We start from the raw sequence: 60948 nt of genomic DNA, 5'->3' as shown, positions 1-60948 counted from the left end.
AACAATGTGAAACAACAACGTATTTCACTGGAAAACTTGCGAGCGAATGTACTTGTGATAGTGTGAAACGGCTCGAAAAGTCATGGTGCTTGTAAAAAGAAGTGGCATTGTGCACTGGGATAAAGCAGGGCTGCGAACACGCGTCTTCCGCGCTGCCAGCCTACAACTAAAGAAGATAAAGGAACTGTGCGCGGCATGCCACTTACAATTTCCAACTGTAAATATAGTGGAGCAAACGGCGTTTGCGGCTGGAACCTGCGCTGTATGCAGCTTCCTGTCTCGCCGTCTGTGGCTGTTGTACAGCAATCGTTGTGAACAGCGGCGTGGATAAGCAAATGTGAGTTTCGACTCCTCGTCTAGACGTGACAACAGTTTCTCTGCGACAAGAATATTTTCGACACACACATACACACACACACACACACACACACACACACACACACACACACACACACACACATGCGCGCGCGCACGCGCGCCCGCGCACGAACGAACGCAATCGTTCGCATCTTGCCCTTTGTGAGCGAGTCCAGAGAAAGATGTACGTAGGCAAACGTTGAAAGGTCATTAGCTTGAAATGCAGAACACAACAACTAATTTCCATCCCGCGATGCAGTATATATGTCGTTCTTGAACAGCAGGCCATCGCATGCATGCACAACCTACTGAATTTTCCAGAAAGTCCAAAAGGTGTTGCCTGCGAAACTGCTTTTTCTGACCATTTCTCGCAGTCTTGCCATGTTAGATAGCTTTAGCGCTGTCATTACATTATTACGGTAACGCCCTTCCTTGCACCTGCTCCATATTGCCGGAAAGATTTACCGTATGACCAGGTTCTGTGCTGCCTTTTTGCTACACATGCTACGCATCTATATGTGCTCCGTCGTATTTCGCTACAGCTACACTGTGCATCTATATTACATCGCTAAACGACTTTATTCCTTCTGCAATGCTCCTGTGTGCTCGCTTGTATTGTTAACATTGCCATTAGTTACTATAGTCGCTGCTCTCATTGACACATTATGTCTACTCCCCTTGTGTCTTTCTGAAGAGATTATAGCAGACTGTTGTTATTGTAAATTTTGCTTCAGTGGACTCACTCTATTTATTTATTTGTTTATGTATTTATTTCCTTATTTATTTATTTATTTATTTATTTAACCATGAGATTTGGCCTATTTAAATTTATCGATATTATCCGTGTCAAGGTAAACGTAGTCGCTAATGGAAAAGGCGCTAACCCTTAACTTTCTCTTGCAGGAAGAGCTGCTGCTTATGTGTGCTGTGGTGGGGCTTGCGTTTTTTGACAACAACCTGTATACCAGTGACACCTTGCTCAATTTCGGGGTAGTCTAAGGCCCAGGTAACTCATCAGCATCCTGCTTGCGAGAGCCACCCCAGTTACGGACGAAGGCATATTTGTTACTTCTGCTGCTGCTTCAGGCTCATAAATGTTTAAAAGATTATGCCATGTGCATCCGCGTACACGTTCCCGCTTTCTTAATTCTCAAACAAATTAAGCAATAAAGCGAAGCAAATAAAGGCACCTACGGCTATATAGATTCACATCACTGACCTATAATGCACCATCAATAAAAGGCACATGAATAAGGAGTGCTACTTGTAGATTTCACTTCTGCTTTCCGTCTTTTTCTGGTAGCTGAGAATACTTGTATGTAAGGTGGCTCTTCCGGGTAATAAAGCAGATGGTTGCCAGTCAACGTGATATCGCCTCGATCTCTGTTGCGTTCTGCCACCGCTCGATTACTGTTATATACGTTCCAAACTATAGAGAAAGACATGCTTACAAGTACTTATTTCATTTGGTTCCAAGACACTGGCTTAGATGGAAAGGAATGCCGCGACGAGGAATAAAACATGGTTCGGCACAATTAAGCAGAAATCAGTCCCAATTTCTACTTCACAATCGAATTATGCAGTTTCCAATGGTATGCATGGTATTAAAATAAACTGCACTCAAATCACCGCTGTCTCTCTCATCATGGACTCTACTTGAATATGCAACTCAAGCTGACACAAAGGAACCGGCTATGTCACCCAAGCTCTTAAAAGAAATTGAACTTAAAGCTAGAGCGAACATTTAACTTATCCCGCCTGGACATGTTCACGTTAGCCGACCTTCTTGCTATTATCTTTCCAATGCAATTTGTAGCACGAGTACAATATACACTAAAATCGCATAGCTTTAGTGATTCTTGGTCTGTATTCATAGAATCCATCGTAAGAGAAAATCACAGCCGATCCTGATGCTGGACATATTTGCGAAGGTGGCTGGCCCATGGCGAAGTGCACTTATGATTGCGAACATTTGTGTATTCGGCCCCTGAAGCCGCCCTCATGTCAAAAAGAATGTAAGAAGAAATGTGTTGATTACTCATTTAGTGTATAAAACCCACAATAAGCACTCAAACACTTGAGTAACGAATGATGTATCACGGTTTCAATGAATTGCAATGCTTGTTTAATAACTGTAGACGAATATCATGACATAGAAATATCTCTGGAAAAACTGCAGTGGATTCAGCTGTAACACAGCCGCGGAAAAACAATAAAAAAGTACACTTCCCAAATGCGTAGTGAAGGTCGCCTGCTGCTAAGCCAGATATCTTGTCGACCAAGTAGTAACACCGGATTTCAGCCGCAGTAAAAGTGCTCAGAATTAGTCCTAATTGAACACATTGAACTATCCCTCGGTCGAAATCTGAAAGAGAGCAGTACATCTGTGCACTTATTGCATTATCTGCGCCTTGCTACACCGATATACTCGGCACTTTTTGTACAAGATACAATGCGTTGCTCTAGTCCGTAGTGCCCTTGTTGCCACGCGGACGAAGGTGTGACCATCTGTTTCTCCAGTGCACAAGATATGAAGCTACGGCCACGGCGGCCGCATTTCGATGGGGGCGAAATGCGAAAACACCCGTGTACTTAGATTTAGGTGCACGTTAAAGGACCCCAGGTGGTCGAAATTTCCGGAGTCCTCCACTACGGCATGCCTCATAATCAAGAAGTGGTTTTGGCACGTAAAACACCATAATTTAATTTTAAGATATGAAGCTACAAAGTGAGCACTGAGTACTAATTGAGTGTTGTGAGAAATATACTGTGGGCAATGCATGGTTTACAGAGAAGAGCACTTGCCACTCTCAAATTCTTTTTCTACAATACCAAGTTACGTCTCATTAAATCTTCGTGCCCTAGCCCACTTATACATATATATATATATATATATATATATATATATATATATATATATATATATATATATATATATATATATATATATATATATATATATATATATATATAAAGGAGCAGGTCATATATATGTGTCATGCACATTTATATTTATTATGCTGTCACGCGCACACTGTTTTATTTTTAACGGTAACATTTTTCAGCAGATTGTCACTGTTAACGAATTTCACCGAATTATCAGTACAACGTGAAAGTATGTCGTTAAATAGTTGTAAGTCCCGTACTTAAGTGTAGTGGCTATGGCCGTCTCACCTGAAAAACCGAAAAGTGCTCTGCACGTTATTGTAATTCTTTGCTTGGCTTCAATTTTTACGGAGCTACGTATGTCTATGTGTGTTTTTGCACTCACCTGTGTGCCATCCTTTCATTCGTGTACGAAACATTGAGCGTGTTCGTCTTCTTATACTGTCTTCAGAGCTTTAGGATGCTTATTGCGCTTTCAGTCTTTGTTTGCCATGCAACAACGAGGAGTAAGCAGCGTCACATAAAAGCACCGAACTCTTCTTTAAATTCATGTTGTATAAAGCAGGTAACCATGCAGTGAAGCCTGTGTTCTTAATTACTGTTGGCCACATTAGACATCAGGAAAAATACTAAAGGAATAGGTTGATGTCTTCACTTCTGCACTTATTATGGTCTTACTCTTTCATTGCGTCCATGTTTTCTTCTTGTTGCACTGTTTTTTACCATGGTGTGTTACGACATCGCGCACCTTATCAACCACTCGAAAAGTCGGGGCCACTATTATTTAAAATGCCGTTCCTACGCCTGTGCGTTATTCAAGAAGACGCACCAGCAAACTATGACAGTGAATATATTATTAGCGATGGCTACCGACTGACCATTCTTGTGGCTGAAGTGTTTTGTGAATTTGGCTCCTGTACTGCAAGCCCGAGTGAATATATCTCATCACAGTTTCTGTTTACCTTCTCAAGTGCTGAGTAATAAACGTATAAACTCTTTTGAGTCCACAAACGATTGCACTTTTCCCGTCGGTATTGTTGCCTTTACTAGGTCAATGTATTACGCGCTCCGAGGGCTCACGTTTTCCAGCATCTGGTATGGTGCGCCCATGCGTCAGGCGCCTGGAGCACACAGATCTCTTGTTTTGATGCAAGGCAGAATAAGAAGGTATAGGGCTGCCTTAAAACTTGTTTCCACCGGGATTTGCACCTCATACGAGCAAGAAAAGCCAGAAAATATAAAAGGCAAGAGAAAAAGCTTACATTGAAGGCAAAGAATTACGAGTTATCCTGAAGGAAAACACCGACACAGTATTTGGGCAGCTTGCGGATATTCCTCTGGCAGAAGACCCGACTTTCTATACTGAGACACTTACGTACGAAACGCTTGGTCGTCTTGTTTTCATGTAGAGGACCTGCAAAGGGGCACGGGAGCGCGGAAAACGGCAGAGTTATGGGATCAGCCAAGCAGAACCATTTCACTTTCTGATTAACACCACGGGCAACTGTCAGGAAGGGAACGTCGGGGCGCTATGCGCAGGCTACACTAAGTTGAAAGCATTTTTGCTACCAGGAGGGTTCTTCCCAAGATCTCAGTACCCAGGGGTTCAGGAAAACTTCTTTCCCATCATCTTTTTTTTCTGCTTTCGGAGCGTCATGTAAACCCTATATAAAGTCGAGGTCTCAGGGATCTTTCACAGCTCACATCTGTCCCGAAGCTTCCAGACGACGGTGCTCTCAAGCAGCTCGCTCATAGGATCATGAACTCCTTGGTAAGCTCACGTTTATCGAGACACGCAGTTGCATGGTGCACGGATGCATAGGATGCGTGTCAGGAGAAAATGTGATTAGATTACAGCCATACTAAAATACGTCATGAATCATCGCCTGTGTTAAAAGTGTCATTTAAATTATCCAGTATTTTTTTGTTCATTGCAAATGGCACTGTAATTACTAAATAATGTGAAACGCGGAGTGCTACTACCTCAATGGCACACCGCTTTTCACGTGTTATCCCTGCCATTAGCTTTCCCTTAAAATTAGCACTAGGTTGCAGATTGTATTCGTTGCTACTGGGGTGTTTACAGCTGCGTTGAAAGAACAAAGTATGTGGCAACTTGGCAACTAGGTTAATGAACACTTTTTTGAGGCACAAATAATGACAAAAAAATCGTTGTTTACTGTAGTGCGTGTTTCACAGGTTTATAGGAAAAACGTCTGATGGAGTCTTAGTTTTAAAGACCTACTACGTGCTTGTGTGGGCACTTATATCAATTAGAATATAGCTGGAGAATGGAATAGTCGATAGGGAACCAGAAGCACACAAAGCAGGAGAAGGGTGGTAGTGCTCTGACGACTAGACGTGTGAGCATAATTTTAAGGATAGATATAATTACGTGGGCTAGATACAGTTAGAAGAAATAATCAAATCTTCGGCGCTGGCGCTGCATGCGCACGTGCTATTAATATACTCCAAATTATTCCTTGCATATTTTGCCTCCTAATTTTTCAAAACACTGAATCTAGCCTTCTTTTCATTTTGATATGAGCAATGAGGAATGACTAAAATTAGACAGTTGTTTTATAATGCTGCTGTCTGAGCATCCTCCATAGCGGTATTAATACAGAGTTTGATGATGTATCAAGGAGTGTAAACGACCCACAAGACTATCGGATTACCTACCGTCCCCACTGTCGTGTTTTTCTCTGCGGCCATTTTGTATACTCTCAGCCTACCAAATTGGCAGCCATACACCAATGCTCAATTAGTCCAATTTAGTCATTCACAAGCTATAACTTGTGGCACTTAATCTACCTAAATTCTTTCGCCATCTCCAAAATCATCGAGCTTGCTTTTTGGTCCCGCTGTTCATCGAATGCCATCGGTCGCAGATGATCGCAGCAGTTGTAATGTGTGGCCTGGTGGCCACAGTTCAGTGCGGTGGCTTCGGTGGAGGCCACAGCGTGATCGTTGTCAAGGGCATCCAGACAGGACACGGTGGCGGCGCAGGGTTCGGCCACGGAAGCGCAGCCTCGGCAACTACCGCGGGCTCCTCACAGCCGCAGGTGGTTCAGGGACCAACTTATGTCGTCAAGACACTGCACCAGGTAAGCGGACAACACGGTTCGGCACTTAAAAATCGTCGAGTGACTGTGCGGTTTGGGCATGATGATATCCCACTTTTTGCCAGTCCGCCTTCCAGAATCAGAAAATGCGTAACGAATGCAGCAGCAGTGTGCGCCGTGCGACGAGCGGTAAACAAGGATAGTCGAGCAGAGCCAGATAAATCAGCTGTGTGTATTCGTTTATATGACATAACCTGCATAGTTAATAAAGATATATTGCCATAAGATTGGGAAACACAGGCACGTAAACGGAACAAGGGCAGACTTTCGTTTGAGCGCGTTTAGGACTTCGCGCCATGATGTGTTACAAGGCCTACAATTCACGCATATAGTGAGAGTGAGTTGATTGCGGCGAATGAATCCGGCAGTTGACGGCATTCTCGTTAACAGCTGCACAAAGAAAAGGCTATTTCGCTTACCTCCACATATGCTGCTCACCACACGACGCACCTTATCGCCGGTTTAGTCTGCTAACAGAGCATGACGTGGCTACGGCACCAAGTCGTACAGCCAGCAACCGTGGCTCCAGCCTGATAGAATCACTCGTTTACGGTGGTTGTGTGACTCGGAAATCTTTTTCAGGTTAAGAAGGTTTCTCATGGCGGAGCCATTGTCGGAGGTGGGTCAATCGGTGGTCATTCTGGAGGATATGGTGGTGGCTTCGGATATGGCGGTGGATACTCTCACGGGTACGGCAGCGGGTTCTCTGGCAGTTACGGCAACTTCGGAAAGGGCTACGGCAGTCTTGGACACGGTGGATGGTGGTTCGTATAGCTATACTCGATGCATGCCTTGCGGAGCTTTCTGCAAATGTGCTCTTTGTGCTCATCTAGTATGAACGCGAATGCCGACGAACACATTTTGTCGGTGGTGCAGCCCGTAGAACTTTGTTATTGTATATTTTTTCAACTTCTTTTTATTTCAAATATACTCGTATATTGCTCTGTGTCTTGCCTTATTTGCTTGCAATCAAATCATTAATTGGCGACGCGTGGTGAGTTTCATGAATTGTTATTTACGGTAGAAGTAGTAATAAATCGGATGCCAACACAATTCAAATTAATAAAGCTTGTATTAAATGGACCCTACTGTGTTTTAACAACTTCTGGTCGGCGACCATTTTGAGTAGCAATACAACTTGAATTCTCCCTACGAATAAGCTACGAGATCTTGCAATTTTATGCAGTTAGCATCTTAGGCAGGTTTCATCTCACTAAAATAGTGTTGAAAGTAGTGTTGCGTGAAATTATTTTAAGTTTGCCTACACATTTCATTTATTTTCTTTTATGTTTAGGAGATGAGCAGGTTTCTTTTGTTTAGCTTATTTTTTGCTTGGCATGGAAAGGTGGAAGGGAGAGGCAGAGAAATCCTGTACGACGACTATAATGTATTGTCTCCATTGCAGGTGATTACCAATCAATCATGCTATGCAGAAGCTAATGTGACATCATCGGCCACACATCAGCATCGGAGCGACAGCGATCAGCTGCAATTATGTAGTCTGAGAACGATGTAAATAAACGTTGACACACCATGCACATCAAGTTTCACTAATCATTACGGAGGAGGTTGCCCACTCCAAAGAGATATAGGCGCTTTGCAGTGCTATGGGATGGCGCTGTGTGGACAGCTTACTTGATTAGCTTTTCCCACCTGCAGCCCTACGCCACAAGCATCGGCTCCTTAGTATGCGCGTTTGTCAGGTCAAGGTGGGTCCTAAGTATGAGGAAGCGATAAGGGGTGCTTCATTAAGGGTGCTTTATTCTGCGAATAAGCAATGGGACGTGTATGTCAATCTAAATTTTTCGCAGCGTACATGAAACAATCTTTTTAGGACGAGTGCATTGTGTTCCAGTATACTTACGACTGGAGCGGCTTCCGTAATAATATCGCGGCTCAATTAGGGCACACCGTTACTTTTACAGTCAAGGTTAAACTGACTTAACGTAAATTTGGAAAGTCAAAGTCGATAATTTCATATGACTTGGACAGTCCGACATATCACACAGTAGAACTGTTTGACTTTTTATCCTCTGAGAGTGAGTGAAAGCCTCAAGCACAAAGAAATCGCCAGAAGCAAAGCATTTGTTAGAGAGAGATAGAGACAGAGAGAGAAGAAAGGTAAATGAGGGAATTATTTTGAACTATTCGCTCTACACTATAAATGTTGCCTAAGAAATGACGCTCGTTCACTTAAATGAGGCTGATCCCGTTCACTGATAACAAGCGCGGCTTCACTAACATGAGCCAAGGATGTTAACGGGCATGAACTCAACGCAAAGAAAGAATACCCTCAATTGTGGTGAACTCGCACATCTGCCTTATTACGAAACATAACGTTCCTATAAAACAGAATATGATATCAATATAAATGCATACATATTTTCCCAGTGCAGTGCATATAGTTCCAATCAAATATTTGAATAGGTTTTACGAAATTAGGATAATTTACCTATTGTGTACCAGCATAAGTGCCGCGTAAAAGTCCCATCAAGCCCCCGAATTAAGCGTTGGACAGGCAAACTGTTCTAATCTGAAGAGAGAGAGGCCAAATAAGGGAGACAGATAGGGAAGTAAACGAGAACAAAAAAATCTGCTTTGCCGTACAGTAGGAGATAAGAAAACAATAATAATAAAAAAACAGAATTCGAGTCTGTATCCAATATAACGCATTTAACAAAAGGGTGCATTCAGGCTTGAGTGTTTTTATTATGTAGCATTAAGCAGTAACGCGACTAAAGACATGACAATTGACCCCGAATGGTGGCGGTAGCTTTGGCATTGCGCTGCTAAGCCCGAGGGCGCGAGGTCAAATCAAGGTCCACCAGGCCGCAGCAGCAAGATTTTGATGGGGGAAAATAAGAAAAGAAATAAAAAGTCGTGCACCATGCCTTGAGTACACGCTAAAGAACCCCATGTGGTCTAAATTAACCCGGAGTACAGGCTTGCGGCCCTTTATACGCAATGCTTCACGAATTCAAGTGTACCAGAGAATTGGAAGAATGCCAACATTACACCAATCCATAAGAAGGGAGAGGTTAAAGAACTTAAAAATTATAGGCCCATCAGCTTGATTTCAATAATGTATAAAATAGTCAGCAAGATAATTTTCAATATAGAGTAAGGGCAATGCTTCAGTCAACCAAGACAACAGGCTGGCTTCAGGAAGACATATTCTACAACGGATAACATCCATGTCATCAATCAGGTAATAGAGAAATCTGCAGAGTACAATCAACCTCTCTATATGGCTTTCATAGATTACGAAAAAGGCATTTGATTTTGTAGAGGTAGCAGCAGTCGTAAAAGCATTACGTAATCAAGAAGTACAGGAGGCATACGTGAATATATTGGGAAACGTCTACAAGGATTCCACAACTACCTTGATTCTCCTCAAAAAAAGTAGAACGTTACCTATCAAGAAAGGGGTCACACACGCAGAGACAATCTCTCCAATATTCTTCACTTAATGATTAGCGGTATTCAAGCTTTTAAACTGGGAAGGCTTAGGAGCGAGTATGAACGGTGAATATCTCTGCAAGTTTCGGTTTGCAGATGACATTTGACAAATAAGCTCGAGAACAACTTAAGGACCACACAAAGAGCGATGGAACGAAAAATGTTAGGCGGAAGGTTAAGAGACAGGAAGAGAGCGAGGTGGATCAGAGAGCAAACGGGTAAAGCCGATATTCTAATTGGCATCAAGAGAAAAAAAATGGATCTGGGCAGGCCATGTAATGCGTCGGATGGATAATTGGTGGACCATTAGAGTTACAGAATGGGTGCCAAGAGAAGGGAAGCGCAGTCGAGGACGGCAGGAAACTAGGTGGGGTGTTTAAATTCGTAAATTTGGAGGCGCAAGTTAGAAACAGTTGGCGCAGGACAGGGGTAATTGGAGATCGCTAGTAGAGCCCTTCGTCTTGCGCTGGACATAAAAATAGGCTGTTGTTGTTGCTGCTGCTGCTCATGATGATGATGACGATGATGATGGTAACACCACTACAACGCGCCTCATAATCATATCGCGCCTTTGGCAAGTGAATATCACGAATTTTCAGTCAGACAATTAGGGCATGGGAGGGGTGAGAACACACGAGTGATGCACGTGCAACAAATGAAATTTGTTGCGCGTGCATCGGGCAACAAATTTACGGGCTAAAATCAGGATTTGATTATGAGTCATGCCGTAGTGATGGGCTCCAGATTAATTTTGACCACGATAGATTCTATAACGTGAACCCAACGCTTCGTACACGGGTGTTTTTGCTTTTCACCCCCATGTAAATGAGGCCACCGCGGCCGTGATTCAATCCCGCGCTCTCGAACTTTGTAAACGCCATAGCCACTACGACACCACGGCGGGTTTGTATGCAATAAACGCACTTTGTTTGGAAAAATTACATGTCGTTGTGGCTTTCATTACCGATTCAATTTTAGTAAGGTGTCCGCTACTAAAATATGGCTGTAACGTGCTACCCTGCCTAAATTGTTACAAGGTGCATTTGTGCTATGTATTAATATGAAGCAACATTACTCTAAGTTAACATAGACTTCTGAGGACAATACGTATACGTCAAAAAAAGAGGAAAGTGGCATTCAGAAGAGGGAAGACGGATTCCAGAGACGCGCGGTCATTTCTTTCGTCTACCGTTTCAACAAGCCGGTCAGCGACTCCTACAACCATTTGCTAGTGAAAACAACGTAGCGGCATTGATCCAGAAACATACTGTCAGCAAGTGAGCATCCACCAAGGCTACTCGCTGTTTCAGACGGCTAGAGTGCTAAGAATATACAATAAAAGTGAATTCATGTTCATTCTGTTTACTCATTTATCCTATTCTATACTCAATCTTTTTTATGCAGGGGTATTCAGACAGTTACGGCACTGCACTTCTCTCTTCCTCTCATCCAAAAATCACTACACACACACACGGCAGAAAGTTACGTCAGAATATCAGCTTTCCGTTTTATAAAGGCACAAGGAAACCCCCTCAAATAGGTAATGCAAACATAAGTGATGGGCCTAAATTTTTTCAGCTGAACAAAACGCATCATTCATTCTTATCGATGTATATATATACTATAAAATCAGGTAACGGGCTTCACCACAGAAATCTTCAGACAGATATTGCGGACGGATAATGTCGAAAAAATCCCTACGCGAGCTGAAAATAATAAATCTTGGAGCAGTCAACGCTTCGAACTGAAGTGTTTCTGCAGGCTTTACTGTAAATTGCTCACCATGAAATGACCAAGCTAGTTCGCCTGACCGACAAGTCTGGGCCTGGATGAGTTGTTGCAGATAGAACAGAAGATTAACGCCTCAGATAAACAGTAAAGGGAGCATGAAGCTGGAAGTCTGCATACAAGATCGGGCCGGAAGTATCGAAACGTCTTATACGTGTTTTCGCTTCATTGGTGCTGCCGTTGCCGCCACTGTTGAACGCGCAGAACGAGGAAGTGCAAAGCGGAGCGTTCGGACACGTAACTAGAAAATGGTGCTGAAGGCGAGAAAACGTCCTTGGTTGTTTTCTTCCCCTAAGGTGCATGCTCGCTTCGATATTCGGACCATACCGAAATGATCCCCACAGCAAGTGGAGAGCCCAAGGCGCCAAACAGGGGCCACCAAACAGGCGTCTGCCTGCAAAAACAACATGCCTGTCACGACCATTTGGTCTCCCACTCCCACACGCACAAGCGTGCCGCGCAACAATGAACGCTCTCGGCTTCTGAACCAAATCTGCGCTTCTACTGGCGGTAACGTCGGGTGCACGAGCAATAAAATAAGGAAATGCGCAGTGCAGGCAAGCACAATAGAATGAACGGAAGAGAACGTGAGTGAAAGCTAAATGACCGGCCTCAAGGGGCTCGAGCGGAAGTAAGCGCACATACGTAAGCTCCCGCATTTTTGTTGCTCGCGGGTGCACTATATAACGGCGGCTGGGGAAACGAAGCGCGACAGTTGAAACTCAAGCAGCAGGCGTTGCGTGAATCATCAGTCCACCGTCCACTGTAGCAAGCATGAACGCCTGGGTGAGTTGAAGGGGTTGCAGTTGTCAGGGCTATTGCTATTGGCCGAAGGAAACGCGTAGGCTGTATTCGTAACTCAAGGTTTGGTGATGCCACAGACGGTATGGTACGCCTATAGCAACTATAAAATCGTAAAAGAAAGCAGAAAGTGTCAGACTATAGCACCAATTTATTTTCTGCACTAAATTACGGTGAAGAGATGTTATGAGTCATTTCTTCAAGGCTGTTTTTCTTTCCCTGTGTGGTTGTTTCGAGCAGCTCACCATTTTCTGACTAGTGTTTTAGAAGAGCACGCGCCCACTCCTGGGCTGCCTTTTTTCGGGGTTCTGCCTATTCGGCCTCTGTCCGTCGACACGAAGGCGCCGACCCCCGGAAGGGCTCTGCGTCTTCCTGCGCGATGGCGGGTGTCTTCTTCTTCCATGGCGACATACGCACTGCACTGAGTACAACCTGTTGCGAAACTTTTGTTTTTCTTACTCAGCTCTGGCCTCACAGTCACCGTGCGAAAGCTGTTATCTTGCTTCTGCGCATAGGTTCGTGCAGCCCTGGCAATATGTTCAGTCGAGGATGACATGTTAAGTTTTTAATAGCTTTTGTAGTTGATCCCATTTAAATTCAGACTAAAGCAGTAATTAGAGCTCTCGGCTTGAATACGCGTGAGAACTGCTTCGACTGCCTACAACCCTACGCCAATTCTTATGGTGCATGAAAATCATTCGACGTTCTTGCGAATGGGCGGACGCGTTCCACCATTCCCTGGGGCCGTATAACGTAAAACTATTCCAATATGTTTTTATTCCAATCTCCTGACGTCAAATTTGCGTAACCGCCGACGCAGGCATCGGGCGGTCACCTGCAGGGTTGTCTGAACAGACCAATCAAACGCTCTCCTTGTTCATAGGAGGTCACTTTTGTTTGTTCGAAAAACGAATACCATTGCCTGCACTGAGCGGCTTGTCTTATCTAATTGGCTCACGAGAGCCGAGGAGCATGATCAAGTGGAGAGGGATTCGATGAGGCCGAGCCACTGCACTGCATATCGATAACCGGATGCAGAGGGTGGTGCCGGCGTGTGCGATTGGTCCGCTTTCTCTTACTTAGCTTGTGGTGGCTCGTCGACAATCGCGTCGGCATGCAACGGAAGCTTAAGAATGACGCTAAAACGGATCCTCAGCAAAGAAGAGTTGGCAGACCGAGGTCGTAAACGTGCCGAATGTTCTCGAAAACGTTACACGGCCACGCAAAAAGTTTTATTACACGCAAATAAACCCATGCTCTCCGGCAGGGGTGAGTAGCCAGTGCCGGAGCGATCGGCGGCAGCCATCTTTTATTCCTTTAGGAACGGGGCAGCCTGCGGCTATTCAGAAGAAAATTCACTTTTGTTCGGCATATTAATGCATCTTAACGCGTACACGTCACTTTGACGAGGTAATTTTTTGCGGTCTTCTGGTGTCGCATGAGAGGCAGGTGAAGTAGGTGCAGCCCGAAAACTTCTGACCAATAGCCGAGGGCTAATGACCAAAAGGCGTCGAATCAGAAGTAACTATTATTGTTTTGTTCGGTGAAATTATGCATAATCAGTGTGCACACGTCACATCAGATCGGGAGCTATCGCGGTTTTCGCGACGTCGCCTGACAGACAGGTGAAGGGGGGGGGGGGTCCAAAAAATGTTTTGGCCAATCGCGGTGGGCTGATTGCAGAATTGGAATAGAAAAGTTTGGAATAGTTTTACGTTATAGCGCCCCTGGCTCATAACTGCTGTTCGCAGTAAAATGCAGCTATTAGTTCGAAAGCACTCAGTGATATATAGAAGGCGGTAAGAGACCAGGTGCCGAATTAACAATTTTCTTTCGTAAGTGTCCTTCGCAGTCGGCCGTTCGCTTTCGCAAAGTATAGGTCAAGCCAATCCTGATGCAGGACGTACTATTAAAGATGGCGGCCACACAATAGCAAACAGCACATACGAACAAAGAGCTTTGAAGTTTGACGTTTATTATAATTTTGACAATACAAGATTGTCATGGCGCCGCAGCAAAAGGCGAGACTATACACGCCTGACTAGGCCCCTGGCGCCACGAGCACAGCAGACAACCTTGCAAAAAAAAAATGTATACATATATACACATAATACACACGTATATACATACTTATATATACATGTATATATACGAATGACACAATTATACATACAATAAATAAATGCAGCACAATAAGTATAAATAATGCAAATGAAGAAATGAAGTACGTACAGAAAGATACAGAAAGGCCAAAAGCCAAATGGAAAGAAAAAGTCTTGCAACACATGAAATTGCATATCAGTCGAAAAACAGAAAATCAATTACAAAAAACAGGTGTCAATTGTAGGAAAAATACAGTTTTGATTTCTTTCTGAATATTGAAATGGTTGAGGAATCTTGCATGATATCAAATAAGGCACGCTCATCACTAAGTAAATTAGGAATCTGCCACTGTAAAAGCTGATTGCCGTAGTTGGTTCTAGTTTTTGCCTTAATAAAGTTCCTAGCTCTTAAGGTGTAATTAGTTGTGGTATTAGTATATATAGAAAAAAAGTTCTCAGGAATATTTCTGAATTCTAAAAATGCTTTTTCGGATAACTTTTGTTGATATAGACTAGTGACACTCAAAATACTGTCCTGGTGAAAGTACTCAGAGGCATGTTCGTACATCGATAGGCTATGAATAATACGAACACACTTTTTCGGCATTCGGAATAGAGTTTCCAAGTTAGCTTTAGAAGTGACGCCCCAGATAAGTAGACAATAGTGGAATCTAGAATGAATAGTAGAAAAGTATAACTGACGTTTAAGTTTTAAAAGTAACAGCGTGCGATGCTTATTGAGCATACCAATTAATTGTCCTATGCTACGTTTAATATAACTTACGTGATGGGTCCACGGTAGATTTTCATGGAAGAGTACAACCAATAACTTGTACTGGGAAACCCTTTCAAGTGGTTGCGATTGAAATATTAAAGAAGACGCGAACTTAACTGGCTTGTTAATAGCAGTAAAACAGTATACTTTGTTTTTTCAACATTTAGGCTCAACTGATTAGCCGATAACCACACTGAAAGGGAATTTAACCAGTTGTTAATAGGAGGAATTAGAATAGAGATGTTATCAGAGGAGAAAAAAAGTTTGTATCGTCGGCATATAATACAATATCGGGTGTTTCTGGTATTGCCACGATATCATTGATATAAAGCAGGAAAATCGTAAGAATATAATGAAGGAATCGTAGGAATGAATATAAGCCCTGGTTCCGCATTCACAAAAAATTATATTACGCTATAACTGTTCGTAAGAGCAAACGCTGGCCAAGCGTGCTACTGGAAATATTGTTAACGAAGGCGGCCATGTAAATGGGAAAACGAATTCGTAAACGCACATTCTTGTCTATTGTGCCCTAGGGATATTTTTAACAAAACTCTTCCTGCGTAAGCATTCTTTGACTTTGGCCAGCCGCCTTCCCTAATACTGCGTCCAACGTCAGGATTAATTGGCTACATTTTTTTTCTTACGAGCAATTCAAGCGTGAGAACTTTTTGTGAACGCGGGCCCAGGGACCAAAGAGCGCTTACTAGCGAAGAGCTTTGTGAATTTGGCACCATTTTCATTTGCTTTCGTCACGCAGAAAATTGTGGGAACGCCGCGCCTTGACAGATAAGTTCTATGAGAGATCAAGAGACGAGATTTAAAAAAAATTAATTATGGGGTTTTACGTGCCAAAACTACGATATGATTACGAGGCACGCGGTTGTGGGGGACTCCGGAAATTCAGACCACCTGGGGTTACTTAGCGGGCACCTAAATCTAAGTACACGGGTGTTTGCGCATTACGCCCCCATCGAGATGCGGCCGCCTTGACCGGGATTCGATCCTGCAACCTCGTGCTTAGCAGCCCAATACCATAGCCACTAATCAATCACGACAGGTGATAGATGAGATGAAACGTGTTGAATAGGAGCATGTGTTAAATGGGCAATTAACTCCTGGCTGCTACATTTGAACTGATACCACCCAGTTCTTGCGTTATCAAACCATGAAACTAAGAAATGCGAGACCCACATAGTGATATTTTTGGAATGGGAAGCGTATACTTGGTCAAATTCTTAGCTGACAGATCACTCCAGCAGCGTTCGCAAAGCAGTTGGAACAAATGAAAGGTGGTTTGCTGAAGCAAGACTGCGAGTCGGCCTAGTTGGAACTGTAGTGTTTTCACGGGGTGAAAACCGCAGCCGAAGGAAGAGGCGTGGGCAGAATCTAACGTGGTTTATTCCATGACGGCTCGTAGTGGAATGGGCGCGGTGGCCGCATGACTGTGCTAACATAGCAAGCTGTCGCGATAGTCGCGCCGCCACTATCGCTCAAATGGCGATGATAACACAACACTCTTCCCTCTTTATTTTAGAGGGTGCACTTGTATGCTTATAGAATAGTTAAAGAACGGCTTAGTATCTCTCGGGTGGACGGCGTTGTCTTGACGGGTAGCGCCTGTGCGGAGCCGATGTCTCTGATGGAGGAGCGGGAGCTGGAGGGATGGACTCCCCGGGTGTCGGCTCTTCTGGCGTTGGCTGGTCACCAGTCTGACCTTCAGGGAAGACCAGGAACCCCTCCGAGAAATCGGAGTCGAATGCCCTTGGTGTCACCATAGGGCCGGCGCCAGCCAGCAGCTGGTCGAGATGTCGACGCCAGATGAACTTGCCTCGGGGGGTGGTTACCATGACTTTGTACGAGACTGGTCCAGTCTTCTTCAGAACGGTTCCACGAAGCCACTTCGTTGGGCCTCTGTAATTGCGAACTAGAACACTGTCATTAACACAAAAACAGTCCATGTTGCTCCTGCGCTGCTGCATTTGGGTGAACTGACTGTGCATCACCTTCCCCTCCACTGTAGGCTTCATTGCATCCAGCCTTGTGCGCAATCGTCTACCCATCAATAGGTTAGCTGGAGCTTCTCCAGTCGTAGGGTGAGGCGTATTTCTGTACGCCAATAAGAAGTTGTGAAGTGTTTCTTCGATAGACTCACCGGGAGATGACTTGCGTAGAGCAGACTTCAACGTTTGCACGAAACGCTCCGCCAGACCGTTTGTGCTTGGGTGATAAGGAGCGCTCACGACGTGTCTGGCCCCGACGCTCCGCATAAACGCCTTGAACTCTTCGGATACCAGTTGTGGTCCATTGTCGGACACCACCGTCTCCGGCACTCCGAATCTGCAGAAAAGTTCACGCAAGCAGGCAACAGTACGCTCGGACGTTGTGCTTCGCATAACGAACACTTCCGGCCACTTCGAGTGGGCATCTACAACAACTAAAAACATAGTTCCTCGAAAAGGTCCTGCGAAGTCCAAGTGAATTCGCCTCCACGGCGCGGTCGGCCATGACCAGGGATGCAGAGGTGCCTTAACTGGATCATTTCGTTGTTCCTGGCAGGCTTGGCAACTTCGTACCTTTGTCTCTAAGTCTGCATCAATGGACGGCCACCACACATAGCTGCGAGCCAGCTCCTTGCTCCGCACAATGCCGGGATGACCGAGGTGCAGTTCGTCGAGCACGGCTTCCCTAAGAGGGGACGGAATAACAACCCTCAGGCCATACATGAGGCACCCTTGATGCACGCCGAGCTGCAAACGTCTGTCAAAGAATGGTTTGAAGCTCGCATCTCGCAAATGCAATGGCCAGCCTATGCTTGTAAGCTGGAGCACTTTACTGAGCACTGGATCACGTGCTGTAGCGAGCGCAATCTGTTTAGCGGACACCGGCATAGAGTCCAGACGCAAAGCATAAAACGATTCCTCGCCTTCAGACGTACCGTCTTCGGGACCCTGGAGCGGGAACCTTGAAAAAAAATCTGCTTCTGCGTTGTCACTGGACTTTTTGTACACGAGCGAGTACTTGTAAGCGGACAACGTGACAGCCCATCGCTGTAAGCGTGCCGCTGCAATTGGTGGAATGCCCGTTTTTTGCCCAAGAATTGTTTGCAATGGCTTGTGATCCGTAATCAATGTGAAGCATCTCCCATAGATGTAGAAATGAAACTTTTTGACGGCAAAGATAATGGCCAGCGCTTCTTTTTCTAGCTGACTGTACTTCTTTTCGGCCTCGGTTAATGTGCGCGACGCGTAAAACACAGGCCGAGAGCTTCCATCTTCAGTTACATGAGAAAGTACTGCGCCCACGCCGTATTGGGAAGCGTCACATGCCACTTGCAAAGGTTTATCCGGGTCGTAATGCGCCAGGATCGAGGATGACGCCAACGCATTCTTGATTTCCTCGAATGCCCTTCGACACGATTCATCCCAGAGCCATGGCTGGTCGCGACGCAGCAGTTTGTAAAGTGGATTCGCCAGAGTAGACAATCGAGGAACAAACTTCCCGTAGTAATTTACAACGCCCAGAAACGATTGTAGTTGCTGCTTGCCTGTGGGTGCGGACGCTTTCATCAGTGCTTCTATCTTGTCTGGCGTTGTGCTAACACCTGCTGCACTGATAACATGACCCAGATACCGTAATTCCGCTTGGAAAAATGAGCACTTTTCTTTCTTTACTCGAACGCCGCGCTCCGTTAACCGCTTCAGAACCGCTTCGAGATTTGCAAAATGCTCGTCTGACGTCTTGCCGGTGATGAGAACGTCATCCAAATAGCAGCTGACTCCTTTCAGGCCTTTCAACATTGTGTCCATAATTCTTTGAAAAATAGAAGGTGCCGACGAAACACCGAACGGCAGCCTGTTCACGGAAAAAAGTCCTTTATGCGTATTTAGTGTCAAATACTTTCTTGACGATTCTGACATGACTACCTGCTGATAGGCTCGATTTAGGTCAATTTTAGAAAATTGTTGGCCCCCTGCGAGCGCCGTGAACAGCTCGTCGATTCTCGGGAGTGGATAGCGATCAGTTTCAAGACAAGGGTTTAGGGTGGTCTTATAATCGCCGCATAGTCTTATGCCACCGTCCTTCTTTACTACTGGCACAACCGGCGTCGCGTAGTCACTTGACTCGACTGGAGAAATGACTCCCATGTCTTCCAACTTTTTAAGTTCCGCCTCGACTGCTGGTTGCAATGCAAAAGGCACACTTCTTGCCTTCATAAATTTTGGCACGCTACCTTCTTTCAGGGACAATGTCGCTCTTTCTTCTGCAATTGTCCCCAGTTCGTCCCGAAACAAACTCTGGTACTTGTCTAGAAGAGCGCGCAGTCTGGAACAGGCAGAAACGTCCCACCTGGGAATAGCGTTGAGCTTGAAAATACGACTCCAGTCGAGTCGGATGGCTTGCAACCATTGTCGACCTAGCAGAGGGGGTCCCTTTTGTCTCGTGACGTAAAAAGGCAGCTGGGCCCTCTGCTCTCCGTACTGCACGGCAACGTGAGCCACTCCTACAGGCTGGATGATGGCTCCGTCGAACGTCCGCAGCTTCAGCGTCGTTGGCACGACCTTGATGGAGGGAAACATTTGACGAAACTGATCCAAAGACATTACGGATACAGTAGCCCCCGTATCCAGCTCCATTTCCAAGGGTACGTCTTGTACTTGCACTGAAATTTTTATCGGCTCCATACCAGACGAAACAATTCCCTTCACGCTAACAGAAGCTTGAACGGGACTCAACCCCTTAATTACGTTTCGACGCGCTCCCTTCGTCGTTCTCTTCTTGTTAGCTTGGCACATTCTTTGAATGTGCCCTTTCTTATCTCATTTGAAACAGATGGCCGCAACGTACGGGCACAGTCTGCTTGCATGTTTCGCAGATCCGCAGCGGTAGCAATTTCTCTGCGTCATATCAGTTTTCCCAACCGCTCCGACTTTGTGAACGTCTGATACGCTTGATTCCGAAGCGTGCACTTCTGCAACGCTCTTTTTCGCCGCTTCCATGGCTAGCGCTCTTTCTACGGCCTTCTGGAAGGTTAGCTTGTTATCCTCCGTGAATAACACGCGCTGTATATCTTCTCGGCACAGACCGCAGACAAAACGGTCCCGCAACGACTGATCAAGGGCGGATTCAAATTCGCATGTCTGTGCCAATTTCCGCAACTGCGCAACTGGGCTAATATAGCAAGCTGTCGCGATAGTCGCGCCGCCACTATCGCTCAAATGGCGATGATAACACAACAGAACAAATTCATCTTAAAACTTATTGTGCGCAACAAGCAGGGACGAAGAATAGAAGAAACACAAGGACGAGGGCTCGTCCTTGTGTTTCTTCTATTCTTCGTCCCTGTTTGTTGCGCACAATAAGTTTTAAGGTGGTTTGTTGTTCGTCGCTGCCCCTGTTTTTTCTCTCGCTGTATGTTTTCGTTGGCCAGTTCGAGCAAGTAGGCCAATAACAAGCTTCTCTTACGGGCGAGTGAATTGAGAATATTCCTTTTGTTGATTACATGCACGTCACACTTCGTTCTCGATACTATTTGTCTTCAAGGCGAATAGTAAAAAGGATGAATTTTGGTGCTAGCTCATTCACGTGCTTAAATTGAGCACAATTTACATTATGTGTACAGAAGACGTTTCAGAAATACACCGCAGGTCAAAAACTTTTAACATATTATATACTCCATTGCTTATTGTGTACGTGGCTTGTGCTTATAAAGACCACACGCACAGACTCGCATGAAACATTTTGAACGTGCCTCGTACAGCATTTGTTTGTAACATTGACGCGTTTTCGCTGTTTTGGTTTTACTTACGTGAGAGCATGGGTGCTCAAATGTTGTTTAAACATTTCATGGTTGCTTTTATTTCTCTGTTTTGGTTTTACTTACGTGAGAGCATGGGTGCTCAAATGTTGTTTAAACATTTCATGGTTGCTTTTATTTGCTTGGCTGTTGACTTATCACTGCATTCAAGTGCTTGCCGCCACCATTCGTGGTTGTATCCTGTTGGAGCGAACATCTGATCGTACATTAATGTTATTTATACTGCTGCACTTGATCATATTTGTAATTGCTGTTTCTTTTTTACAATGTCCCAGTTAGCGTTTCCTACCACGGAACTGTGCTTAGATATAATTGTACGCTTTGCAACTATATCTTGCACTTGCAAGATGTCGCCTGTTCATTCATGCGGTTTATATTATCCCAAGGCAAACACTGGCGCGATGAGACACGCTGTATAATGGATGACTCGGGATTAATTTTGACCAGCTGGTGTTCTTCGACACGCACGTAATTCCAAGTACGAGAGCGCGTTTGCATTTCGTTGTCATCCAAACGGGGATGATGCAGCCGGGAACTGAACGCGCGACCACAGCTCAGCAGGAGAACGTCTTAGCCATAGCGGCGCCACGATGGGTTATGATCACTTAAAATGTGTACTTCTGAGTTTCATTTCAAGTGGTATTAATGTGATCTTGCGTAAGTATCAGACCTGCTTGATCCTATGCAACCGAATTATGTTGTAAATAAATAAATAAATAAATAAATAAATAAATAAATAAATAAAGAAAGAAAGAAAGAAAGAAAGAAAGAAAGAAAGAAAGAAAGAAATTTATTCGCGTGTTCGATGGGAAGGCACTGCGTAAGGTGAACTGATCCTGGGATATATTGTGTTGAAAGAGCATATACGCACGTAAGATGTTGGCGTGCGATTGTACTGACACTGCAGTAGCGTCAATGCACATTCGCTTCCTGATTGTCAGCGTGTTTTGACGCAGCAAAGTATCTCTAAGGGTGTTCGACCAAGAATAGTACTTCTGTGAGAGCCAGGGCCCGCTGTTTATGAGTAAAAATGATTGGTTTAGTTTTGCTTTCATTGATTTGTAAAGTATTTAGATCCCTCCATCTGTACACGTCTTGAAAGCATTCATTAGAAACCTGACAGTTCACAAAACGTGGTTCGAAACACACGAAGCACACGTATGTAACAGAAGTATAGATAGCCGCATGCCCTCAGCTTATGTTTTCAGATTTCTAAATAGTCGCACTAACGTTAGTGCCGCCGCACGGTATGAGCCTTCGCCAGGTCAAATCATTAGACAATGTCTCACCGACCCCGTCTCGAACCTTGCAGGATGCTATTTCACGCACCTAAAATATTAATTGATACAATGCGACGTGGTTGTTTTTGAAGGTTTCCCATGTCTTCCCTGAACTTCCACCAGTCTTTACCGTTGCTCTAGCACCGAGAGATTGTGAAGCCCTTGTGGATGATTAAGGGAACGAGTGTATGCTATAAAGAAGGAGGAGAATGGCTGCAAGTGGAGACGGTTGCTAAAGAAGGGAGTACGAAGACGCTGGGTCGTGGTTGTCGTGGGCGATAACGTCAACAGCGGTAAATTGCCGCCAGTGCCTCTCTTCGATAGAAGGCGCAATCAGGTCATGACAGCTGTGATTTATTTTGTTTTAAATAGGCTACATATAGTGGTTTGAACCATCGCATTGTTCTTCAAAAAGGGATCAGTGACATGCGCGCTGACTAAGTGACAGACTAAGAATTCTCTTTCGCCAAATGGCGCTTATGTGCACTGTTTTTCCTCTATTGTTTTATTTTAGCGTGTCTTTCTGTGACCGTTGATTCCCTTTATTCCCTTATCCCAGCCAAGGCAAACAAGCAAGTGAATACAATAGTTAACTTCCCTGTCTTTCCCTCTCTTCTTCCTCTGTTTTCCTTAGAGAAAAAAGAAAACTAGTGTTCTCATTAGCCGCGATACATTATCATTTTTGCTTCAATTTTAAATTGGTTTTCTGAATGTTTGTTACCTGCCATCAAAAGGTCATCGTATTAGCACTCTGCGCCCTCACATCGACGGCAGCAGCTGGGGGCTACGGCGGTGGCCATGGAGCGATCATCTTGGCTGGACACGGTGGTGGTTATGGAGGAGGCGGCCATGGCGGTTACAGCAAAGTGGTGCCTGGACCTTCATTCCTCGTGAGCACTGTGCACCACGTGCACAAGATCAGCCACGGCGGGGCCATTATCGGCGGATACGACTTGGTACCCCACGGCGGAGGACATGGAGGAGGCTATGGAGCTGGCTACGGCGGATACGGTGGACACGGATGGTAAGGTGGGCACTAATTTGCGGAAATTCTCTAAGTGTTATATAAGATCGCACGCTAGGGCAGTTATTGACAAGCGTGTGCCAATCATCATAAGCGTACCTGTTAGCTCTTTGAAAGAGTTACTCAGAATTATGAATTTTGCTATTTTGGCTCCAGATTTGCACGTTTCCAGTGCTCAAGCGTACACCAAGAGAACCTTCATTCATGAACGTAACGAATACACATCGTTTCTCGGCTTGTTGAGGGGAGCACCAAGTAAAACAGGAGACCACACACGGAGTCCCTTCACCCCGTGACAAGTGCGGCGGGAGAGAGTCTCAGTAGTGCGCTGTACGACGAGGCACTGTCCACGGGATGGGGGGGGGGGGGGGGCGAAGGGGGGGCTATGGCATGGGGTGATCTCGACTAAATACGGTGGTGGGCTAGCACAGTGTCTGCTGCAGGAAACATTTGGAGACCACTCAGCAGATCCTAACGCAATGCGAAGGTGTTCACCCAGTGAGACCCGTAGGTAACGCACAGCTTTCAGAAACGCTTGGACTTAAAGGGATGAAAACCTCAACCGCTCAGCAGTCGAGATAAGCGAAAGACGTTTGGAGTATTGTTGGAAAAAAAAGCAAGGAATAGATTGATAGGACCGGATCTCGTGCAGGCATAGGTAGCTTTAAAATGTAGATATAGAAGTTCTAAGGAAGAGAAAAACAAACAATTAAGGAGATGTATACAAAAAGATCGGCAGAGACACTTATTATAAGAATGCTTACGTGCATTATAGCATTATAGCCCCATTGTTGAAAATTTTCCGTGCATTCCTTGTCTGCATGCAAGATCCCCCAAGTAAGACTGAATCGTTAATTTTACTCCCTGAAGTCCGTTTGTCCGAAGCCTCGCTTCACGGTCGCGCGCGCACAAGAGAGAGAGAGAGAGAGAGCAAATGATAAATGAAAGGTAGGGAGGTTAACCAGGACTGAGCCCGGTTGGCTACCCTACACTGGGGAAAGGGAAAAGGGGACGGAAAGATTAAAAGGAGAAGAGAAAGTCCACTGGGGATATCGTTCAGTCGCTCAGTCCGGATCCCAGACGCTGACTCAATCCTGTAGCCGATCCTGGTGGTACGCCTGAAGTAACAAGAACCGTAGGAGAGCCATAATAATTGGCGTGAACGTACTGTAAGCGGTTAGTCAGAAAGTATTGAATCCAGTCTAACATATTACGACCTATATTGAGCTGGTTGATATTTAGTAGCAGTAGTTCGGGCGATATAGTATCGAAGGTATCGATATTGATACAGTATCGATTATTGTATGTTTGTGTTCTCTTTATTGTGCACAGTGCCATTTTTGTAGGGGGTACAGACCCCGTCAAGCCGATTTCATTTGGCTTTTTGTCTGTACACCTGTCATCTGTACATGTATAGATGCAAATAAACTTGAATTGAATTGAATTGAATTGAAAAGGCTTTAGCGTAATCTAAAAAGATGCAATCGGTAATCAAATTTTTGACAAAACCTCTAAGAAGACCGTCAGTAAAAGAGAGTAACTGCGTTTCACAAGAGAAGTGCTTCCTGAAACCGTATTGACAAGGAGAAAAAAACATAACTGATTCAAGGAAAGACACCAAGTTTGCATGACTGATGTGTTCGAGAAGTTTACAGGGTACGCTAGTTAAAGATATTGGCCTGTAGTTTAGAAGAGAATGGGTGTTACCTGATTTTTGAAGTGGAACCACCTTACCCAGGTTCCAAGCATCTGGAAAAGTGGAAGTCTGTAAAGACTGCAAATAGAGTTCAGGAAGTATAATTGAAGAATAACTTTTGTGTTCTTTAAGAACTTTGAATGTATGTTGTCATTACCTGCAGTGCAGAGCTAGACAACTTCAAATTTTCTATCAGACGGCACACCCCAGCTGAATCTACAGAGATGAAATCCATTGGAACAAAACTAGAGTCGGCGACAATTGGCATACACAAACAAGGCCATTAAGCCAGAAAAGCAAGAAACAAAAACATCGTTTAGCACATTGCAGCAGTCACAATTAGGAACAGCATCGCCACTGCGGTCGAGCAAGTGAATCGTGTTGGATTTGCTGCCACGAATTACATTCCAAAACTGCTAGGGGTTATCTTTAAGCATTGCGAGCAAGGTACAATTGTGGAACATGTCTTTTGCCTGCGCAATGGCATTTTTGCTCTCGTGATCAGCGCAGTTGCACGCATGCCATCGTTCGGGCGTCATCGCCAATTTCGCTCGGCGCAATATCCTTTTCCTCTCGTTTAACAAGCGCTTCAGATGGGCTGTTAAACCAAGGAGCTTTGGAAGAAGAAACAATGCATTTTTTTAGGAATGTAGCGATCGACCAAGTAGGAACTGTTTCTTTAAAAAGAGATCAATTTTCTTGAACGGTGCGACTGTAAAAGCTCGGCATAAAGTCAGTGATGAATTCTGGAAGTTCATTATTGATGGCAGAAAAATTCGCGTTTTTTGTAATTTTCAATAAATTTGGTCTGTTTCTTGTTAGGCTTACAGGCCTGAATACTGCAGTTAATAAAGCAATGATCACTTAGGCCAGGCAAAAAAAAAAACTAGGGATGAAACGACTTCTGGAGTTGTCGTGAGCAGCAAACATATTACCTTAGCAGAATAATGTGAGGACCGGGTAGGCTGAAGGACAAGTTGCCTAAGGTTGAAATCCATACAAATATTTAAAAATGACAAACATTCCAACGAGCTTGCCGCGAGGCTTGGCAGGCCAGTAGTCCGATTACTAGCAGGTAAATTAATGTCCGCGAAAAGAAATAAAGGGCAATTCGGAAATTGCACGGTTAGCTTATTTAGGACATCATGTAATTCGCGAGAAAATGTTGTCGAAGACATTGGCGATCTGTAACATACGCTGAAGAGAAACCTTCTATGCCCTATAAATATACATGCACTGATACATTCAAAATTACTGTCAGCCATAATAACAGCGGAAACAACGTTATCCCGGACAGCTATTAATACACCACCACCTGAACGACCCGTACGGTCAGAACGATAAAATGTGTACTCGGATTCAGAATGGAGTATTTCATGGTCAGCGATTGCCGAGGAAAGCCATGTTTCAGTTAGTAGTACAACATCCGCGGAACATGTGTCGATTATTGATGATAAACCATCGAATTTGTCACACAGACTACGAACATTGGAATATAAAAGGGATAGCTGACTGGATGGGTGCGTTCGTGCTAGCTACCTTGATAGTGCGCCTGAGCTGCCGGCATTTGAGGCAGGGACGCGGAGAGCCTTATCAATGTCACCAGCGTAGAGCGCCTCGTCAGTGTCAAGTTCACACACATGGTCAGTAACATGGCAATACAGATATGAAATTTTGTTAACATATAATTTGTTTACGCGTAGCGAGAATGGCTGTCCAGAGCTTTTGCCAAATTCAAGCAGCATTTCCGGGAGTTTCGAGTCTTCAAAGTCTTCACTAACGGAAACTTCTTTTTCTGAGAAAAAATGTTATCTTTTAGCTTCGAAGATGTAAACTTAACAATAATAGATCGGCAGTTATTTGAACATAGGACTTGAGCCTGTGGGCGCTTTGTATTGCTTCATCTGCTAGGTTAACGTCAAACTTTTGAGATATAATGTCTCTGATTATGTTGTTCACTCTCTGCCCATTTTTTCGGAAGCACTGTCGGCAAGCCCATAGAAGATAAATTATCTCAACGCGACCTGTCTTCAAACTTAACTTCAAACACAGTTTGTGGCGCATTCAGGGTGCCATTCTAAAAAAAAAAAAACAGTGGACCGTTATTTCTTGACAGAATAAGAAGTAGCAAGTGGTCTACTTAAAGCAAATGTAGCTTGGTCTGTTCACTACCCTTGGGTATTAAATGGACGTGTTTGAGAATTTGAGCTTCATACGTCATGGGACATAGGGCATCTGGTGTGTCTCGTTGAAGTTTGATTTCACCCGCCGTGGTTGCTTAGTGGCTTTGGGGTTGCGCTACTAAGCACGAGGTCGCGGGATCAAATTCCGGCCACTGCGGCCGCATTTCAATGGGGGCGCAAAATGCGATTAGACTTAGGTACACGGTAAAGAACCCTAGGTGTAAAAATTAATCCTGAGTCGCCCACTACAGCGTACCTCATAATCAGATCTTCGTTGTGGCACATGAAACCCTATAATTTAATTTTGCTTTAATTTTTGAGTTCGATTTCTTCCGACGAGTCTAGATTTAGGTTGAGAAGCTGCCCATAAACGAAGTGCTAGGTAAACAGTTCCAAAGAAGCAAGAGAAATGACAGGGTTGCTTGGCTTATTAGGTCGTCATGAAGAGAAATGAAAAAAAATGCAACATTACAGCGAAGCATCCCGTTCTTTCAAAAATGAGCAAGGTAAACTGAGAAGTTCAATGTCTAAACTAGCAATCTTAGGGGAAGTAGTTACAACTAGCATAACCTGAGGTTGGCCATTCAAATAGTAGTCTAATAGCACCGTAATAGCGTGACATTGTAGTAAGGTAAGCTGTATCGTGAGACCGATTACACCACGATAACCATTTGGGGACCGAAAGATACAACTGTTCACAGTGAAAATCACAGATTTGACTGTTGCTCAGCATTGTAGTCAAGCACATATAAAGCGTGAGCTGTTGTTTTTTCGTTACAAGTGCCATATGGTATCTTGTATACCTTGTCGGCATGAAAACATTCTGCTGCTGCGGGAAAAGTTTAAGAAAGTGTCACTCTAGAAACTAGTAACTTCGAGGTTTCTGAGGAAATCCGCTCTTTGGAAACTGTAAGATGCGCGAGCTGGCCGTTTTGAAAGTATTTTGATGCATTGAGGGAGATTAATTTTCTGTTCACAAAAAGGCAACGTGCTTCGCGTGATCGAAAGCAATGGTATTGATCGCTCTAAAACACATTTGCACCCATTGGGGCACATATTGTCCCCCATTAGGGATCGTCATCTAACTTTCGTACACTTCCTTTCCTTAACATTGCGCGCCCAGCACTTTCAGGTCACAAACGGCATGCGCGTATGAGCGCAACACAGTGGTCCTGACACGAAAATGTCTTGCGCGTAACGCCCAAGAGAGAAGAGTGCCGAGAAGACGTTTTTGAGGTTCCTTACAAACATGGTGGAAGGAGTCTTCAGAGGCGCACCTACCGACGTATTTCTGCATCGGTTACTGTTGTGTATTAATGCTTTATTGACAACTTCGTCCTGTCTAGATGGCAGTTGTAGCCTTGTGTATGGTGTCCCTCCCACACGTACTCAGTGCTTACTCTCTCCCTTTCTTCCTCTTTCTATTCCCCTTTCCCCCACCCCCAGTGTAGGGTAACAAACTGGATGCTATTCTGGTTGACCTGCCTGCCTTTCCTACCCTTGTTTTCTCTCTCTCTCTCGTTCTGTCTAGGGTAGAAGCCTCTTCTTTCTAGCCTTCCTCAGTTCTCTTTATCTCATTCTCGACCATAGCTACTGGCGAGTTAAGTCACTTCACATTAAATATTCTTTTTTACTCAGAACATAGACTAATATTTTTTTAATTTTTTCCAGGTGATAGAACTCGCTGAAATTGTCTACGCTGCGAATACACCATCGCCAGGCAACTGAAGACGATGCACAAGCATCGACGCTGTTCAGAAACATTTTTATCGTTGAAACAGGACTGTACATAGGCAGGAATAAAGCTCTTGAGTTTTCTTGGTTATTATGTGTTTCATGACAAAGTACCATCAGCTGAAAGCAGTCTAGTTCCTCCGGGTACCCGGGGCAATGAAAATGATATAGCAACAACAAAAAAAAGTTGGACACTTGTTTCCTTTATGTGCTTTGGTCAGTTCATCTATCCAGCCAAGCATGGTCGACGTATACTGGCTTCCTATTCCGCCGTTGTTCGACATCAGCCGTTTAAGCATAGTGTGTGTTCCAATTCTGGCCAGCATAGGAGACAGTCTACGAAGACAGCTAAGGAGATAGCCGGGGCGACAGCTTCGAGGCCACGTAATGGAATGCGTTTTGCGCCGTCTTGAATACGCATGGAAGACGCTTCTGCGACGTGACGCCACCTCGTGGCCGCAAGAAAAAGTTGAGAAAAGCACGCATCATTTCAGTATTTAAAGACATTGCGCCTGCGAACCTATGAAAAAGAGGAGGTGACTTAGATTAAGGGAGCCGGATCGCGTGTATACGTTTCCTTGTGCGCAGACAACCTTCCTGTCGGCTTTTCAAGCGTCCTACTCAGCAGCCATGTTGTTTGGACAAGCAAGTAGCCTGCATCGTTTCTGACTTTGATGCTGTCTTCGCGAAGATGTCTACTTAGACGTCTTCGTGAGAATTGGAACGATACTTAAGATGGCCGCTGTCCGCTTAGCCGTCTACTTTGCCGTCTACGGCGAGTATTGGAACACAGCCGTAGAGGCTTCCTCGATTTTGACGCTGAGCGTCAGAGCGTGATAAATTTGTTCAACAACGAAGGCAGTTCTGCTAAGGGAGCAAGGTTTGACTACGGGCTAGTTGGAATTCCATGTTATGGAATTCGCAGCAGAATGATGAGTGTATACTGTAGTGAATGTGCCTCGTCATGCTACAGTAATTCATTGGTTTACCAAGTTTAGACGCCGCCATGTGGACGTGGGTCGCCCTTACCTTTGGTAAGATCGACCCGTCATTACGAGCGATTTGTACTATTCACTCTGAGCTGACAGGCTTATCAAGAATAATAATCAAATTAAGGTGTATGAGATTGTCATTCGGAATTGAACATTTCATATGACAGTGCGTACACAATAATTCATGACGTTTTCGACATGTCAATGGTTTCGGCACGATGGGTGCCACGAAGCCTCTTTGCGCATTGTCGATATGCCATCGTTTCCGCTCATCAGCATAGCTATTGACCCTCTGTAAAATGAATACATACAGAAGATTTTCTCGCCAGCCTTGCAAGTGGGTATGAGGTGTGGTCTCGGCCACTGGGATAAATAATAAAAAAAGAACGCAATAATCTATGCCATGGAGGCCTTCTAGACCCCGACCTCCCGCAGAATTCAAGGCACAATGGTCGGCCAGAAACCATTTTGCGTATAAAACGCGAAGAGTATCGTGCTGATTTACTACAATTAGAAATTATTAGGGGAGAAACAGGACAATTCTGTAACAACGTTCTCCGAAAACTGTCAGCTGCCATAGTAAAGAAACGATGACGATCGGAGTCAAAAGGCGTCCTTCGCTAGCATAACAAAGTCCCAGTTAAAAGAGAGAGAGAGAGAGAGAGAAAGAAAGAAAGGCAAAGGAAAGACGAGATTATCTCCGGTTCGCTACCCTGTACTGGGAGAGGGGCAAAGGGATGTGATAGGTGAAACAGAGAAATAAATACACACACACACACATACACACGATACAGAACTGTTTCTGTGGGCACTGTCACGCAGTCTGCGAAGGCGTTCCTAGTGTTACGCAGTGTCACCGCCCAATTCTACGCCACCCAGTGTGCAGTCACAATTTCTCACAAAGTCCTGTGTCTTTTAAGTGCCGCAGCAGCGCCTTCATAGCGGATTGCGCTGATGTTCGCGTAGGCCAATTTACAAGGATGTTGTCTTCCGTTAGTAGGCGCTTGTCCAGTTGGTCTAGGCTGGCTGAGAAAGAAAGTTAGAAAGAAAGTTAAGAAATCTCGTAAGGGACTATGGGATGCCATTCCAGATTGTGCATTCTAAAAGCTCGGCCATCCACCCTACAATCCCAATCTAACCCGGGTGACTATTTCTTATTCCCAAATCTGAGAAGACACCTCAAGGGAACAAGGTCTGAGAACTGACAAACTGCCACGCAGAAGCATCGTGCTGAGGAGAATAAAAGTTTTCTTTTTTTTTAGGTATCAGAGGCCCTAGAGGCGAATGGGATAAGTTCGAGGGGAATGGGGGAGGGGAGGTCAAGGCGGTAATGTTGAAAAATAAACAATTTTCATACTCGGGGTAGTTTTCTTCATGTGGGAGGAGAAAATTTTCGCTTCCTCCCTCATACGTAAAAATAATTAGGACTACAAAATACTAATGTATTTGGTTAAACAGCCATATTCATCGAAACATTTGGCGTAAAATCATTTTAACAAGTCGCTAAAAATGTTTGCTATGGCCTTTGAATAGAGTAGAACACATATATTCCGGAATAAAGACCTTCGAATATTGAACAAAATACTGAATATCTTTTTGTAATAAATAATTTGAAATATAAATACTACATGGCGTCAGTTGTGTAAAGAACAGCTCATATACTTATTTTGAGGCACGAATGTAAGCGGTTTACAACTGGACGTCCGATCTACTGAGGTGTGTGTAAGTGATAAACAACTGATTTTTGTTATCTAGTGACCATAAATGACAATTAGGGTGCTTTCAATTGTTGCACGTAGAGTGATGTGTTCGTTGAAGGAGATACTACACCAGTCCCCATTGTTTTGTTTCAAAGCAAGCACGGTTTGAACAATCAGTTGCTTTGCTTAAATCGAAACAACGTGCTAATAGGCTCAATATATGCGAGAGATCCTTATTGACAAAAATTATACTGAAAATAATACCAGGCGTTATACCAGGAATTATACGTTTTTGGCCTCCCGCCCAACCCCCGCACATACGGACGCACGCGCAGAATCGCCCGCCTGCGTCTTAGTTTCCGCTAGTTTTTTTTTTTTTTTTTCGTGTTGACATGAACCCACTAGCCTACCTATTCACGCTTCTAAGACAATATCAAAAGCACACGAGTACGCCTACATAGTCACGCATGCGCGCACATTTTATATATGATGTGGCGAACTTATGGCGTCTGTACTCAAAAATAGTTGAAACAAGAAATATAATATACCGGGTGATAAATTTTAAGTTTTACAGAATTTTTAAGAATCGCCTGTGACAGATATAATTACAGTCCTTGAGCTGGAATATTCAAAGCAACAGATATTATTTGTGCGAGAAATTGAAACACAGAATCAACTAATTAGAAAAGTAGCTAATTAACTCCCTAATCAATCGCTTTATGGCACATATTACAGTTTACGAGATGTAGGAAGTGGCTCTTGTGTGGAACCCCGTTTTCTACTGCTCTCATTTTGCGAGCATTTTTGCGTTTTTTCGGGAGGCGCCGCTTCCGAGACCTTCGGCGATGGAAGCGGAGTCAGCTAGACGTCCGGAGGAGACCGACGTCACAGCGTCGAGCGCTCCAAGGAGGCGCAATCACCTGATGAGCGACACAGGCAGCGAGGACAGCTTGCTGTACTACTCTACTTCAGAAGATCTGTCGGATGACGGCGACTACTTGACAGTTGTGAGGCAAAAAGGAAAGAGGAGAATCGTCACTGCCTCCTCGTCTTCAACAAGGACGACGGCGGCAGCAAAGGCCCATGACACGGCTCATACCATCCTCTTCTTGCACGAGACGCCGACCGACAACCTGAATCGGCTAAACAGGCAAGCCATATCTGTATCACTAGAGGCTCTTGTTCCAAATGAGATCACGGATATGAGAATTAACGCCCGTAAGAACATTCTCGCGGTTGATGTCAAGAACAGAGCAGCATTGGATATCTTGAGTACAGTGAAAATGCTGGGCAAGATAAATGTTCGCACCATAAAACCACAGGACAGCAATACTATATCAGGTGTGATTTTTGATGTCGATGAGTCAATCGACGACAATGATCTGTCTATTTTGGTCGAACCCGCCACAGCAGATGTAACTATTATTGAAATCCGTCGCCTAGGAGATTCACGCTGTGTGAGGATAACTTTCAAGGGAGGTAGCTTGCCGTCCCACGTGAAAGTTGGATTTTTTCGTCATCCAGTGTGACCATTCGTTCCAAGACTACTTCAGTGCCGTAATTGTTAGAAGATCGGGCATGTCAGCGGCATATGCAAAAATTAGACCGTGTGCGCAAGATGCTCTGAGCAGCACAGCGCTGATGCTTGCCGTGCGACTCACTTCAAGTGTGCCAATTGCTCGGGTCCCCATGAAGCATCGTCGAAAAACTGCCCGAGACACAAGACAGAGCGGAAAGTCCTAAAACAAATGGTGAGAGACAACTCAACTCACAGAGAGGCCACTGCCAAAGTCCGACAACGTAGCGTCCGCCGTCACCGTAGACGATCCTCGTCTACTAGAAATACTGATACCGTCGCAAGACAGACGCTACTTCCTGAGGCTGGTGCTCCCAAGGCGCTCACCCACACTAACAACACGGTGTCTGATGACGCAGTGAATACCTCTACTGCAAACGACTGGCCTGCACTTCCGACATTAAGTCCTCCAGCCCAACAAAGGTCAACGGTGGACTACCGACGAACCAATGAGGGCACCGATCACGTGCGAGGTCAAGACAAGCAAGTAATCGCCGTAATAAAATCTCTAATGAAAGTCATTCGCATGTTGATAAATGACATGCAGACGCCATCTGCTCGAGGTGCACTACAAGTGCTGGGCGGCCTGGATCCGGTTCTTGCCAGCCTCGAGTAGCAAGCACAATGGCTCTACCGCGTCAGCCGTTCTTCAGACAAGTCAAGGAAGCATCTATTGTGCAATGGAATGCCCGTGGCCTGAAATCTTGCAGTGATTTTCGCCATTACGTTTTCACCAATCGATTCCCCATTGTTGTCGTCTGTGAACCGAAGCTACAGAAACCCGTCCGCATCTCAGGCTATGAACCTCATGTGTCATCGACTTGTAATGACATTAGCAAAGTGATCATCTACATACGGTGTGAACTGACTTACGTTGTTCATCCAGTGCGGCCACATGACACTAATCAGTATGTGTGTTTGACCGTGAAAAAACAAAAACTTGCGTTTACTTTAGTGGGCGCTTACCTTTCTCCATCAAGCCGTTTCGATAGGCAGAGACTGAGTGACATTATAGATGCGACACCTGGTCCATGGATTGTTGTTGGGGACTTCAACGCGCATCATTCACTTTGGGGAAGCAACAAGATAAATTCCAAAGAAAGAAACCTCGTGTCCTTTGCTTGCGACCATGAACTTTGTTGTCTAAATGATGGCAGTCCCAAGTTTCTGCGCCGCCGCACGTACAGTAGTTGTTTAGACTTAGCATTTGTTTCGCGATGCCTCACTCGCTGCGTCCATTGGTTCGCAGATATAGAAACCCACGGAAGTGACCACATTCCTACCTACCTGAAGATAAAAGGCCTCATCGAATCCATTCCATCAAATTTTAAACAAACAATAGATTGGCCCGTGTTTAGATCACTTATGGAAGACGCATGCCACGAAGGCATTTCGTCCACACTAGAATTTGAGATCGCCAAGGCTATGCAGGATGTTATGCGCACATTTTGGCCATTAGAGAAATGCACAGATATTGATTCGGAAATACAGAGTCTCCTTGCAATCGGTCGGCGAGCGGAGCGACGGTTCAGACGGACTAAATCATTCTACGACCTTAGAGAGCCCAGACGCATTCAAAAGAAAATTCAGCGTCGCCTTGCTGTACTGCAAAATCAACGCTGGAAATCGTTTTGTGAGTCTGTCGACCCGCGTAAACCTCTGTCGGTTATCTGGAGAACAATCCGTGGACTTCGAACAGCTCCTCAACAGCGTCGTCCATTTAAGTCTCTAGCCCTACATCACGGACGCCGAGAAGTCGAGGTAGCCGAAGATTACTGTGCAAGGATCGAGGGTCCGGCGCTCACGTATTCACCTTGCGCACCTATTCCCATTGCGCTCCCTTGCTCCCGGGATCCTCGTATGGACGCTGCTTTCCCTATCGAAGAACTGGAGGCCGCACTTGCTGGGTGCCGGCGATCTACGTCACCAGGACACGATGGCATCACATACTCTGCGCTTGCAAACCTTGGTCAAGAGGCTATAGATGCCCTTCTTGGCCTATACAACGCATCATGGCGTGACGGCCTGGTCCCTACAACCTGCAAATCCAGTCGGCTTGTTCCACTCCTCAAGGCTGGCAAATCCCCGTTGGGATTGTCATTTTACCGTCCAATAGCACTGGCCAGCTGTGTCGGCAAGGTAATGGAGAGAATGATCCTTACACGGTTAGAACGGTACTTGCAATTCTACAACGTCTATCCAGAAGGTTTTGGTTTTCGACGTGGCCGCTCGTCAATAGGTAGTGTTATCGACCTGGTAACATACGTACAACACCAGAAACATCTGAAACGAATCACTGCGGCTCTATTCCTTGATGTTAAAGGTGCGTACGACAATGTAGATCATCATGCAATTCTGGACGCCTTAGAAGCTGTAGGGATTGGTGGACGCACCTTTCGCTGGATATGCAACCATTTGAATGGAAGATCTTTCTTTATTTTGACTGAAGACGGACCAACGCCATCTAGCTATACCAGTCGTGGTGTACCGGAAGGCGGAGTACTCAGCCCGACCCTTTTCAACCTGGTGCTCGTTGGTCTCGCAGATTCGTTACTGCAAACCATTCAGCTCTCCATATTTGCAGACGACATTTGCTTCAGGCGTGACACGTGTACAAGTCCGCGCACGACTTCAGAAAGCCTCAACGGCTGTGTCAACATACCTAAGAAGACAAGGCCTGGAGCTTTCCGCTGAGAAATGTGCACTCGTTGCTTTTACTCGCAAAGCGATGGCCCCGTATGCTTTGAGGATTAATGACCAAATTATACGATGTAGACGAACGCACCGATTTCTGGGCGTCATCATTGATAGAGACTTGTCTTGGAGCCCTCACATCTCGTATATGACAAAGCGTTTAGCCGCCATTGTGAACCTTCTTGCGTTTCTCGGCGGGAAGTCCTGGGGCGCAACAGTACCGTCAATGTTGCAACTATATAAAGCACTGTTTTTGGGCTTCCTGCGGTACAGCTTACCTGTACTACGAAATGCTTGCACTACGAATATTCGCAAACTCCAGAGCGTGCAAGCCCAAGCACTCAGGACTTGTCTCGGTCTTCCCAAAACTACGTCATCGATTGCGACAGTGGCCATAGCCAGAGACGCTCCTTTGACAGTCTACATTGATACAGATGTCCTGAGAGCACACATCCGACACCTGACTCGGATTCCCTCACACCATCTTGCTTGCTTGCCAGCAAAAAGGCCACTTTCAACTTTTGCTAAAACTATTGTAAGACATCAGTCCTACTTGGCATCAGAATTTACGCCCGCTACACGATTTTCAGATCCATTGTGGTGTCTGCACCGGCCGCAAGTGCAACTGACAATTCCAGGAATCAGAAAGAAAGCTGGAGCGCCATTGCAAGCTTTTAAACAAGCAACTTTGGAGCACATTCACAACGTGCACAGATTCCGGCAACATGTATACACAGATGGTTCAGTAAAACTCAACAGCGCTGCTGCTGCAGTCATCATCCCGGCACAATCTGAGGAAATCAAATTAAGAACTTCATGTGTGACCACATCGACGGGTGCAGAACTCGCGGCGCTCCGTGCTGCACTTGATTTCATTAAGCAGAAGCCACCGCAACAATGGACAGTCTTTAGTGACTCCAAGGCAGCCCTTCAACAGCTGGCCTCAGAAATTGGTCACATATGTCATCAAAGCCATGACAAGGGACACAATATAATCTTTCAGTGGTTTCCAGGACATTGTAACATCAGCGGGAATGACCACGCTGACGAAGCCGCCCGATCTGCACATGAAAGTGGTCAACGAGTCTTCATTCCGCTTTCGCGAAGAGACGCTGCGGCTGAGCTGCGATTGATGTCCCGTGAGTGTACTTTGCCCCTATGGGATTCAAATGTTTTACTATGTGTCGGTTGCGTTCGTTGTCTCCGGACATACGGATGCACCTCCCGCCTAGATTACCACGACGTGAACAGACCATGCTCTACCATCTGTGGCTAGGCGTTGCCTTTACAAACTCATATGCTTTCCTCATAGGAATGGCCAACAGCCCCACGTGCGACATATGTAACATCGACGAGACGCTCGCACACATGATCTGTGTCTGCCCGCGATACAGTGCTGAGAGACAAGTGATGTGCAGAGTACTGGATCAGTTGGACACCCGTCCACTTTCAGAACTAAAAGCTTTAGGCCAATGCTCCGAAAGAACATCCGCGTTGAAGGCCTTACTCGCGCTATTAAGGTTCTTGCGGTCTACGGGGCTTCACGACAAACTCTTAAGAGGAAGCTTTAGCTCGGGTGCTCCTATCTAAATACATGTAAAAGGAGAATTCGTTTTTCTCGGCAACCACTGCACCAAATCTGACGGGGTTTGCTGCATTTAAAAGAAAAGCTTAAAATCTAGTGACTGTTGGTTTCGAATTCTCGATTTAGATCGTCAAATTTTTGTAAAAATTTGGCGAAAATCGAAAATTTTCAGAAAACGATACTATCAAGTTTACAACTCCGTAACTCAGCAAGAAAAAATGGTATCGAAATTCTGTGAATTGTACCTAATAGCACATCTAAAGCGGACAAAATTGATATGTTACACATGAACCTCAAAAAATGGAGTAATGTGTGATTACAACTTTTGCAGAACCTTCGTAAACAACGTAACAAATTCACGTAAGATGTAAACTGACATATCAAATTTGTCCGCTTTGAATGGTCTAATGGATGCCGTTTACAGAATCGCGATAGCTATTCTTGATGCAGAGCTATTAGCTTGTAAACTTCGTGCTTCTATTTTTTTCAAACGTCTGAATTTTTGAAAATTCTGTTAACAAAATTCAAGCCCTGAATCAAAATTCCGCTTCCAACAGTCACTAGAATTTAACTTTCTCTCTCAAATGCAACAAATTTCATTAAAATCGGTCCAGGGGTTATCTCAGAAAAACGTTTTTGCGTTTTTACATGTATTTGAATAGGCCGCGTCGGAGTTGGGCCCGAGCTAAAGCTTCCTCTTAAGAATGCCGCCCCCTACCGCTCTGTAGTGTACGCGCTTTGTTCGTGCTTGTCTCCCTTTCTTTCTATCTCCCACTTCCACTCTGTTTCTCTTTTTATCCCCCTTAACCCTTCCCCCTGCGCAGGGTAGCCAACCGGAACTACCTCTGGTTAATTTCCCTGCCTTTCTCTGCATTATTTTCTCTCTCTCTCTTTACGAGACGTAACTTGCGAGCCTGCAAGGAGTATGCCCTTACAACGTATGTTCGGGATGACACCAGTTTACGGATATTCGTTGCCGAATTGCGTGAAAAATTACATGGACGTTCTATTTACTTTTGTGCCTCAATATGTAAAAGAACAATTTGTTAAAAAAGCAAGTGGAACAACAGTGCCTTTTTGTCGCTAATTTGATGGCACATATCTTGAAACCCGTGCCATCCTCAAAATTTGTTCCAAATGATTATGCCTTGCAAGCTCACCGGCTACAATTCGTAAGTTTAAACAAAAACGTGCCGCAATGTATTTAATCAGGAAGTTAATTATTATAGTTTTGTCAGTTAGTTCGTGATGTATGCTGATTACTTGTGTTAGTCATGTCCGCCTCTTTGAATAATCCACTTCAAGAACTAAAATTATGCTCCGTACCACCGGTGATCTTTAAAAATTCCCTAATAGGTACTTCAACTGATCACCCCGTATGTATGCCTATAAGAATGGTAACTTTTTTTGGAGCGTAAGTAATTATTTATGACCTGTCAGTTTTCATGCATTAGAAGAAAATCCATGGGAAGAGTTTACTAGTATTCCTTTCATGGCTGGGAGGACAGCCTTGATAGGCAAACTTAAGAGATGCGCTTTTGTTGCATCGGTTGCTGGCCGTCGCCTTGTTATCAAAGAAGAAACCAGACAACTGCATTTACGCATAGTCGCGCCATCTGAGGGGAGGTCCGCTAACTGCGAACGGAATGGTATTCTTGACATTGCCATGTGATGGCGGTAGCGTAGCAATTGTGCTTGGGGGTTGATCAATGAAACGGCGACTTCTCTGTCGATTGCATTTTCCGCAGTGTGGTTAGATCGCATAAATGAATAGTGTTTGTTTTCTTATGCCATTGCCTTCTTTCTATATCTCAGACCGGAATGTTGAACTGCATACATCCACAAAACAGCATTCCTACATCAATCTCTTTTGTGAAATTTTTTTTTAATTAAATGTATTTAAGGAGAGGTTGATGCCTGTGTGTGGGGCCGGTTACTCCTCTTCTCTTACATGATTGTTATCGTCGGAAAGTTTTTAACAATCACAACATTGGAATAATAAACACATGAACGAACATTCACACACCAAGCCTAAGTACAGAAACATAAATAAATGTTCGCGCAACGGAAGAGTTCACATAGCATAAATACTCACAAGACCAAAGTGTTCACACGCAACACAGGAGTACACACAGCATAAATGTTCACAAAACCAAGATGTTCACATAGAATGTTGGGCACTTGAATACCGCACTTTGAATGCAACAAATACAAATGCTACATGAACACGAAGCCACAATGAACAAGTAATTAAGGGAGCGTGTAGATAATAACAACGCGAGCAATAACTATGCATGAGTTAGTATTTTTGATATTTTTGCTACCTCCAAAAATTGTACTAAGGTGCGCGCAGCGATGGTTTGACGTTTTTCTGTTGGCCATGGCCCTGAAATTTTTCCTAATAGTAGCGGCCATCTATCCAATCCAGGTAGTTTTTTCGAAATGTTCTTGCGGGGAGCAACATGATTTTTACAGTGTAGAAGAAGGGGTTCTATGTTTTCTTCAGCCTTTACACATGAGCATGTGCACTGTTAGATTTTCTTATCCTTTACAGGAAGCTTTCAGTATAGACAGTGCCTAGTGGAAACCTATGAACTGTTGTTTCAACAGATCGACTAATTTTAAATGGAATATTGAATCTTATTCCAGGATGTATATTATATAATGGAGAGTTCCGCACATCACTTTATGAACCAAGTTTTCTTGGACAATATACGGCATTGTTTGTTCAGTAGACATCGCGGTTCACTCGCCGCTAGAGGAATTAGTGTTAATTCATTCTCCTGTGCTGCACGTGCCATGTGATCAGCTGTTACATTTCTTATGATTTCATAGTGACTTGAGATCGTCTGGAAAGGTATGTCGTGTTGTAGATCTTTCGCTATAGCGTATGTCTTCTGTATTTCGTATGTCAATAAGCTGTTTGCTTTTCTTAAGCTGATTTCATTTAAGCACAGTAATGAGGCTTGCGAGTCACTGAGGATTACCCAGCGAAGTGCTTCTGACTGTTGACATATGTAATTTAAAGCAGAAAGTATTGCGTAATGCTCTGCCGTTGGGGACGTTGTAAATTGGCAGAGGTTATAAGCTCTTTTTTCTCGGTATGCAGCTATATAAAGCGCAGACGTAGGGCTTTGTTTCCGGGATGAACCATTGGTATACACGTGAATGCGATCTACGTACTTAGTGTAAACATGTGCTAATTGTTTATCGCAACTACGGGCATACTACGTTTGTGACCTACCTCAGGAATTGAAGTGACTATTTCTGGAATTGCTAGTCGCCATGGGCGATGAGTTGCGCAAATAGGCCAGTATTCGTAAGCAGGCAATAAGTCATTGCACTGGCGTATTTATTCATGTATGCGTACAGCGGATATATCCTGAATGTCTCGGCATAGTGGATAATTAGCGTGTTGTGTTAAACGAAAAAAGTAACAAGTTACCGTAAATCTTAATGACATGAAAAGGCGGTTGGCGGGACTCAACAATTACCAAAGTACTGGCAGATGCACGCGGAACACCAAGACATATGCGAAGGCTTCTGGCCAGCAATCTTTGACTTGTTTCCTCTAGATTACAGGATATTCTCTGCCGCGCAGGAGCAGAGTATGCTATTCATTGTCTAATGACTGCCTAGTGAATGCGCAATAAGGAAGAAGTTGAAATACCCCATCTCACTCCAGCAAACCGACGGAGAATTTGATTAGGGAGGTGACTTTCTCATCTAATGCTTTTATTTGGGGAGCCTATCATAGCTGCCTGTCTATGACAATGCCCAAGAACATGTGTTTTCGCACAAGTTAGCACGAGCTGGAATCTCTTGAGGCATTTCCTTCTAAAAGGAAGTAGAGCAGTTTTCTCATGTGAAATATTCCTACCGCTGCCTTTCAAAAATGATTAATTAGTGTTAGGTTACGGTTGAACGGCTTGAGTACTCGAGTCGGATGCCCATACGTACAAGTCATCTGCTTATAGTGAATAATTCAATGTAGCAGGCAGGATATGGGTATTATTCAGCCATAACACAGTTAAATAGAAATGGATTGAGTACACTACCCGCGGAACGCCTTCATTCACTTTATGCCTTGTGCTTTTGGCATCAGCAGTTTCAATAACGGTTTTCCTGTCTCTTAAAAAATCCGCAATCCATCTCAGTGTTCGGCCAACTATGGCCAACTGAATTAACCCATGCAGTATGTGAGTGTGGCTGGCTGTGTCAAATGCATGCTTTATGTCTGGAAACACTGCAATGGTGATCCTGCCGCAGCTCGTCTCAAGATTTACGTATGTAACAAGCTCTAAAATAGCATTCATCATACACCGGCGCCTGCGGAAGCCCACCATATTTTCGGGTAGTGCATTCTGTTCACCACTGAAGCCTATAACGTCTATCATACTGCCCATACGTTTACAAAGGCAACTTCTCAGACTGACAGGGCGGAAAGAATCTAGCGATAAAGAAGTTTTACCTGGTTTAAGTATCGGAACCACTCGTGCAATTTCCAAGGTAGGAGGAAGACATTCCGATATCCGGATAGTTATTCCACTAGTAGTGTCTCAGGAAGGCTGTTCTATCATCTGAAACTTGAAAAAAAAATTATTTGAATGTGTCTTTTTGTTTATGCGACTGGCAAAGGGCAAGGCGGGAGGTGGTTGGAAAGGATGTAATTTTGTCTCATATGCAGATTTTTGAAGGAGTCCTAATTTAAAAAGCAGTTTCAGCTTGTTGATACCTGACAAGGGAGTGATAGAGCGAGAACTGGACAGAGAAGGCAAGACGCATAAGCATTAACTCGCAACTTCTATTGAAAACGGGACAGAAAATATATAGGCATGACTTCGCACAAATTGCTCATTTCACTGAGAAATTTCTTAGGCTTTCTTAGAAATTTTATCCCCCTTTCCAACTGTAATCTGCTCAAACTGAAGGACGGTTTTCACGCTAGACATTGCAGCAAGTGCGGGTGCCAGCCACATTATCAAGAAGCTGGTGTAGTTTTAAGATCAAACTAAAGCCTAACATAAGAGATATTATTGAGGCTGAAATCCCTGACAGACTGGACACAGGATACGTCGGATCGCCATCTGTCGGGTTATCTGAAAAACTTTCGCTCTTTCGGGCACCTTTTAGGTAGTTCCTAAAGCCATTGATGCGTGACATGCGCACGTGTTCCCAGTAATATTATTCATATACCGTGTGCACCAGATAACCTTAGCCAAGCTGCTCAACGAAAAAAATGAAAATATTTATAGAACACGGTGCAAGTTACAATTATAAGACCTACGGTGTTCTCTCGTGAGCATTCCGACAACTGAACAGCATAGGCCTTAAAATCGTATATTGCGCCGTGTTTCTTTAATCTTGTTTTTTTTTCGTTGGACAGCTTGGATAACGATAGCTAGGACGGCCTATACATTTCCTGTCATTTTTGCAGTAAACAGTTGTTTTAAGTTAGCGCCTGTGTGTTTTGCCTTCTGGGTCCTTGTGTCATTTTAGCGCTATTATCCTGTCGTCACGATTTACGAGGACAGGATCATGCATTAAATTAAATTATGGGGTTTTACGTGCCAAAACCACTTTCTGATTATGAGGCACGCCTTAGTGGAGGACTCCGGAAATTTTGACCCCCTGGGGTTCTTTAACGTGCACCTAAATCTAAGTACACGGGTGTTTTCGCATTTCGCCCCCATCGAAATGCGGCCGCCGTGGCCGGGATTCGATCCCGCGACCTCGTGCTCAGCAGCCTAACACCATAGCCACTGAGCAACCGCGGCGGGTCAGGATCATGCATAAAACCTTTAATGATTGTTTCAGTAGCCTTTAATTCTAGTCTAAATGGTTCATAATTGAACATCTCCATTGTTGCGTTTGTCCGTATCGTTCAATAATGCGCAATTATAACACTGTATATTATTATTATTATTATTATTATTATTATTATTATTATTATTATTATTATTATTATTATTATTATTATTATTATTATTATTATTGTTGTTGTTGTTGTTGTTGTTGTTGTTGTTGTTGTTGTTGCTTTAGGGTGTGCGTGCGCCAGTGTGCGTGCGCCACCTTATGGCTTCTGCACATGAAAAGGCAGGTCGGCAGTGCAATAAAACCAGTTGTGAATCAGCCCTTGTCCTGTGTCTTTGTATTATCGTTGAAAAGTATTATCGTAATATCCGAGTTATTCTGCTCTTTTTTTGCGTATGCTTGTGACATCATGACATCGTTGCAAGATACTATATGCACTAAATGTAACGGAAACTTCAATACTGATGAACGCTCAATGTCTTGTTGCGAATGTCTCGGGGCCTATCACTTAGGCCCATGTTCAGGGATTTCCGAATCCACGTTCAAGTCTAAGGGAGCAGAGCAAAAAAAAAAAATGTGGAAGTGTCAGGATTGCCGTAAACATTGCGAAACTGGCGGCTCAAGTCAGAAAGAGAGCGATGATTCTACCATTGCCACCGTGCTACTTGACATCAACCGAAAACTTGATGAACTGCTTCCTCTGAAGAAAGTCGTTGAAAACATGGAAGAATCCCTGAACATGATGGACAAAAAATACGACACCATTGTTTCTTACGTTGCGAGGCACAACGTTGAAATTAAAACCTGAACAACAGAGTGTCCAAACTTCAGGAAATCGGTGCCTGCGCAGAGATAAAAAAGGTTTCTTGTGCAGTTAACGACCTGGAATACCACAGCAGGAAACTAAACATTGAGCTTCATGGCATCCAGAAAAAACACAAGGAATCTTTAATGTCTGAGGCTAACGCTATTGCGACAAAACTTCAGCTCGCACCATTAACTGAGCAAAGTGTATCTGCGATCCACCGGCTGCCCTCTAGCTCAGATAAGATTCCTGGAATCCTCGTCCGCTTACCGAATCAAACGACTAGGCATCAATGGCTCGGTAAACGTTAGGCTTTGCCAACTGTTCAGAACGGCGCGTACATGATGGAAAACCTAACTACGCAAAACAGGGCCCTACTGAAGTTGGCTAAAGCATGGGCGCATGAGCACGATTTTTGCTATGCATGGCACCGAAGTGGCAAAGTTTTCGTTCGAAAAGAAGAGGGCGATCGCGCGCACTTGATAAAATGCCCCAGTGACCTTGCCAAGCTAGTTTCCTGAATTCCTGGTGACTGTATTTGTATACGTCAACCATGTCTTGTGCTGATTGGGTGTGCTCTTCTGACTTGTTTAACTACTTTGGGCCTACACACAGAAATGGCGTAAAATGCGTTCATTTGAATTGTCAGTCTGCTTGCAATAAACACGATGAGCTCGACGCATTTCTTGGCAGTCTAAGCGTCTCTTTCGATTTTATCATGTTGTCAGAAACGTGGTACCACCAAAACTCGGCAGTTTGGCACCCTCCGAACTACAGATGCTTCACGCAGTCGAGGACGATTACACGTGGCGGTGGAGTTAGAATTCTGGTTCGAAACGAATTAGAATTGCAGCGTATAGAAGATTTCTGTACTGTGACCAAAGATTATGAGGTCCTTTCAGTTATATGCTCAAATTTATTGGTTACGGTAAGGTATAGGCCGCCTGATGGTAACATTGAGCGTTTTTTTCTCTTCCTTGAAAACTCCTTTACTTATATCGCTAATAATCACTATGAAGTTATTTGGGGTGGTGACTTTAATATTGACCTACTTGCATTAACCCCTTTGTGTCGTGACTTTAAGCTCTTGCTACATTCCTACGGTTTTTCAAATGTTATCTCGGTGCCGAAAAGAGTGACCGGCCACAAAGCCACCTGTATTGATTTATTTATTTATTACTAATTTCCCTGAGTGCAATACCAAAGCTGGTGTCTGTTCTTCTGTTCTGAGTGATCACATGCCAATTGTTTTCAGTGTAAACCGTAAAATTAAAAACTCCGCTTATTACACTCTTGCGAATGCAGAAGTTTCGTGATGAACTGCGATATATTGACTGGAGTTCATTTTTTCAGTCAAAATGTGCTAACTTCGCGTATGAAACTTTCTCAGCCATTTTTTGTGTGCTCTACGATCGGCATTTTCCGACTCGTACTAAAACAAAGCGCTCCTCAAAGATAAGAAAACCGTGGATCACGGCAGAGCTATTCCAAGAAATAAAAGAAAAGAATAGTCTATATAACAAGTTCATCGTGTCCCGTGACATGGCAGATCTAGCCACGTTTAAGAGATACCGTAATAAACTTAATACGCAGCTGCGGCTTGCTAAGATTCGCTATAATAACAAATATTTCGAATCCTGTTCGAGCGATAGTAGGAAAATATGGAAGAAGGTCAATTCGCTACTCGGTCGTTCACATGAAGCCCTACTCCCTGGTATTATTAAGAAAGACGGGGTTGATATTAGTCCTGAAATGTTACCTGATGTTTTTAATGATTATTTTACCAACTTTAGCAAGTTTCCCACAAATAGCAGTGCCTGCCGTTATATTAAAGCCGCGCCTCATGACATCGTTTTTCTCCGGCCGACTGATGAAGGTGAACTTATCTGTATTTTTTCGAATTTAAAAGACAGTAGCACGTGGGATAGATATAACTTGCAGATGAAACCTGTTAAATATGTTATCGATGTAATTGCTCCCGTGCTAACGCATATTTATAACCTTTCACTCGCTAGTGGTGTCTTCCCACGTAAAATACAAGCTGCAAAAGTGTTAGCTTTGTTCAAGAAAGGTGTTAAATCAGCTATGTCCAACTACAGACCAATCTCTATACTCCCAATCTTTTCGAAAGCTTTAGAAAAAATAATATTTATCCGTGTATCTAACTTCCTTGAAACTAAAAACCTCCTCACTGACTCGCAATATGCCTTTCGCAAACACAGATCGACTCAGCTTGCACTTCTTCAGCAGAAAGAATACACCTTACAAAATTTTGAGGACCGCCAGCTTACTTTAGGGGTATTTATTGACTTTAGTAAGGCATTCGACTCCATCAGTCATGAACTATTACTAAATAAACTTACCTACTATGGTATCCGCGGTGTCGCCTTCAAACTATTTCGGTCATACTTGCAGCACAGATGCCAATATGTGTTCATTAACAACAAATCGTCCAAAATTTCTTCTGTTATGGCAGGTGTTCCCCAGGGCAGTATCCTTGGGCCTCTTCTGTTTAATCTTTACGTCAATGATCTCGTTAATACTGATCCCGATGCCAAATTCATAATCTATGCCCACGACACTACTGTCCTGTTTTCGTCCAATGATGCTTCGGAGCTAGTGTCAGTGGCTAACTGTTGTTTGGAAAAAATATATTTATGGTCTCTAGAAGGCACTTTTATTTCAACCGAAGAATAAGGGAGGAGGAGGAGGAAAGAGAAGAGTAGAAGGCAGGGAGGTTAACCAGAATAACGTCCGGTTGGCTACCCTACACCGGGGGAATGGGAAAACAAAGATCACAGGGAGAGAAAGGAGGGAAGGAAAGAAGGAAATTTCGGCGAGTTCGCTGACGCATGTGGTCTTACAGAAATTGCATTAATAGTCACACATGGTCGCACAAACCCGTCGTCCTTAAGAAACACAAAAGCGCCTTCACCGCTTTATGGGCCGACGGGCGATGGGGGCGTTGTTCCAGCAGCACTCGCACAGAAAGCGGCCGATTGTCCAGTTTTTGGAAAGCTTTGACAAGTTCTTCTCTCTCTGGGGCATATCTTGGACAGTGGCACAGCAGGTGGTCGATGTTTTCTTCGGTGCCACAGACCTCACATGCTGCGCTGTTAGTCACTCCAATAATTGTAGAGTATGTCTTTGTGAAGGCCACTCCTAACCAAAGGCGGCAGAGAAGCGCAGCTTCACGTCGAGGAAATTCGAGTGGAGGTCGGAGTTGCAGGGAGGGGTTTAGTCGATGCAGTTGCGTAAGTCGTAAGTTTGGCGAGTTCCACTCGTTCACTGTGAGACTGCGTGCCATGTGTCTAAGCTGCATTGCAGCGTCAGTCCTCGAAAGCGGAATTGGAATGCTGGGCTCTTCTTGATGTGCTGAGCGAGCAGCGTTATCGGCAGAATCATTGCCACTGATGCCACAGTGACCAGGCACCCATTGAAAAACGACCTCGTCACCTTTTTGTTGGACATCATGGTATAGTTTCACGACTTCGTATGCCAATTGGTCATAACATCCGTGTCGGAGAACTGACTGTGTGCACTGTAATGCCGGTTTTGAATCACAGAACACAGCCCATTTTCTAGGTCTTTCAGAATCAATGAATTCCAGTGCTCGACGCAGGGCCGTTAGTTCTGCCGCCGTTGAGGTCGTGACATGCGATTTCTTGAACCGCAGTGTCATTCCTCGCGTTGGTATAACCACGGCACCAGAAGAACTGCACGACGTAGTCGATCCATCGGTATAGATGTGCACGTGGTTGCTGTACTTTTCAAGCAGAAGAAGTAAGCTCAGCTGTTTTAGAGCAGGGTCCGTTAGATCTGTATTCTTCTGTAGTCCCGGAATCATTATATGTACTTGTGGACGGCTCAAACACCATGGAGCAAACTCTGGCTTGGCCGCAGGTGCGTACCCTGAAGTAAACGACGCACGATGTGCACTGACAATACCGCTAAATGTCGAGCAGGGCCTTGCAGCAGTGAGGCTCGCCAAGTGGTGGGAAGGGGTCCTAGCATAATGCCTGAGATGCATACGCATTGTCTCAACGGTAATGTGCGTCGTGATTGGGTAATCCTGCGCAAGGGCAATGGTTTCAGCCGTTGATGCAGTGCGTGGTAAGCCAAGACATATCTTAAGGGCTTGGGCTTGAATACTGTGAATCGTACGCAGGTTAGTCTTGCAGGTGTTGGATATTGCAGGCAGGCTGTATTGCAGGAATCCAACGAACAACGCCATGTACAGCTGTAACATAGCGTGTATAGATACTCCCCAACTTTTTTCTGCAAGGAACCTGAACAGGTGACAGATAGCAGTCAGCCGCTTTTTCACGTAATTGACGTGCGGAGTCCAAGACAGGTCTCTGTCAATTACGACTCCCAAGAATCTGTGACTTCTGCTGTATGGTATAAGTTGTCCGTTAATAGATACGCCGTAACCAGACATTGGCTTCCTCGGGAATGCCACCATTGCGCACTTTCCGCATGAAATTTCAAGTCCTTGTTCAGGAAGGTAGCAAGATGTCATTGTGGCTGCCTTCTGAAGCCGAGCACGAAGCTGAACTCGTGTCACACCGGATGCCCAAATGCAGATGTCGTCCGCATAGATGGAAAGTCGTACGGTGCTTGCCAGGTTGTAAACTAATCCACTGAGGGTGAGATTGAAAAGAGTCGGACTAAGCACTCCTCCTTGAGGGACTCCTCGGCTACCGTAATGGTCGGACGTCGGGCCATTTTCTGTGTGCACGTAGAAAGGTCTCCTCTGTAAGTAGTTGCACACCCACAAATACATCTTACCACCAAGTCCGACGGCTTCTAACGTGCTAAGGATGGCTTCATGGGTGACATTATCATAAGCTCCTTTAACGTCTAGAAACAGAGCAACAGATAGTCGCTTACAGGCCTTTTGGTGTTGGAATATCTGTCTTTGTAGGGGCGTGGTGTTAGGGTCTTCTAAAATTGAACTCGTCCCTTCTGTGAAAACACTCGGGGTCTTTTTTGATGAAAATATGAGCTGGAGCGATCATATTCATTTTCTTGCAGTCAAACTCTCCCAAATTACTGGACGCGTTTTCTCTATTCGCTACATGCCTCGGAAGATTAAAATGTTGATTTATAATGCTTTGTTTGCGAGCCACCTTCATTATTGCTGCCTTATTTGGGGCACCACATCTGTTGCAAATATTAACCGTTTGCTTCTCATACAAAAGAAAATTATTCGCGTAATTAGTGATATGTCCTTTGACTCCCCATCTGAGCCCCTATTTAAAAAACTTCGGGTACTTAAAGCTAGTGATATGTTCAACTGCCGCCTTGCTCTTGGATACCTAAAAGATATCAAACAGAACTTAAGCCTTGTTTCATCTCTGGCTAGATTAAAACACAACATCCCATGTTATAACACCAGGTCCCCGGAATACGGGCATGTGCCGCATGTGCGTTCAACCTATGGTAACCAAATGACTTGTTACACTCTCCCCACTCTGCTGAATAATCTCAGATTTGCGTTCATCAAGGTACCAAATCGTTCTGGCAGAGACCTGTATAATTTCTATTGCCCCAAGAATTGGGTTTAACCATGTACCTAATGTTTTTCTTTTTAAGAGTTTTGTGTATCTATATATCTATATTGCTTGTTTTTCCCGAGCTGTTTCATGTATGAAGCAAATTGTTTAAGTGAGATCTATGTACTACATGCCATTACTCTTTCCTTTCTCCATTTTCGTTGTTGCTCTTTCCTTTCATTTCCTTCTTTTTTTTCTCCCTCCTTGCTGTCTGCTGCCTTTTGGACCTTCTGGTTATTAGGACCAGTCAAGTTTCTTTTGCAGCAACTTCTTTCCTAATGCCTTGGCACTTTCTACCACTTGTTTTTATGAATAAAGGCATATTATAATTATTATTATTCTTTCATCTTTGTTCGCAGCCGCGCTGTGTTCCAAGTCCCTACGACACCTTGTATTGAACAGGGGCGCTGAAGGCAACACAGGAAGCCTACGAATAGCCAGCAAAATTTTGTCAATACTAGTCATCGCTCGCGAACATGTAAGCGATAAATCTTTGTCGAACGGGCAAAACGTATAAGAAGTATCTCCAGCTACGAAGACGATTACGTTCCTCACTTACACTAACTGAAAGAAATGATCCACAAAACACCCTGGATAAGCTCGACGACTACCAATTTAAGTTAGCAGGGAACTTAGCGTTAGTTATAAAACACGTTAAACAGACTCCAAGCAGCGGCTAGCCACAAGTATGCCAATGCGCTCCTAAACATATACAATATTTACGGAATTACAACACAACATGAAATATTGCTAAGCAATAAGTGCCTTCGAAAAGCATTGACAGATGTATACCAAGAGTCACCTATTGTATCAATAGAAATATAAAATAAAAAACCGAGGAGACCTAAGTACTTATCAATTGTGAATGCGAAAGCATTAATGCCCTATTTAGCGCCGCTGAGCGGTGCTTCGACTTATCAACTCCTCACGGTCAAGCGAGTGCGTTGAGACGCTTGGCGTGTTCTGATTTGGCCTCACCGAGGCGAAGAATGAACACGCTCATCTTACGCACTCACGACGTGGCGCCACCTCCTCCACACTGGCTGCGCTTGCATGCGCCCAATGACGCAAGCACTGGGCACACCTTTAGTTAGTCAGAAGTGCGGAGCATTCGTCACATCGGGGGACGTGCTCGCATCGCACCCCGGTGGTCCGTGTTTGATTCCCACGGGGACCGAAATTTACCAAATCTTCTTTTCAACGCCATTATATGACTTTCTTTACGGGAACCTCCCTGGGAAATTTGACGTCAATGCGATAATTTTTTAACGTGTTTTTTTTTTTCTTTTCTCCGTCAGCCATCTTTAGTACCATGTTCCGGTCACGCCGACTACGACGAATTCTCGCTAAATGGGGTGTATAATGCTTTCGCATTAAGACGTTTTAGCGCAGCCACGTCTTAATAACCGCACTTTCTCTCCCCAGATGTAAAACCTGAAAAACGGTTTCAAGATGGCCCAAGAAGTAAAAACTCTGCAACTGATTAATAGCACGAAATTAAGAGAAGTTTTTCCTGTACTAGCTCTGATGTCAACTTATATGATGGACTCTTCGTTCGGCCCCAAAAAATACATCAGCGAGACAGGACAGCTAATGTTTTTTAGATTAAGCGGCGATCCTACGGATACAGCCAACAAACCTCCCAAAGCAGTCGCTGAGCATGTTAACCGGCCGGGTCAAAACTACGAAGCCATTCGTTACTAATTCGTTAGTAGTTTATTTGTATCCCCATTGTTGAACTTTATAGTCCTGTTTTCATTTGTTTACCTTCTTTGTATTTTCCCGTTCTTTTTTTCTCACTCTGTCCAGACTTGTGAGAAGACATGGAAAATTTGTGTCGGTACTTTCATTTCATATTTTCACTTTTTGTATTTAACCAGATACCTCTTGATAAAACTCGGTTTCTTTTAACCCCCTCTGTTCTATTCTCTTTTCCTCAGGCTCACTTTTTTATTTATTGCTCGTCTTTGAGCTCTCCGATACTTATCTGCACTAACGGCCAGTTTTTTGCCAAGGCAACGTCAGCCCACGGGGTTGACGCTGTTTTTGCAAGAAACTAGTAGCACGACCCCGACCGGCAGCACAACCCCGACCCGTCTCTATCAAAACAAAGCACACCCTCTTTTTTAAGTTAACATTTTCCCGTTTCTCGCCCTTCTCGAGGAATCTCTTTATTAAACTCCCATTCGGGTGTGTAGGGGAGAGGGGGTGTGTTAAGTAAACTTTGTCAAGGAAAGCAGCTATTAGCCTTACAGAGACAAGTCTCATTGTCGAAGCGTTGACTACAATGGCTACCCTTGTTCGACCACTGCTCAGCATTGAGTCAAGCGTAGCATTTGATCCTTATCCATCCCAGCAGGTTACGAAGACTGCTTACAAGAGATTCAAAATCAATCGGAGCTTATTAAAGCTGTTTTCATTGCAGCGCACATATACACCGTTTGAAAGCTCTCACGCTGGCACCGCTCATCCCAACACACAAAAAAGAACTTTTCCATGGAGGTCGCACAATTTCTAATCAGCACAATTTGATGGACGTATGACAGAAGTTCATCAGCATTTTCATTCACGAGAGAAAAAAAAGTAAAAAAAAAATGAGGGAATGCGAGCGCATTTTCACACCAGTGCTTTTTCTTTCGTTCTCTGTACTGAAATATACTAGACGATTTTCGGTGCAACATTTTTTTACATGCTCGCCAAACAATTATTTTTTTATTTGCTAAATACTCCACAATGCTCTGGTTTTCAGTTTCACTACTCATTGCTAAGCGCAAATTGCTTGCTTTGCATGACATCTTTAAAGGACCCTACCTTCTAGAAAGAAGCAAAACATAAAACTAAATTACTTATAAATACCTGTGTTTCAAATATCTAGTCAGCCTAAATTTACAATTTGTGCATCACTGTGCCAAGATGGAAAGATTATGCAGGCACTAACGAAGCAAACACCAAAGTTGTGATAAATTCCGTCTGTGATTCTACCACTGGAAAAAAAAGCGTCTGACAACATAGGCAATTTTTTTTAAGGCAGCACTATTGGGATATTTAGATTCTTCAAACACACCTGTTAATAAAGCATGGATCTTTTATGTGCCTATTTATTTATACACTTAATCGTTTACAAAAATACGGCAGGAACGAAATGGGTATACTTGCTGCACGGGCACCAGGTAATAGGAATATCAATAACAATAAATATCGGCAGTCAAAATGGAATAGTTATTAGAGACTGAACAAGCAAAGATATATGCTATGACAACCGCAAACAAACATCGAGTTTGTAGTAACACTCTGTACAATTAAAACGTTAAATAAGCATTGTGCCTTGATACAAAAACCTTTTATCAGCAACAAGTGCAGACTTGATTTGCGCAGTAGAGTCTGCGCTGTGTAGCGTTGTCACCGGCAAACTGTTCCATTTAGAGATGGTGCAAGGGCGGAATTAATATTTAAAACAATTGGAGTTAGTGCTTAAGGCAGTTAATGATTCTGTAGGGCCATGTCTTGTTAGGAGCGATATCTGCGGTGTTCGCTATGCTTTAGGTCGAAGGAATAATTTGTTATTGGAGCAAAAAAAAATTTAGTGAATTTTTCAACGCACTTGTAAGGTAGATATATCGTATTCTTCCATTAGGTTAGCTGGAGAATCAGTTCTCCGATACATGGCAATGATGAACGGCCTTACGTTTGACTGAGAGGCAAGGTGGGCTTATCCCAAAGATAGTGCAGTCTATGGTGCAATCTGGTTAATTTTTTACTATAGCGTGAATTCTGCCTACACTACGACCGATTCTGGCTTCATCTCTCACTGAGATATACATTTAGATACTTTTTGCGATGCGCTAGGATGCTCTGGAGGCATGAAAGGGCCGTTTTCTTGACCAAGAGGCCAGATAGAAGCACGGATTCTACGTACGGCTAACCGATGTAAAGTTGCCCAAGAAGACCTTGTCTTCGAAATACCTCTCGGGTTATAGGATTTCACCAAGGCCCCCCAGAACAAAAGCACAATGCGTTACCCTGTCACGTAGCATTAGGCCCACACACGGCCACAGACATGTCCATGATTCTCTGGTGCCAATGCCATCATGCGCTTTGACATGATTGGCGCGTACTTTATGCAGCTTGGCAACAGCTTTCTTTTAAAAAAAGCGAGAGTACGGTCGACTGATTCTTTGACAGTACAGCGCGAGCGTCGACTAGCCGGCCGGTCAGCGTGTTCTGATGGCGCGAGGCGATCAAGATCAGCAAGGACTTGTTGATCTCTGGCTGATGTCTGTTCCTCTTGCTGATCGGGTTCCTTCGCGCCGTGAGAAGGTGTTCCTTGGCCGAATAGTCGGCGCTCGTGTGGTAGTGGCAACGCATCGGTCGACTGTATACGTGCGCGTGCGCTGCAGTGGCAGGAATGGAATCCTCGAATAACTGTAAACCTTGCCACTGCCCTTCTCAAGCGTCACATCACAAAGCCACAAGTTGCTTATAAAAGCGAAATTGCTATAGTTTCTGACATATTCTATCGCTTTGGGGATCGGTTCATGTCGTAACGGCACAGGTTGTAACGGTTATTCCCCGGTCTACAGTAAATCAGTGGTCATGCCACCGTCGCCAACGTCACACTATATATGTACCGGGTGTTTCAGCGAACAATTTCAAATAAAAAAAGACATTTCCTGTGGCAGATAGCACAATTCCAGTCCATGAGGTAGTCTACCTGAAGAGGCGGACATCACTTTCATAATAAATTGTAATGCATAATCGACTAATTAACAAATTTTTATTAATTTGTTTTTAACTAATTACATCAAGGCACATATATTAATTTACAAATTCTAGCCGGGGAGTTCTCAAGGCGGATCTCCTTTGAACGAATTCTCAGGGTGACACCAGTTTCTAAATATAAATTCCCGAACTTTACTTAGAAATGCATTGGCGTTCCACTTATTTTCTGCTTCAATGCATAAAACGGCGTTTTGTTAAGAAAGTAAGTTGAACAACAGTGCAATTTTACCGCAAGTTTGACATCTACACAATTATTTTCAAGTGGATAGGCCTTGCAGTCTCACCCATTATAATTTGTAAATTGCAATATGTACCATATAGGATAGTTAGATAAAAAATTAATTAGCGAATTTTTCTCAATTAGTCGATTAGGTATTTCAATTTTCTGCGCATGTAATTTCCGCCTCTTCGAGTGGACTACCTCATGAACTAGAATTGGGCTACCTGCCGCAGGCAAGTTAAAACATTTTTTGAAAGTGTTCGCTGAAACACCCTGTACATCATCGCGTTACCGCTGTTACCACGAGCAGGCTCACGTTACACACACAAGCGCTCACTTTACACAAACATTATAAAGCTTCGGGTGTGCAGGCGATGCACGTAGTAGGGAGGACAAGTCACTATTCTCAATTGACATCTTTTTTAAGCCAACACACTTACTTGCAATACCCCGGAATACGGAGCATTCGCAGTGGAGCATCACGACATCACAAAGAACAAAAAACCAACATCACACCAAAGATTTTAGAAAGAAAAATTCAATGTTGTACTGAGCCACAGACACTAGCGCATCCTTATCCAAGTTATCACGTAAAATATGCTTCCGGTAACTCTCGGGCAGTAGTATCCCATCTATTTTTCAATATCGAAGTTTCTTTCAGAACAGCTTGACATTTCCTGAGGATGATTGACAGGAGCTGGAATCGGTCATTAAAGACCGCTTATGCTGTTTCAGATGCAAATTAATGTAGCAGCGCGTCTGCCTACGCATATTTTTCCACATCTCAAGATAATTTCATGAACGACACCAACAGAAAATTCTAAAACTTAGCCCGTTTCTTTTCGCAATCTAGTTTCTTAATTTTTCGTAATACGCAGCTGTCCCAATACTGACAACCTGAGAGGTGCAGAAAAACAAGTGGAACATAGTATCTGGTCGCCGCGTTCTTCAAGAGCCAACCATATGAGAATATAATACTTCATCAGTCCTCTTGCGTTCAGTGGTAAACATTGTTGTGCCGTTGCCTTTCAGTTTTGGAAGCAAGGCCTCAGAAATTGTGGTCAACACTAAACTGAGTATCCATCCGCCGGAAACCTAGTTAACTGTTTAACGACTCAACTGATGAACTACTACATTCATTAATGAGGTTCTAAGCACAATATTGTTTCAATGTTTTCGATTGCGCACTTGCACACGGCAATAAATCCATTTGTTTGCGTGGCGAATACATCCAACAGGTGAAACGTTCTTGTAAATTTAGATATAATTCTAAAAACTGCTATTTATCATCCATGGGAAACTCGCGTGTTAAGGTTAAACCTTTGTCGTTATTCCTACACCAATTGAAACTCTAGCCGCTAAAATACAGCCCCCTTCATTAGACAGTTACATAAAAGTTAGAAAATCGGCAACGTATCTATAGATTTGAAACAAGTTAACAGTATGTAAAGCACCTTTAAGAGCTTGGTCCACACAATAAAAATATGTTACAAAAGGCAGGCACCACCCAATAACCCATACACGCACCGTGTTTTTTTCATGAACGTCTTTCTTTCAATCGAAATAAAAGTTGCCCCGAGACAAAATGAAAGCGAGGATATGAAATCTTCAGAGGAGAACCCGGTTGCATTCTGGAAGTTTTCGCCATTTTTTCAACACACGACAATACACTGAAAGACGCAGGCATCCTTAACGAGCACTAGATGCCGCACTGAATAGTAACCGCAATGCAACTACAACTTGCTTTGATTACTTCTATTTATACGCCTTTGTATATTATGTGACATACTCTTTTGGGTTCTGTGCTGAAGCTCACTTTTCTCTGCCATATCTCTACACGTGCATTATTTCAGCAATGTGTATTCGTAATCTTTTTATGCCTTTACTTGTTCATCGCAGACTGCATTGTGGTCTGGTGTGTGTGTTTGTGACTCTGCATACGCGTATGCGAAGGAATTCAGCGTGGTGCGACTTGCCTTCGTGTATTATATCTATATGTTCATCTGGTAGATGACTATGTTCCATGGGTTTTTGTCCCTGTGACATTGTTTCCTTCCTTACTAAACATATCTTCTTGTTTTAGATTGTTCTTACTGGTATATGTGAAAAGGAGTAGCCGTCACCATTATTAGGTGACTACATCGCTTTTTTTATTGAAATTTTAATAAATAAACACAGCTCACTCGGTAATACAGAATAATACAAAGCTATGGCATCCATAAAAAAACGAGATACATTGAATCGTCATCTTGGAGGAAAGCCACAGTATTCGAAGAATTCTTTAGTTTTTTCTTAATTTGTTACAGTTTTCCTAGCTGTTGCTCCCCGTACGAGTGCATCATAAGTGAGCGAGAAACGATAGTTTTTCTCTTTAGCCAAGTGGAGGATGCTTCATCTAGGTACCCCGTTTAGTGGGGAGTTGCTTGCACAAATAAAGGGCAAGGATATTTAGATTTATTTACATTTACATCAACAAATTTTAACTCTTGAACCCTATGCACAGTATGACTCAAAATCAATCGTCATTTCACATAATATTAACTGCTATGACGGACAAAATATGACAGAGAAAGAGAGAAAACATCCTTAGTGAGCATAAAGATGGCTTGATTAGCAGTAGTCGTTCCCTCTCACGGGAATCCATGCGCCCTCTTGGCTGCAACTGTCCTCTCAACCAACATGATCAGGTCCGAGAGGCGGAAGCTTGACAGCAGTGTCTTCCACAGCTCTTAGGGGAGAGAGCAGCGGGTAGAGAAGGCAGGGCTGGATTTTGTTTGCAATCTATGATAATGTGCCGGAGGATTCCTAGCTCAGTATTTACATTGTTCCTCATATTGAGTAGGGAGCATGTGATCACGCCTCCATGAGTGCGGGAACGTGTTGGTTTCAAACAATCTGAATGTTGTAGCATGCTTCTTCGTGAGCTGTGGATGGGGTGGTGGGATCGTTCTGTGGTTGAGTCTGTAGTGTTGAGTGATTTCTTGGTATTTTTTCAGTCTAATGAGCCTCTTCTGTGTCCTCCGAGGCCTGGTCGATAAGTTCTCGGGCCTTGAAGTGGGTGAGTTCGTTGCCTTCCAGGGAGGAGTGCATGGGTCGGCACACCATTCTAACATTTTTTTCTGTCAGCTTGGCTGTTAGTATGCGTTGAGTCGCTGGTACCACTCAGCCTGACATAACGCTCCTGCACACTTCTTGAGAATCAGTTATAATGACTGTTGCCGCAACCTGTGTGAGAGCAAATGCCACGGCTAGTTCCTTTGCTTCCTGTGTTCTTGCATCTCGTGTGGTGGCGCTGACGCCGAGATCCTTCTTTGTCGTCCCCACGACAAATATGAGACTCATAGATCCAGCCACTGCAATTGGGTTATAGCAGTAAATTTATCGGCACGTGCAAACTGCCCTGCAAACAGTTCAATGAGCTCAGGGCATTCGGTGCTCTCAACGCTAGCATCGAGCTGTGGGGGCGCCTGGCTGGTGGCAATGCACCAAGCGTTTGAATGAATAAGTAAAGAAAAAAAGAAAAAGAAAACGGCAAGCCACACATAGTCTCGACGATATTCTCTGTGTATCTGCCATGGTTGTGTTCTTGTGCTCATGAGATCAAAACACTGTCGACGTCACCCAGAAAAACCAGTAGCATCTTATAGCGGTAATTTACACAATAAACGCTTTGTTGATTTTCATGATGGGGTGTGCCAGAAAGCATCCCTGCACTGCGTAGCGCTGCTGAGCCCAACAATACTGGGTTTCAGCACTGCTGAGATAGAATATTAGTCTTCTATGAGCCGACACCTTCTTGCGGCATTTTCATTTCATTCATTCATTCATTTATTTATTGATACTGTTAGCCCATTTCTGGGCCGTTACAGGGTGGAAAATATTTGTTGCAATGCAGTAAATGCATTGGCAATCACAGCCTTGCAGACATGCAGATAAAGAATAAAATTAGTGTGCACAACCTGCGGTTCACAACAAAATACAAATGCGGTAGTAGAAGCACACACAGCAACATTCATATTTCGAAGTAGGTGAAATTCGCTACACACGAGCTGTCGTGGTTAATTTGGTAGGTCGAAGTAAAGGTGTAATGAGTTTTCAAACAAACTCACAGAGTCTGTTTGCGTTATGTGCTGTGGCAACGAGTTCCATTCTTCAATTGTTCGTGGGAAGAATAAATATTTGAATGTGTTGATCCGAGTTTGGAGAGCTGTAAGTTGTTGGTTGTGACTGTTTCTTAATGTTCGGGCCGAGCGCTTCGTTATGTACAGTCCGGTGTTTATGTTAAAGAAGTTACCCCGCAAAACATAGAGGAACTTAAGTCTAGCAACTCTTCTCCGCTCTAGCAGTTGGGGTAATTTAAGTTCTCACAACATCCCCGAGACTGAATCCGCGGACTTATATCTAGACAGAATAAATCCAGCCGCCCTTCTTTGTACTTTTTCAATCCTTGCTATCTGGTTTTTCGTGTAGGGGTCCCATACGATACAGCCATAATCCAAAGTTGGTCTTACAAGTGTCAAATAGGCGGTTAGTTTCGCTGTCGTGGTTGCCTGCCCTAGTTTCCGGCGTAAAGTCCGCATTTTTCTCTCGGCTGCACTACATAAGCTATGAATGTGCCTATCCCAATTTAAATTTTCACTTATCATTATGCCTAGATACTTGAAGTAGCTTACTTTCTGTAATTTGTGTCCTTCAATTTTGTATTCAAATGGAAGAATATGTTTAATTTTGTTTGTTGTTCTTATAAATGACGTTTTGCTATGATTTATTTTCATTTTCCATTTTGAGCAACAGTCATGGATACTACTTAATGCCAAGCTTAAGGTAATTTGATCTTTTTTGCATGTTATATGTGAGTAAAGCAGGCAATCGTCTGCGAATAACCCAACCTTAACACCTGAGGAAACTGTCTCTGCAATATCGTTCATATAACACAGAAATAAGACGGGACCGAGCACGGAGCCCTGGGGAACACCTGATGAAACATTCAGAATGCCGGATTTCGCGCTGTAGATTTCGACATACTGCATTCTATTTTTAAGATACGATTTAATCCAAGCGACAATAGTACTATTAATCCCAAAATTCGTTAGTTTCCTTATAAGTTCCATGTGTGGAACCCGATGGAATGCTTTCGACATATCAAGACAAATTGCATCTACCTGTTGTTTATTGTTGATTGCTTTTGCTAACTCGTGGACTGTTTCTACGAGCTGGGTGATCGTTGACAATTTTCGTCTAAAGCCATGTTGATTAGGATTAAGCAGATTTTGACCCTCAAGGTAATCAAATAAACTTGCCGATATGATATGTTTTAGTATTTTGCAGCATGTGGACGTGATTGAAATTGGCCTGCAGTTTTCAACACAATGTTTGCTTCAGGTTTTGTGGACAGGTATAACTTTCGCTCTTAACCAGTCAGAGGGCAATTTTCGCTTATCCAGGGACAAGCTCAAAATAAGGTTTAAATATTTAGACACCCATTCTGCATAACGTTTTAAAAACTCATTTGGGATGTTGTCAGGGCCAACAAACTTTTTTGTGTCAATGTCTAGCAAAAGCGATAATATTCCTTGATCAGATATAGTGATATCCGGCATGCCTTCCTGTTCGTGGATACTTTCTGCACAGAGGTCTGCGCTTTGAACTTCAGGAGGCACGAATACAAAGTGAAAGAACTCGCTACATTTTTCAGCAATTTCTGTGGTATAGGTTATGATGTGGCCTCCGAAATCTATGTACTGAATGCTGTCTTTCGTCGGAGCGATATGAAGCCAGAAACCCTGTGGTGAACATTTCATAAACTAGACTAGACAACTGACTAGACAAATAGACTAGACAAATGCCTAGCTAAGAGTGGCCAGTAGCCACAAATTGGGGGAAGAGGCAAAGAAAGCTTCTCGTTAAACGTCTTACTGTGTTGACCGAGACCACCAGACAACCGCCACTATCTCATGACCAATGAGAATAGTTCTAGCCCGCATCTTTTGTGGCCCATCGGGTAAAACAAACCCTACGTGACCCATCGTGCAAGACTGCAACCAGCGGCCAGAAAGTGGAAGAAGAGGAAAAGAACGGCTTGGCTGGTGCTGAACTGAGCCCAGTGTGGCCAATCCCCCCCTGTGGGTACGATCCATGTTTTGAGGCAACAACAACAACAACTGAGCACACTAGTCAACCAGTTGTCCGCGCCTCTC

The 60948-nt window shown here is 44.0% G+C and overlaps 2 protein-coding genes across 3 annotated transcripts; both read left to right on the top strand.

The window, feature by feature from the left end:
• Nucleotides 1–5428: 5428 nt before the first annotated feature.
• On the top strand, nucleotides 5429–7906 carry LOC126545632 (uncharacterized). The gene is made up of 3 exons (XM_050193555.3): nucleotides 5429–6350; nucleotides 6951–7132; nucleotides 7774–7906. The coding sequence occupies exons 1-3, from the start codon at nucleotides 6135–6137 to the stop codon at nucleotides 7775–7777; spliced, it is 402 nt and encodes a 133-aa protein (XP_050049512.2). The 5' UTR covers nucleotides 5429–6134; the 3' UTR covers nucleotides 7778–7906.
• Nucleotides 7907–12314: 4408 nt separating this feature from the next.
• On the top strand, nucleotides 12315–29119 carry LOC126543357 (uncharacterized). Of its 2 annotated transcripts, none has more exons than XM_055062078.1 (3): nucleotides 12315–12401; nucleotides 23126–23415; nucleotides 28966–29119. In XM_055062078.1, exons 1-3 carry the CDS (start codon nucleotides 12390–12392, stop codon nucleotides 28967–28969), a joined length of 306 nt encoding a protein of 101 aa, XP_054918053.1. In that variant the 5' UTR covers nucleotides 12315–12389; the 3' UTR covers nucleotides 28970–29119. The 2 variants fall into 2 exon arrangements, with proteins under 2 accessions (XP_054918053.1, XP_054918054.1); XM_055062079.1 differs by having other exon boundaries at nucleotides 23126–23420.
• The last annotated feature ends 31829 nt before the right edge of the window (nucleotides 29120–60948 follow it).

The sequence above is a fragment of the Dermacentor andersoni genome, chromosome 1 (genome assembly GCF_023375885.2).
Source record: "Dermacentor andersoni chromosome 1, qqDerAnde1_hic_scaffold, whole genome shotgun sequence".
Lineage (NCBI taxonomy): Eukaryota > Metazoa > Arthropoda > Arachnida > Ixodida > Ixodidae > Dermacentor > Dermacentor andersoni.
This window is presented reverse-complemented; position numbering and strand designations above follow the sequence as displayed.

Excerpts from the sequence above, each read along its gene's own strand:
- LOC126545632 (XM_050193555.3), top strand. The coding sequence starts at position 6,135 with ATGATCGCAGCAGTTGTAATGTGTGGCCTGGTGGCCACAGTTCAGTGC. Across the intron at positions 6,351-6,950 it reads TCGTCAAGACACTGCACCAG|GTTAAGAAGGTTTCTCATGG; the intron begins GTAAGCGGACAA and ends AATCTTTTTCAG.